This window comes from Haliotis cracherodii, unplaced genomic scaffold, assembly GCF_022045235.1.
Source record: "Haliotis cracherodii isolate W230 unplaced genomic scaffold, xgHalCrac1.p SCAF_9, whole genome shotgun sequence".
In the NCBI taxonomy this organism is placed as follows: Eukaryota; Metazoa; Mollusca; class Gastropoda; order Lepetellida; family Haliotidae; genus Haliotis; species Haliotis cracherodii.
Window position 1 is genome coordinate 55963323 of NW_027266343.1, and position 70520 is coordinate 56033842.

The 70520-nt window shown below is 40.9% G+C and overlaps 1 protein-coding gene and 1 long non-coding RNA gene across 2 annotated transcripts; one reads left to right on the forward strand and one right to left on the reverse strand.

The window, feature by feature from the left end:
- The first annotated feature begins 452 nt into the window (after nucleotides 1–452).
- Nucleotides 453–32126, forward strand: LOC139453255 (uncharacterized). Its single transcript, XR_011652413.1, has 4 exons — nucleotides 453–683; nucleotides 10144–10263; nucleotides 30926–31121; nucleotides 32048–32126. It is a non-coding gene; the product is annotated as an uncharacterized lncRNA (long non-coding RNA).
- A 4090-nt stretch (nucleotides 32127–36216) lies between these two features.
- On the reverse strand, nucleotides 36217–49126 carry LOC139452322 (hephaestin-like protein). Its single transcript, XM_071233756.1, has 12 exons — nucleotides 48984–49126; nucleotides 45395–45639; nucleotides 44404–44619; nucleotides 43144–43477; nucleotides 42384–42490; nucleotides 41789–41954; nucleotides 40756–41015; nucleotides 39871–40079; nucleotides 39621–39768; nucleotides 38957–39169; nucleotides 37943–38168; nucleotides 36217–37168 (listed from the first exon to the last, which is right to left on the reverse strand). Exons 1-12 carry the CDS (start codon nucleotides 49124–49126, stop codon nucleotides 36217–36219), a joined length of 3219 nt encoding a protein of 1072 aa, XP_071089857.1.
- Between the last annotated feature and the right edge of the window lie 21394 nt (nucleotides 49127–70520).

Sequence of the window (70520 nt, forward strand, 5' to 3'; positions counted from 1 at the left end):
TTATGCCATGCACAGTGACCCCTTAACATGACACTCAGGTTCTCTCTTGTCAGCACCATCGGTAAGCGGGATATTGCAGAGACAAAGATGGCTATATATATATTCTGCCTTTATCGCAGAGCTTTGGCTTGATTGTACAGGCATCAGCAATGCTTTTGTGACAAAATGAATTGTGTACAATACCCCTACTAGCTCTTGTGAAATAAATCACGTTGAGCTCCAATCACACAGGCCGGACTGTGTATCAACTGGTCGTTGTTGGAGGAGAGTTGTCGTGGGAGGGGATATGCGATGACGATACGACAGAATAGTATACTGTTCCTCTAATGCCTCCTTTGGGAGTGGGTGGAGGGGAGGGAAGGGACGGGGGAGGGGGGCGACAGGACGGGTTATAAAGGAGAGGTCGGACATAAACACAAATAGCCTTAATTTTTGTTAGTCTTTTACACGTCTTCAAACAAAGCACTTCTAGCAGCCACATTGCAGAAACTTCAAAGCCTTCCATGGTCCTACTGTTTGGACCGTCCGAGAGATAGACCTGGCCGAAGACTGTTTAGAATCAAGTGTTTGTGTATATGAGGGTAGCTGTTGTCTCCAATGACTGATTGGACATACAGACACACATAAGACACACGTTTGCTGTTGCAATCGGAGAGAGGTCACACTTATATCGAGTATTGAAGGTAAGTAAATTGCAACCAAAGCTATGTTTATGAAAGATTTCTTACTGAATATTTGATTTAGCTTTTTTCATTCTTTATTTACGCTGAATTCTGATTTGTCGTTTGTTTTGGTATTCTATACAGTAAATGCATTTCGACAATACTTTTCTTCAAGTTACCAGCGTTGTCATCCTCCCCAAATAATCTGTTGAGATTTCATCATATTATTTTTTTAATTTATGTTTTTTTCTGCTGTGTGTTATTTATTATGCTTCACGTACACCTGGTGTCATCACTATTCGATGGTGATTCATATTCACATGCTCATGATATAGTCGGAATCTTAAATACGATTTTGCTTTGACCATAGAATTCTTATGGATATTGAAAGGGTTTTGTCGCTTTATTATCATGATCATTATCATCATCATCATGATTATTATTATTATTATCATTATTGTTATTATTAGTTTTTTCTTCATTATTAACAAACCATCAGTAATAGTAAACCTCTGGCCTAGCTTGGTGTGAACGATGTTTTGATAACATAATTTCAAGAAAGTAATATAAATCATTATACATGTCAACCGGCTTACATTCAGAATTTGTGAATATATACTGCCGGCAAACGAAAGTACACACTCATGTTTCATGGTGAGTAGTTTGAAACAAACAAGAAATGGTTATTCGATTATGGTGTTTTTTATAGGGGTATCATAGCTGTGTTTTGGACCTTAAGTTGGAGTCTCTCGGAGACTGTTTTCAGCCGAATGACGTTTTGATAACGTTTTTAAGTGTTCGGTCAAATCCAGTTTTCAAATGTATTTTTCCTTTGCGCGACAGTTTAGCTGTGTCGACCAATACTTTTTCTGGATGCTAATTTCATTATTATACTTAGTAGCTACACTTCTGATCACTACTTTATAACGATACTTACCTGTATAACGATTACGGTATGTATCGTATATGTCGGATTTTGCAGTTACTGTAGCATTGCTGTAAACACATTCATAGAGCTATGGATTTATTTATTCTGAACCGGAACTAGAGTTTTGTGTTCATACATTAACCTGCGCCCAAAAAAATGAACAAATGTAATTATAAAACACCGGAAATCTTCTATATTTCACGTTCATGTCTTTGGGTATGCAACATCGTGGACAATTCACATAGATGGGAGCTGCTCTAGATGAAAGTCATGAAACAAATGTGCCTCGAAGAACACCAGGCAAAACACGATGTAGCAGATTGTCTGTAACAAGTCGATGTTCCCTAGTCACCATTTACCCGGTCAATACGGCGTGCAGTGTAGAACTAGACACGTACTGCGCTGACCTCATACTGTACCGTACCTCACAGGTCACAAGTACTACACACCAATCGATGACGTTTTAGTATTCTGGTGTATGTGATCACGGGGTTTTAGTGTATGTGTACTTAACGCTGAGTGAGTGAGTGAGTGAGTGAGTGAGTGAGTGAGTGAGTTTAATTAGGAAGAGCAGTTCAAAATGACAGAGGTCGTAATCACTAGTGAGTGAGTGAGTGAGTGAGTTTAATAAGGAAGAGCAGTTCAAAATGACAGGTCGTAATCACTAGTGAGTGAGTGAGTTTAATGATGAAGAGCTGTTCAGCGATGAAGGTCGAAAACACTAGTGAGTGAGTGAGTAAGTGAATGAGTGAGTGAGTGATTTTAATGAGGAGCAGCAGTACAAAATGACAGAGGTCGTAAAAACTAGTGAGTGAGTGAGTAAGTGAATGAGTGAGTGAATGATTTTAATCAGGAAGAGCAGTACAAAGTGGCAGAGGTCGAAAAAACTAGTGAGTGAGTGAGTGAGTTTAATAAGGAAGAGCAATACAAAATGACAGAGGTCGTAATCACTAGTGAGTGAGTGAGTGAGTGATTTTAGTGAGGAAGAGCAGTACAAAGTGACAGAGGTCGTAATCACTAGTGAGTGAGTGAGTGATTTTAGTGAGTGAGTGAATGATTTTAATGAGGAAGAGCAGTACAAAGTGACAGAGGTCGAAAACACTAGTGAGTGAGTGAGTGATTTTAGTGAGGAAGAGCAGTACAGAGTGACAGAGGTCGAAAACACTAGTGAGTGAGTGAGTGAATGAGTGAGGAAGAGCAGTACAGAGTGACAGAGGTCGAAAACACTAGTGAGTGAGTGAGTGATTTAGTGAGGAAGAGCAGTACAGAGTGACAGAGGTCGTAATCACTAGTGAGTGAGTGAGTGAGTGAGTGATTTTAGTGAGGAAGAGCAGTACAAAGTGACAGAGGTCGAAAACACTAGTGAGTGAGTGAGTGATTTTAGTGAGGAAGAGCAGTACAAAGTGACAGAGGTCGAAAACACTAGTGAGTGAGTGAGTGATTTAGTGAGGAAGAGCAGTACAGAGTGACAGAGGTCGTAATCACTAGTGAGTGAGTGAGTGAGTGAGTGAGTGATTTTAGTGAGGAAGAGCAGTACAAAGTGACAGAGCTCGTAATCACTAGTGAGTGATAAAGTGATCTTAATGAGGAAGAGCAGTACAAAATGACAGAGGTCGTAATCACTAGTGAGTGAGTGAGTGAGTGATTTTAGTGAGGAAGAGCAGTACAAAGTGACAGAGCTCGTAATCACTAGTGCGTGAGTAAGTGAATGAGTGAGTGAGTGAGTGATTTTAATGAGGAGCAGCAGTACAAAATTACAGAGGTCCTAAACACGAGTGGGTGAGTGAGTGAGTGAGTGAGTGAGTGAGTGAGTAAGTGAATGAGTGAAGAAAAGCGGTACAAAGTGACAGAGGTCGTAGACACTACCAAGTTGGTTAAACCCACGCATAGGGTGCGAGTGCCACTTATTTCATAACGCGAACTAATTGAGTACTTAACTCTTTATTCTCGCTTATTGGACGGAGACGGGGGTGCCTCAACTGAAGACGATACCGATTAAACATGGTGCCGTTTAACTGAAATCATGATGATAGGATGATAGAACTCTGTTATTAAAATAATAATTTTCAACACTATTTATAGCTGGATATGGAAACCACGATCTCGTGAAGATCAATGAATCTAACACACGTATTTACACTTTTACAGGGATAGGGCGTCTTGGGTTACTGGAAACTATTCAGAGGGAAATTGGCGATAGACTGCTTCTAGCAATATTTCCCCTCTTGTAGAAAATGATGAAGTTTCATTTCAATTGTAATTCTTCGTCACTTCATTTTAAAAATTAAATTAGCTGTTGATATATCGCTTATTTACTCAACACAACACCACGTCATATCAAGAACTCTACATAGCCGGACACGAGGCATTACAACACTAAATAGAGAGAACCGAGGCACTACAACACTACACAGACAGAACCGAAGCACCACAACACTACATAGCGAGAATCGAGGCACCACAACACTACATAGCGAGAACCAAGGCACCACAACACCACACAGCGAGAATCAAGGCACCACAACACTACACAGCGAGAATCAAGGAACCACAACACTACATTGCGAGAACCAAGGCATTACAACACTACATAGAGAGAACCAAGGCACCACAACACTACATAGAGAGAACCGAGGCACTACAACACTACATAGAGAGAACCAAGGCACCACAACACTACATAGCGAGAACCAAGGCACCACAACACTACATTGCGAGAACCAAGGCACCACAACACTACACAGCGAGAATCAAGGCACCACAACACTACATTGCGAGAACCAAGGCATTACAACACTACATAGAGAGAACCAAGGCACCACAACACTACATAGAGAGAACCGAGGCACTACAACACTACATAGAGAGAACCAAGGCACCACAACACTACATAGCGAGAACCAAGGCACCACAACACTACATAGCGAGAACCAAGGCACCACAACACTACATAGCGAGAACAGAGCCACCACAACACTGCACAGCGGGAACCAAAGCACCACAACACTACATAGTGAGAACCAAGGCACCACAAGGCAATAGAGCGTGAACAGAGGCACCACAGCACTACATAGCGATAACCGAGGCACTACAACACTACAGAGCAAGAACCGAGGTACTACAACACTACATAGCGAGAACCGAGGCACCACAACACAACATAGCGAGTACCGAGGCGCCACATCACTACACAGCGAGAACCGAGGTACTACAATACTACACAGTGAGAACAGAGGCACTACAACACTACATTGCGAGAACCGAGGCACCACACCACTGCACAGCGAGAACCGAGGAACCACAACACTGCACAGGGAGAACCAAGGCACCACAACACAACATAGCGAGAACCAAGTCACCACAACACTACACAGCGAGAATCAAGGTACAATACTACATAGCAAGAACCGAGGCATCACAGTACTACAAAGTGAGAACCGAAGCACCACAACACTACAAAGCGAGAACCAAAGCACCACAACACTACACAGCGAGAATCAAGGCACAACTCTACATAGCGAGAACCGAGGCGCCATAACACTACACAGCGAGAATCAAGGCACCACAAACTTACACAGCGAGAATCAAAGCACAACACTACATAGCGAGAACAGAGGCACAACAACACTACATAGCGAGAACCGAGGAACCACAACACTACATAGCGAGAACAGAGTCACAACAACACTGCATAGCGAGAACCGAGGTACCACAACACTACATAGCGAGAACAGAGGCACCAAATCACTACACAGCGAGAACCGAGGCATTACAACTCTACACAGCGAGAACCGATGTACTACAACACAACATAGCGAAAACAGAGGCACCACAACACTACATAGCGAGAACCGAGGCACCACAACACTACAGGGCGTGAACAGAGGCATAACAACACTACACAGCGAGAACCGATGTACTACAACACTACATAGCGAGAACCGAGGCACCACAACACTACAGGGCGTGAACAGAGGCATAACAACACTACACAGCGAGAACCGATGTACTACAACACTACATAGCGAGAACCGAGGCACCACAACACTACAGGGCGTGAACAGAGGCATAACAACACTACACAGCGAGAACCGATGTACTACAACACTACATAGCGAGAACAGAGGCACCAAATCACTACACAGCGAGAACCGAGGCACAACAACACTACAGGGCGTGAACAGAGGCATAACAACACTACACAGCGAGAACCGAGGTACCACAACACTACATAGCGAGAACAGAGGCACCAAATCACTACACAGCGAGAACCGAGGCATTACAACTCTACACAGCGAGAACCGATGTACTACAATAGTACACAGCGAGAACCGAGGCACGCCAGTACTGCATAGCGAGAACCGAGGCACGACAGCACTTCATTGCGAGAACAGAGGCATTACAACACAACAGTACAACATAGCAAGAACCGAGGCACTACAACACTACATAGCGAGAACCGATGAACTACAATACTACACAGTGAGAACAGAGGCACTACAACACTACATAGCGAGAACCGAGGCACGACAACACTACATAGCGAGAACAGAGGCACTACAACACTACACAGCGAGAACAGAGGCACCACAACATAACATAGCGAGAACCGAGGCACCACAATACTACATAGCGAGAACCGAAGCACTACAATACTACATAGCGAGAACCGATGAACTACAATACTACACAGTGAGAACAGAGGCACTACATAGCGAGAACCGAGGCACGACAACACTACATAGCGAGAACAGAGGCACTACAATACTACACAGCGAGAACAGAGGCACAACAACACTACATAGCGAGAACCGATGTACTACAATACCACACAGCGAGAACCGAGGCACCACAATACTACATAGCGAGAACCGAAGCACTACAACAAAACGAGAACAGAACCACCACAACATAGCGAGAACCAAGGCATCAAAACACCACATAGCGAGAACCGAAGCACCAGCATGTTCTCAGGATGTGGGGAAATAGCAATGTTCCATCAATATCACGGCAGAGGACACCAGAAATAGGCATCACACATAGGAATGGAAACTGTTACGAGCAAACGCTTTGACCGCAAGGCTACCTCACCGCCCCTCTAAATATTCATTCCTCATATACACCGCCGAAGACCCGGGTTCGATTCCCGACATGGGCACAATGTGTGACACCCATTTCGGCTGTCCCCCGCCGTGATATCGCTGGAATATTGCTGAAAGCGGCGTAAAACCAAACTCACTCTTTCACTCACTCCTCATGCACAGACAAATGGTGATTTCAGCCAAGATATCACCCTAGTGTATCTATTATCCTACCCCAGAGTGGGTTGAGGCACAGTGCAACCTTTCATGATGTCAAGGTGGACAACCGCTCTGGTAATTAACAATAATGCAAAATGAATATATATGAATATATTTCAGAAATAAAGTCAAGCATCTTCCGTTTCCTAGTAAATGATGATTAGGTCCCGAATTATTATCGATAGATAATGATGGCTAAAGCTTAGTGAACTAACGTTATAATACACTGGCCAAAAAAAGAAACGCATAACAGAATAATCACTGTTTCATTACATGTTTAATGAAATAGGATTACACAATAGATAATGAAGAGAAAACAACCAATGTTTAATGTTCTAAGGGACGTCTGTGTCTGTGATGGCACTGTGCCAAAGTCAGTACCGGGTGTTACCACCACGAGCATCGATCACAGCTCTGCACCGCCTGGGCATGGACTGTATGAGTCGTCGATTCTGCAATGCATGGCTCAGCTGTTGAAGCATCTGTGGTTGAGGCTCTCGGCGTCGTACACGTCTGTTTAGCAGAGCCCACAAATATTCAATGGGGTTTAGATCAGGCGATTTGGAGGGCCATGGCAGCACAGTAACATTGTTGTGGGCAAGATAATCGATGGTAACACGTGCAGTATGCGGTCTTGCGTTGTCTTGCTGGAAAATCTGACGTTGAAGGATTTCATCACGGTAGCGTACAGCAGTTAAATTTCCCTGCTCGTGCACCAGATCTGTCCTACCATTCACGGATATGCCTGCCCACATCATGACACTTCCACCGCCGTATCGGTCGACCTCATGAATACAGTGTCGAGTGTAGCGTTCATTTCTCCGTCTGTAGGCACGCATCCTACCATCATGGCACCGCGACTCATCACTGAACCATATCCTTCTCCAGTGCACTAGGGTCCATGGTCGAACAGTTCTGCTCCATTGCAGACGTGCACGACGATTATGTTGCCGCAGAACGGGCGCTGTATATGGTCTCATTGGCATTATCCCACGTTGTCTTAGGCGGTTTCTGATGGTTTGCGCTGAAACTCTACGAAGACCAGGAACATTGTTAGCTGTGTATGTTGCACTGATTGTCCGGTTGCGAAGATGCAACACCTGGATGTTGTGACCCTGGGTCTTCTACTCCTCGGTCGATCTCTTGTAGAGTTGTGGAGTCTGTAGCGCTGCCACAGACGAGAAATGGTACTCTGCCTTACGTTAAAGTGCCTGGCTACTGATGTCTGACTTTCCCCAGCTTCCAGATAATGGGGGTTCTGGACCACTTCCAATGGCTCTGTTTCCACAGTCTTCATTCAGTCTTGGCATCATAAGAGTCACGTATACAGAACATCGGATAGTGATTCGCAGCAGGACTGGCAAATTTTTATACCGATCGGTATAAAGGTTTGGTAGCCGTATTTGCACGTGCAGCATACTTACAGCTTTTTCTCCATGCAATTTCTCCCAGTTTGGTTTCAAGATGCTGTATTTTGGCGACAAGTCACCAAATGTTGTGTTCGGGTGAAATGTATTAGTGTAAGGTCAATATTCACAGTTAGCAATGACATTTAAATTGAGTTCAAGCCTTCATCTGTAATAATAGTCAAGTTTGAAAAACAGATTTCAGCTATGCGTTTCTTTTTTTGGCCAGTACACTTCGGGGTCAAGCCATTCTCTGACACACAACATGCTTCTAAATTTAAGGGGGCACGGGTGGCCCAGTCGTCTAAGGCGCAACAATTCACTATGCAGAGGTGCGTCCCTTGGGCTCGCCAGAAGCCTATGATTGTGGGTTCGAATCCTGGTTAACCCCGATTATGTTTTTAGGTTTGTCAGCACCATACCCGTGCTTGTGGGTTTCACCGAAGTGGTAAACGTCTGAGACCTGCATCACTTCGGGCTTTTATCCCACATTAAGCTGACACGCCGTGATATAACTGCAATACAGTTAAAAGCGGCGTTAAACATAACTCACTCACTCACAAATTTGATTAACCGAAGCACAACACTACCTAGCGAGAACCGAACCACCACAACACTACATAGCGAGAACAGAACCATCACAACACTACATACGAGAACCGAGGCCCCGAATTTTTATCGCTAGTGATATAACGTTAAAATAATTCGAGGTCAAGCCATCATCTAATACACAATATGCTTCTAACTTTGATAACAAGGGAAAGGTCTCGGTGCGACACGATGTACACGTCTTTCGGTTTGTATTCTGATTCCTGTATAATTGGTGCGTGTGAAACATAAATTTGATCAATCTTTCCTGGGATGATATATTTAGTATATTATTTTTTCAACCTGTATCCTATTTGACAAACAAGAAGAGTATTACCGACAGTAAGTAAACTAAAATGGAGACTGTAATTATTACGTTCCATCATCTGAATGGACCAGTTTGTGGACATGTAATAGTCATGCCAATTTAAAGTTTAATAAAACTAATCATAATCCGATTCAGGCAATAATGTAATCAACAAATAACATGTCTCGGCACTAAATGTTGTCTACCAGGTGATGGCTCTCGCCACTGTGATCTGATGATAACAATTCGTGGCCTATGCGTCATCTGATGATAACAATTCGTGGCCTCTGCATCATCTAATAGACAACAGGTGATGCCAATAGATATCTCATTTCCATTAAAGTATCGCCTGTAATATTGATTTTATATAAATATATAAATGGAACAGACAATGTTTTATTTCTGTTTTCTCGCTCTTCTTTAGAATAAACACACCAGACCTTGGGGCGATTAAAAGGGCGGACAGTGAGGACATGAGTGTGAATGACTTATTTGCGATTCCGATGACGCACAATGGGCTGTGGGGCCATTTTTGGATTTATTTCAGTGCATGAGCTTTAATCACCTAAATGACCTCTGATGAACTCTCTACATTAATTTCCCTAAGCTACTGGAATATATTCTTTACTTTGGATAAACGAATACCTCCTTATTTGAGCATATTATATTGCTAGCATGTCACCGAAATTCTGGAAGCCTCCTAGCAAAACCCTGAAATCCTTTTATCGTTTGTCCTGCAAATTGAACCTGATCTCCAGATCAAATTGATAACTATCGTATCACCATGGAAAAAAAATTTCTAATTTCATATGGAATCCCAAATGATAAATCAGTAAGGTTTTATGACAATGTCTTTTGCACGTTATAATATGAATCAAAATGAAACAAATCATCATCAACGTTAAGTCTTAAGTTGAATGTTTCAAATATCGAATATCTTAATTTTGCGCAGGTGCAAAGCTGCCTGTGACCTTTGACCTGTAATGAAAGCTGTAGATTGCCTCCTCATCAGCGCCCTTTCGTGCCTCCTCCTCACACCGTCTACAGGATTCACTACAGGCCTGCTCGACATGTGAGTACGTGATGAGAAGTTATCACCATGCAGGCCCACGATGTAACACGTGGTGTCGACACTCCATTACAATCTATGCTTATTTACTGTTGTTGAACCCTATATTGAGCTTACCGAGCTGATTTAACGAAACCTGATTACTTAAACTATTAACTTTATAATGCCTACTTATGACCGGTTGTTGTTTGTGAAAGGTCCTTTGTAAATCAATGTTATGTTATGAATATTTATTGGTTCATTAATCCTATCCACATTCCAACATATGTATTTAATATCTGGTATCTTTAAGACCTCTTTACCTCTTTGAAAAAGATAACTTCTATTTAACTATTTAAAGATAACTTCACAATTAAAATGTGACGTCACGTGGTACATAAAACCAACTTCAGCTCTAGAATTTGGTGAAAATGTCAGAATAAAGGCATTTGGAATTTGAAAATTGGTCACGAAAACGTATGTCTTGAAGGGATAGTCGCTGATCTCACGAATGTGATATTTCCCCTGACGAAGTATTGTGTAAAAACGTCAAGCGAAACTGCAAATTGTCCATACTTAAACGGATACAACTCTATTGTGAGTAGTTAGTAACACAAGGGATCAGTGTTTTTTCAAGTTTTGGGGCCTCTTTTAAAAGTATTTCAGTCGGATAACCGCGTGTCAGTTTAATGTGAGAGGAAAGCATGAAATGAGGTACTACTTTGGTGAAACCCATGATTTTTGGAATGGTATTGACAAAACAGGGAGCATAACCTGGGATTTGAACCCATGACCAGCGGATCCTGACACACGGATAAGGGACGCTATTAACAGCAAGTTGTCTGGCTTCAGATCACTGGGTCTCATACACGCATACGCACATGTAATTGTTTAAACATGTTTTAATTTTCAGTGATCCATTCATATAATTTTCATCGCTATTTTGTAAGTTACACTCGATGAAATCTATTTCGGCGGACAATCGAGACATGTTATTCTCTTGCGTACCACTACAACAAATGCAAAAATCTACACTCTTTAATTAAACATGAATCAATGTTTGAATCAATTTATGAACTGATAGAAGCTGACCAAAAGAAACTTTTCCATAGTTTTAAATCACTTAAGTTTAAAAAATACAAAATATAGATGCATGAAGTAAAATGTATTGAAAAGATCAAAATCTCAACGAAATCAACATTTAAAATGACAGCCATACAGCATCCGATATTGGTATAACAGTTGCCAAAGGGCACACACATCTAAATTAGCTCAATTGCATTTGCTCGTCACATTAATAGCGCGTATGACTAGCCCTGCTGCAAGACACGTAAAGACTCGGCGCACAGAAAAAGTCAGTCGTCTGATGACGTCACGTGGGATACGTGGTCATTCTTCTTGGAGGGCCTGGATCAGATGTTTTCGGTTGGTGTGAGGATGTGGTCGCTGTCGAACACGACGATCCGTGACATCCCAGGGGTGTTCTATGGAGGCCATGTCTGGAGAGCGTGCTTGCCACGGCAACACGTGGACGTTGTTGGTTGCAAGGACGTTCTGTACGATTCGGGCTGCATGTGGTCTGGCGTTGTCATGCTGATAAAGGACACCGCGTGGCAGCTGTTGTAGAAATCCGTGAACGGTGACCAGTGCCCCCAAATTTCCCGTCAAACCATGACACCCCCTACATAACTACATATAGGCAAAACATCAATTGTCTTCACAAATTGTTCCTACTTGCCTTTCGGGGCAATCCAACGGTCTGTCCGCTAGAGTAACTGCCCTTTATGAAAGGGAAGCTACTCTAACCCTAGTCTATGATGCGTCACGATTGTTTAGAGTCTGTCTCACCTGTCATAGCATTTCGAAGTGCAGGCAGATGTACATACAGCGAAACAAGGTTACAAAATTAGGACATATTTCGGCTAAATCAAACTGTTTTAATGTGGAGAAAAGGTTCCAAGCCGCAGAGGTCTACACGCACAGATATAGAAATTGATCCTGCAAGGCTCATGTCCTCGCTAAATTGTTTCGCAAGTTTTATATCCAAAGTTGCCCAAACTTGTAAATGCCTTAGCTAGTTAGAAACTGATGTTCAGTATATTAGACTATTCTTTTGATCATGATAGCAATTATCCCAGTAGTGTCTCCAGATTCCCGATGATTAATTCTTACTCAATCGCCAAATGACAATGGCGACGTCATGTTTGTTTGTACTTGACCTTTGTTATTTGCATCTCTATCCACATATGATATCAACGGATATATAGAGGTTATCACGCGAGTGTGTTTGGGGATGGTAAATATCCTGCATTAGGAATAACATTGTAATCAGCGAGCCTTGGCGAGCTAAATACAGAGTGTTTATTCCTAATACAGGATATTTACCATCCCCAAACACACAAGCGTGATAACCTCTTTATCATACAGTGTCATTCTTGAATTCTGTGCTTGAAAATCGCTTTCCCTCTCTCACAAACATTACTTAAACATTGCGAGTTTTCCTGGAATGCGCGCATTGATATTTATTATGTCCCTTTGTCAAAGGGAAGCTACTCTAACCCTAGTGTATGAGACGTCACGGCCACGTTCAGACGTTGTTGACAGTCGCCCTGTCCTGTCATAACGTAAAGAAGTGCAATCAGATTACACACAGCGACAAAACAAAACAAGGTAACAATTCAAACATATTTCGGCCAAAGGCAACTATTTTAATTTGTGGAAAAGGTTTCAAGCCGCAGAGGTCTACAAGCACAGATATGGCTACTGATCCCGCATGGCTAGGCCTAGTGCCCTCGCAAAATCGTTTCGAAATTTATATCTCAAAAGTTGCCAAGACGTATAAAATGCCTTAGCTACGTCACAGTTAGACACTGATTTTCAGTATATTAGACTGTCCTTTTGATAATGATAGCAAATATGCCTGTAGTTTATCCAGATTCCCGATGGTTAATTCTGACTCGATTACCGAATGACAAGGGCGACGCCATGTTTGTTTATAAACACTGAAAGTAGTCCCTACTTGACCTTTGATATTTGCATCTCTATCCGCATATGACCCCAACGGATATCATTTTTATCCGTTGGCTTTATCCTGCCGAGAAACCTACCTATTATATGATAAAAACGTACATCAATATATGATTCATTGTGTGAATCAACGTAAATCAATGTGTGAATCAATGTGTGAATCATTATATGAATCAACGTACAAATCCATGTAGAAATTAATGAATCAATGTATGACTACATCCAAGAATCGACGTGTAAATCAATGTGTAAATCACCATATGAATGAAAGTACAGATCCATGTATTAATTAACGTAGGGTACAATGTATGACTCCTTATAAGAATCGACGTATAAATCAATGTATGTGTCATGTGCGACCCAGGCCGTTCAGAAATGACTGAATATGTTCTTCGCAACACATGTTGTTGAGCGGAGGTCAAGGTGACTGCATCGACTCCAAATATAAATATTTTCACTGTAATAATGTGAGGATTATTGTTCCAAACTTTAGGCTAATATCTCTTAGTGATTGAGTGAGTGAGTGAGTGAGTTTGGTTTAACGCCGCTTTTAACAGTATTACAGTTATATCGCGGCGTGTCAGCTTAATGTGGGAGGAAAGCCCGAAGTGATGCAGGTCTCAGACGTTTACCACTTCGGTGAAACCCACAAGCACGGGCATGGTGCTGACAAACCTAGAAACATAATCGGGGCGAATCGGGATTCGGAACCCACAATCATAGATTTCTGGCGTGCCAAAGGACGCAACTCTGCGCAGCGAATCGCGGCGCCTTAGACGACTGGGCCACCCCCCCCCCCCCCCCCCCCCCCCCTAGTATCTCTTCAGTTGCAGTGGTGAAACAAGATGATCGTGTAACGGTCGAGCATGTCTTTTCGTCTACCGACACCGCTTATACATATTCTTCCACATCTTCTTGCATGGCTCGCTCCTACACGAGTAGATACTAACATCCTTCTGCAGGCGTAATACAGAAACCGATCTCGTATAAGGAAGGAGCAGAGTCCCAATTATACCGATAGATCTAGCGAACCGATCTTATCGAACTCAGTGTAACCTGAATTCAATTATACACCGAGTCAACTCAGAAAACTATGATTGACTGTGCCCGGCGTGCCTTTCCCCCTGACTGCCCCCTGGTGAGAATAATGAGCACTGCCACCACGTGGATGTGCGGGGGTAAAACTGACCCCACAAGTAGCGAGATAACGCGGTATAATTAGCAAAATCTGCTGGCCATTCACTCCCAAACGAGGGGGGCAGTGAACAGATTATGGTGCCAGGGCACAAACTACAGCCTCTAATTAAAACACGGTATAGGTTTTGTACTTTCGCTCCCCCACAAGGGACGTCTGGTTATACGCCGATTGAAGCTAAATGACTTCGGACTATTGGCTGAAGTCGCCTTCCATGCTAATGTCTGCCTCCACCTGTCATTATTCCTGTAAAAAAAGCGACAAAACCCTTCCATAATCGTAAAAATCCCTGCTCAAAGCAAAGTCCGTTGTAGGATTCCGACCATATCATAGGCATGTGTTTATGAACCAGTCTCAAATAGTGATGATACTAGGTGTTCGCGAAAAAGTGAGCGAATCCTGTCCCATCGTAGGCACCCAACACAAACACATGCAAAGGCAAGTCAATTGTCCACCTTAAATAAACACGGGGACATATGGTACAAGTCAAAATAGGGAATAGCATCGGACATAATATTTGTCACTGATGCGTCAAATTTGGAAATTCCTCCACATGTCTACCCAAAATCTTTTCACATAACATGTCTATTGTGTAAAACATCATCTCTTCCCTGACGCATACAAAGGCACGTCAATGGTTCACCGACAAGAACACGGGAAGACATGGTACAAGCCTATTTAAACACTCCTCCCTACAAACTGTACATTAAATAATAAATTTAGATTAAGAGTATCTACTGTTGCAAATATCACGATGCGAATATACAATTACACACAGCTACACAGATACATACTAGTATATCGGTACAGAGCCAAACCAGTGTATCCATGCACATATATGTACACACATATATGCTTGAACGCAGAAACGGGTACCATAGTCTAAGTTAAAGCCAAATATTTTAAGATCTTCTGTTGCGGTGATACTTTTAGTTAAATCATATACAGTATTTTTGGACTGACCATTAATCGGTAATTCATTCCACATTCGCACTGTGTCGGGTAAAAATGATTTGTAGAAGTTAACAGTTCTAGCATTTACAGTCTGTAGCCGCGAAGAAGTTCTTAAATTGCAATATGCGCCCGCTGAGACATTAGGAGGAACAAGATTACATAGATATTCAGGGGCCAACTTCTTTACTATTTTGTAAAAATGTTCTTAATTTATGAGATTGTAGTCTTTTGGATAAGGGTGTATGGTTAGTTTCAGAGTATAGAGACTCGTGACTGGTACCACAAGTTGATCCACATATTATCAGTGCGTCTAAATTTAGCCTTACCAATTTGTTGGAGTAATGACCTGTGATTGAGTGAGTGAGTGAATATGGTTCTACGCCGCTTTTAGAAATATTCCAGTAATATCACGGCGGGGGACACCAGAAATGGGCTTCACACATTGTACCCATGTCGGGAATCGAACCCGGGTCTTCGGCGTGACGAGCGAACGATTAAACCAGTAGACTACCCGACCGCCCCGACCTGTGATTGACACGGGTTGGTCTTGTGCAGGCCTTAGACGTTTACGACTCTTGTAAACCCACGAACACGACCATTTTGCTGACTAACTTAGAAACGAAGTGAGGGCGCATATGGCATTCGAACCCAAGGTTTATGGCACGCGTGAAGGACACACCACTGACTAGGGAATTGCGGTATAAGACGACTGGGCAACCCGTGTTTCCAAGAGCAGCTGAGTAATATACAGAATAGGTATAAAGGAATATATTGAGATTTTTAAAAATATAATTTCGTAAAAGATATGTTTGTTTATAATAAAACAAAAACAAATTTGGACTTTGGAGTTTGTTAAACGCAAGGAAGAGCCTCAACTAAATAATTCCTTGTCTTGCAAATATGCAAATTGGTATAAAATTGCCAATTTGTAATCGATCATTTGACTATCTGTGAGATAGAAATGTTTATTTCGAACCGAACTTAAGACCTAATTTCTTCAATCCTCAAAGCTACGTTATATACTGAATAATTTTCAGAAATATTGAAATACGGCTTTGAATGAACTACACTGTATTGCACATTTAACATTCATTAATCGAATGAGTCTAAATATCGCTAAACACATCCTAATTCGGACCGTCCTGACGAAACTACATCCTGTTTACAAGATTAACTACTTGTGACAGACCCCCCCCCTGTCAGCAGGCCTACAGCTCGCCAAGAAGCTATCAAAGACGCTTGATGTTGGTGTAGTGTCGACCTAGCAGGAACATGACCGAGTGCCCTTCTGGCAGAGCATCGCAGCGGGGGCGGTGGTGGCTAATCTTGTAATTACTACATTGGAGGGGCTCAAGCGGGGAGACAGGGACAGACGGGGAAATTGGAAAATGCAGTTCGGATATGTACAATGAAGAGGAAATATTGCCATAGTGTACAGTTGAATACAGAACATCTACCCTGTAGTTATGGGAAACTAAACGTCGATCGACCTGCTTGTGTAAAAATGTGTTCTAATACACGTACATGCAAACACCAGACTATTTCAAAGGAAAGAAACATTACTTATATTTCTAAACACTCGTAAATCTACTTGATAACATCCATATAGTAAAGTGTTTTAAATAATTATTAGGTGACGGATTTCTACGTATTATCGTTTTTTAGATTCAAGTTGATCTGGTTTGTAACCACCTCTTTTTATCGGGTGTCAACATAGTACACTGATGTCAGTCGTCTTCCGGTGAATTTCTCCCCTGTCCAGTTGACTTTAAACAATGAGAGACGCATGTGGTCGCAGGGTCGTATCAAAAGTAGACGGCAGCAGAAAATATATTTGCCAGGGTATCTTATATTCCTTTGAGGTGAGGTGAGGTGAGGTGAGGTGAGGTGAGGTGAGGTGAGGTGAGGTGAAATGGGGTTTAACGTCGCGTCCAAGATTATTGCACTTATATAGCGACGTGCATGCACGTGTATGTGTGTGTGTGTGGCTGCTTGTACTAGTCCGGACTGATGCCGATTTATAGTGCTAGCACACTGAGATACCATGCCGCAGTTTAACATGATTACCCCACTCAGACACAGTATACTGACTCCGAGCCGACCGACCATTCCTTGTTTTAGCACCTTATGCCGAGCGCCAGACAGGGTAACAACAAGTACCATCTTTTAACGTCTTATGGCGCGGCTGGGGATCGAACCCCGGGCCTTCCGCTCTACCATTAGACCACAGTGGCGATCCTTTTATTCCTGTTGTTTTGTTCACTGCATATATGACATGATATGAGATAGCCAAGCGATGAATCGCAAAGAACAATGAAGAACAAAGCGTGGTTTATTTCACAATAAAACATTGTTTTATCATGACGTCATTTCTGGAGATTCGAACATGCGGTCGCAACTTGATGACGTCATCAATCGGACCACGTTATTTTTTAGAGGGATGCGCTAGCGAGTTGTTCTCCATGTATGTAGCTGGGCAGATAAACGCGATGGCCGAACGATCGCATCCAAAAGCGGGAGATATATGACAATCGGTATTGGGAGAAAAGGTACAGGTAATTGACGTGAGGATTGTGAGAATATGCGGGAAATATCCACCTGTGCATAAAATGGGCTTGTCCGACATTGCTGAGGTCAGATTCTTTTGAAGGATTTTTTAATGATATACATGTATACTTGTTTTCTTAGGCATTTCTAAGAAGTTGACGGATGTCAAAGTAGACAGTAATAGCGTGGTGTCAGCACAGATCCTGAAGCTGTTGTCTAGCAAGACTTTTTTGGCCGTTGTATAAAGAACTATACCAGAACTTCGCTATCGCAGTATAATTTACACATTTTAATTTTTTAACTCCGGTCAGCTTTTGATACGGCACTCAATCATTACCCTTAAATTAAAACAACAAGAAACTTCAAAGTGCACCTTCAGTTTCCTGGCTGTGAAAACCTAACACAAAAATGTCACTTTCGTGCTAAGACAGCATTAAAGTACACTTTTTAAATAATGACTTATTTCGATTCTCAACATCTTAGACATATGATGAGAGAAATCATCACTTGAAATATGAAGCCATTAATACAGGTTTGTAAATTTGCACTGCAGCACTCGGTCCGTTCAGTTTTCGATACGAGGATAAACTCACTACAGTAATTCCATGTTGTTTGAACTGTGTCTTTGCTCTAACCTCTTGGAAATGTGAAGACTGAACACAACAGTTTGTTTTGCTAATACAAACCTAACATTATCAAATACATACTCTTCTGAGATATTCTTTCCCCTTTGAAATTAATACTATACAGCACGATGCCAAAGAATCGCAGAAACATATATAGAGTGGGATGGGATTACAACCGTCTGCTCCCCAAAATATGAAACTTTAAATGTCATTTGGGCCGTAGAAAATAAGATAAAAAGAAAGGAAATGATATGTCGTCTTTAAGAAAGTATTAACAAAATTATTGAAGCAAAATACAATTTGTCTTCAAAGTCTAATGATACTTTAAAGTCCAAGGCGATTCATCTTATAGGACTTGCCATTTCCTGAAGTATTAAACAACCCGAGACGTCCATTACATGTTAGGCTTTCTACTGCGTCACATATCTCCATCCACAGGTGCATCACGCCCCCACTGGTTTTCAATTTTCACGTTTCATGGGACACTTAACAATTTGAGTAGTTTTTAGACATGTACTTTTAATTCTCTTCCTGTGAACGAATTTTGAAGTGATTACCTATCAAACTTGACTCATTTTTTAAACTTTTTTTTTCTTTTTGAGAAGGTGCCAAGAAACTTGTGGGACGCATAACTATAGTGCTTGTCTTTGGTTCGAATTAAATCTTTCCGACGTTTTTACTCTTTTCGCCAACTGGTGTCATCCCTGATTATCATGAAAATAACTTCATTTCTTTTACATTTCTAATTATTCTCTGGCATTGACGTGTTTTTTATATTCGCACAAAGGAATATTACTTCGTATCAAACCTTCGTCAATCCAGATTTTTAAAGGAAATGTTCTTCATGTTTTTAATGAGGTTTTACTGTATTTTGTCTCCTCACAAAATACATTTTGTCTTTGGTTTAGTGTGTACATTATGAGCCAGTTTGTAACGTGTCCTTATCTGGTCCTAACTCAGTGAGGTTCCTAACTCGGCTGTTTGTGAGGCCGCCTTCGAATGGCAGGGGTATTTCTGGGTTTATCTTTGAGAAACAAACCTTTTATTTTCATGTTGATTGTGAGTGTGGCGGGGGAAATCGATGAAGCAGGACATGCTTACCCTTTTCGCGAACACCTGGTATCATCACTGATTTTTAGTGATTCGAACCCACAATCATAGGTTTCTGGCGTGGCCAAGGGACGCAACTCTGCATAGCTAATCGCGGTGCCTTAGACGACCCGTGCCCCAATGTGTTCGGAAGAAAATGAAAACTCATTAACTATGAATAAACGACAGTAAGCTTGTAGAGCATGGTGAATAGTCCATGATGAATTGCAGTCAGTAATTACAACTGATCTCCTGCAGTTGTCTATATGTATTTACCATGCCAGTCTACACAGACGGACACTATTGAATAGTGAATTACACATGTTAATTAACATATTATTCTTATCTTATACAATTTAAAGAACAATATCAGTGGGGTATTGAATAGTGAATTCACATGTTTATTCACATATTATTCTTATCTTATACAATTTAAAGAACAATATCAGTGGGGTTCAACAGGATTGCTATCCTATTAAGCCGAATATATTTTGCAGACATCCTATCTAATACAATGTCAATTTAACCAACTGAAACAAATAAGAGTGAAGTTTTGAACTGAGGCTGTGAGGGTAAGGTGGTCCCACTGTCAAGTGATAATGACAGAAGGCCTTCCATCTGGCATAGGAACAAACTGAATTAGTTCGCGGCAACAGACAAGAACGCATTGACAAGAACCCACAACGAGTCTTAACTACTGATTCATTCAAGACGGCCGTGCCTGGCTTAAATGACTACAACTTAACACGTCAAATTGGTGCGCGAAACGTCCCTCTGGCCTTCTGTTGGACGTGATAAATCACATTCTTCGTATAGGTTGCTGCCTATACAGGCGAAAAGGCAGATGTTGTCCATACTCTTCCTGAGCCTTGTGTGGACCTGTGAGGCTACTGGGATGATCATTTTATTTGATGAAACGGATCATGGGCATGTGATATAGTGGAAAAGTAAGCAGGTTTGGTGTCTTGTGTCTGCAGTGAAGAGCTATAAGATAAATGATGTGTGGAGCCAGACAGGCGTGAGATAGATATATACATGCGTGGGAGGAGGGGATACTGCGTTAAGTATCGACATTAACCCAATACATTAAACCCAGGTCATTCTCAACACCGAGGCAAGCTTGTACTGCACTTGCAGAAGAAATGACGTTCCGGAGCCAAAGGCAACATAATGATATGACGCATTTTCTTTCTGGGGAGACAATGGTATGATAAACTCTGATGCGACATACTAGTATGATGCATTCTTATTCCGAGAAGACACAAAAGTATGATGTATTCTTTTTTCTGAGGAGACATAATAGTATAATGCAGTCTCCTTCGGAGGAGACACAATGGTATGCGGCATTCTTATTCCGAGAAGACACAATAGTATGATGCATTTTCCTTCGGAGGAAACACAATGGTATGATGCATTCTTATTCTGAGGAGACACAATAGAATGATGCATTCTTTTTTCTGAGGAGACATACTAGTATGATGCAGTCTCCTTCGGAGGAGACACAATGGTATGCTGCATTGTTATTTTGAGACACAAAAGTATAATGCATTCTCCTCCCGAGGAGACATAATAGTATGATGCATTCTCCTTCTGAGAAGACACACTGGTATGATTCATTTTCCTTATGAGGAGACACTGGTATGATACAGTCTTCTTCTGGGGCGACATACTAGTTTGATGCATTCTCCTCCCGAGGAGACATAATAGTATGATGCATTCTCCTTCTGAGGAGACACACTGGTATGATACATTCTTCTTCTGAGGCGACATACTAGTTTGATGCATTCTTATTCTGAGGAGACACAATGGTATGATGCATTCTCCCCATGAGGAGACATAATAGTATGATGCATTCTCCCCCCTGAGGAGACACAATAGTATGATGCATTCTCCTTCCGAGGAGACAAAATTGTATGATGCATTCATCCCCGAGGAGACATAATAGTATGATGCATTCTCCTTCTGAGGAGACAATAGTATGATGCATTCTCCTCCTGAGGAGACTTAATAGTATGATGCAATCTTCTTCTGAGGAGACACTCTGGTATGATACATTCTTCTTCTGAGGAGACAATGGTATGATGCATTCTCCTTCTGAGGAGACACACTGGTATGATAATTCTTCTTCTGAGGAGACAATGGTATGACGCATTCTCCCTCTGAGGAGACACAATGGTATGATACATTCTTCTTCTGAGGAGACACACTGGTATGATACATTCTTCTTCTGAGGAGACAATGGTATAACGCATTCTCCCTCTGAGGAGACACAATGATATAATGCATTTTCCCTCTGAGGAGACAATGGTATGACGCATTCTCCCTCCGAGGAGACACAATGATATAATGCATTTTCCCTCTGAGGAGATACAATAGGCTGATAAATTCTCCTTGTGATGAGAAACACTGGTATGATTCATTCTCCTTGTGAGGAGACACACTGGTATGATTCATTCTCCTTGTGAGGAGACACTGGTATGATACATTCTTCTTGTGAGGAGAAACACTGGTATGATTCATTTTCCTTCTGAGGAGAAACACTGATATGATAAATTCTCCTGAGGAGAAACACTGGTATGATTCATTCTCCTTGTGAGGAGAAACACTGGTATGATTCATTCTCCTTGTGAGGAGACACTGGTATGATACATTCTTCTTCTGAGACACAATAGGATGATACATTCTCCTGAGGAGACATATGATATGATACTAGAGCATGGGGCATATTCTGTCCATAATCTTGGAAGTGGAAATGAATTGGGCACGAAAGCATGGAACATTGGCATGGTTAACGGATTGTCATCGAACTCGAAGACGCAAAATGCGATGCTATGTTAAGCATGCACTCTAGCATCATGGGGGTTGTCACCCAAACTTAGATAATAATAACTGAGTTTATATTCACCATTTTCACACTTGATTGCTCATCATTTATCATCATAAACTAAGATAATATGTAATTATTTCCCCAAGATATGGGTTTTTACAGAATCATATATGCAAGATTACAAAGATTTCACTCCCTAACAGTCAAATGTATGAGGTGGTTTTAGAATAAATGATGAGTAGATAGGATGTAACAAAGTTTTTCCTCAGACTGCACTACAGAGGTCTATATGTCTATGTTGGTCTCTCGCCGTGTGCTAAATCTATATAGCGTCTCACTTAAGATATTCACAAGCAGGCTTTTGCCGGCAATCACCTAGCTCTGAAGGATGAGAAGCTGGTCGTTGATTATCTTTGCTGTATTAACCGGTTATACTTTATATTGGGGTTGATGGAATGTTTCTATAACGAAGAAAGGAAAAACATCAAAAGTTTCCAGCGCCCATTGTGTAGTTGATGATCTAGTGCGGGTTCCAACTATGATTAGGTCTGGGCACACCATGTGCAGTTGGTACATGTAATCGTCAACAATGTTCTTGGTCGGTAAATTATATACATTAAACTATAGTATTGACAAGTAAATAGATGATATGAAATAACTCTTTTCTACATGCGGACCCTGATGAACAGCTGAGTGTTAGTTGCCTGAATTAGGATACTGTGATGGAGAAAACAATTTTCATTCACGTACAATATTTGACAGTGAATATGACCATTATGTGTATATAACAGTAATTTACCAGAAGAAGAAATCCGCCGTAACCATGCATCAGTACTATCAACGTTTGACTGAACTCTAAAACCTGAAGACATGTTCATTCTTCCTTTGATCAGGATTCCAGAGCTAAAACAGATACGTGCAAAGAGAGGTTTATTGCTGGGTCAGCCACCTTTACCACAAAATCTCTGTCTTAAAGATTAACCACATTAAGGACTTTCTTTAGATACTCTGAACGTTCTTGAGAAAAATGGAGTTAATACCATGTTGATTAGCAAAAACTCAGAAAAGAACCAGGTTCGAATCTGTCAAAACATGATTTTTCAACTTTGTACACCACTATCCCACGCGACGTGATGACCATGGATATAGTTATATCTCAGTCTTCAAGGGTGCAGGATGAATTTCAAAATTGGAAGCATGTGTCATCTGAAGTATACTGAGAAAACCATTTGTGAAATGCTGGACTTCTCCGCTGATAACATCTATGTGTCGTTTAGGCATATGAAGTTGGCATCCCATGGGCACCAATTGTGCTCCGCGTCTTGCGGATCTGTTGTTTATGCATATGAATCGGAATTTCTACTCGGGTTCGCAAGGTCAAAACAAGGGATTTGGGCTAAAATATTTTAGGTATATCAATGACCTGAGAATGTTAAATAACGGTCAAATAGCCAATTCCCTTCCACCGATTTAACCGCCTGAGAAAGAGATATAACAGAGAACAGTCAAACCACCTCATTATTTTATGTTCAGGTCTTTGCATAAAGATTCAGAGGGAGAAAAACTCTTCACAAGATTGTATGACAAGTGGAAAGATGACTTCAACTTTCTAAAAGTCGCCTTTCCCTTCATGTCGAGCAATATTCCAGCAGCTCTACCCTTTGGTGTCTACATTTCACAACGTTTGAGGTAGAATCGAGCACGCTCTTTTTACCAAGATTTCAAAGAGAGTTCTACGACCTATTGCAAAAAGCGCCGTGAAACTTTACTCACTTATCCTAGTCGGACAAATTCGACCAGGATCAGCGAACAAAACCAGCGAACTGTATAGGAGACCTTTACTTAGCAATTTTGAGTTTCTGAGTGATTGATATTTTAATGAGGAATTTCTGTTTAGACTAAAGTCGAAACTCATCACGCTGCTCATCCGAGCTCAAATATTGCACAATTCGCTTCATCGCCTATAGCCTTTATAAAGTACCTCAAACGTTGATGTAACAATGACAGGTTGTGGACGGCATCATGTCTTGGTGTTGAAGGCCTATAACCTAATGAGTTACGATATTGCTTTCATCTTGAGAACAAGCTGGAATCAATAAGCAGGCTGCTCAGCGTGGGAGGAAGCCATTATTTAATATTTTTGGCAGTATGAAAGGACGACATTTCAGTAAGTTGACTCTCCAATATATTATCGTTATTCGTAGATAATTCCGGATAGTGTTCCCATAGATCATGATTGAGGGAACGACGTCACTGGAAGCCCTGACGTTTCACTATATGTCTTGCAATCCCACGTTCGGGTGCACGTTTATATCTCATATATTACTCATCAAATTATCTCAGACCTGATAGTTTCCCAACGCCCCCAAATTAATGCATTTTTGCATTTTGATGTGATTAATTGATAATTTACACCTAATTCGAAAATAGAGGTACTTAATATTTCAAATTTTAGAAACTTGGTGGAAATAGTCGGTTGTCGAAACAGATTTGTGTGTTTGCGTGGAGGGTGTATGGTGTGTTTCATCAGTGAGTGGAGGCGTAAAGATAACTTGTCGCAACTTGAACATGTTGAGGACATAGCTGACCTTTGGCATAAACATATAGGTGCTTAATAATCAGCTTAATTATGGAAAAATACATCAGGAAAAAGATGATGTTTTACACAACAGACATGTTAAATGAACCGTTTTTTGGTAGACATGTGGAGGAATGTCCACATTTGACGCATCAGTGACAAAAATGATGTCCGATGTAATGCTCTATTTTGACCTTTTCGCGAACACGTGGTATTATTTATATTTCATAGTGGTTCATAAACACATGCGCGTGATATAGTCAGAATCGTACAATTGACTCATCTTTATGCAGATATTTCTACTGGATGTCGATTTTTTTTGGTCGCTTTATTTTCCTGAACATTTGATTAGTTGTAAAAAACGGCAATTAAGAAAAATATTGACGACATGTCTATCATCATGTGTCGCTTGATTTAGCTTCAACAAAATCTGTAAATGCGCCAGCCTGTCACTGCATTTTCTGGTCCGATAAAGGAGACCACTGACACCGCCTCATCTTTTTCATATTTAGATATTTGCAGAAAGAATCAGATTAACATAACACTCTCCACAAGGTTCTATGACAAGAGGGATTACTTCAACTTTCCAACAGTCAACTTTCCCTTTAAGTTGAGCAATATTCAAGCAGCACCAGCCCTCAATGTGTACATTTCAAACTTCTGACATACACTCTTTCTACCATCATTTCAAAGTGCGTCATATGACTCTTGTTCAGAAGTTGTTGATCAAGGTTACAACATTCAAGGTCTCAGTGAAGCTTTCAAAACGATTTATGGTAGACATGTGGCGGACCCTTCCAGATTTGACGCATCAGTGACAGGATATCAGATGCCATTCCCTATTTTATCTAGTTCCATATGCTCTCATTTTTTTCATGTGAATAATTTACTTGCCTTTGCGTGTGTTTATGGCAGTGCCACCGGTGGGATAGGATACGCTCTCCTTTTCGAGAATACCTGGTATCATCACTAATTGATAGTGATTCATAAACCCATGCCCATGATATTGTCGGCATCGTACAATCGATTCTGCGTTTGACAGAGATTTCATATGAATATGAAAGTTTTTTTTCTCTTTTCTTTGTAATCATAAGAACATTAAAGGACTCCCTGGTAAAAGATAAATAAAAAAACTCAACGCCAGAAAATAACCAGGCTCGATTATCTGCCTAAATAGACCCTCCTATCACTGAACATCAGGGATGACACCAGGTGTTCAGTCAGGAGAGTGAGTGCGTGAGTGAGTGAGTGAGTGAGTGAGTGAGTGAGTGAGTGAGTGAGTGAGTATTGTTTCACGCCGCTTGTAGCAATATTCCAGCAATATCACGGCGGGGGACACCAGAAATGGGCTTCACACATTGTACCCGTGTCGGGTCATCGGCTTGAAGAGCGAACGCTTTAACCACTAGACTACCCGACCGCCTCTCAGTCAGGAGAAGATGCTAAAGTGATTAGATGTCTTGTTATGAAAACAAAAAAGCAAACAAACAACAAGACATTATTCTTCAAAACGAGAAATTTGTGTGGGAGACATTTTGTTTTATTATATTTTAATATGTTCCAAATTGACTGTTACCCACAGTCATCTTGTACGTTACAGAAACATCAAATCGAGTGAGGATAGAATCGTGGTACAAATACCAATTTCATGCTTCAAGCAACTAAATCATTGAAACAGAACATGTTATCTTTTTGTCAACTTTTTAGAATATTCAATGCCGTTTGGACATAAAACGACTAGTATTGAATTTTATAATGACAGCGAGTAGGCTAAATTTCGAAATACACCAGGTTTTGTATCTCTTATTTTGTGTGTATAGTTCCATTTGAAGAAATGTTCGGAGTGACGTTGACATGTACATTATTACTTTACAAATGATAACACTTATAGATATACTGAAAACCTCGCCATAGGAACCGACAACAGGGTGGATGGGGTGTCTGTGTGGGGGAATGGTTGGTCTGGATCGGACGGAAGCCTAGCGGTTAAAATGTTCGCGCGTTAGGCCGGAGGCCTTGGTTCGATTCCTCAAACAGGTCCGATGTGTGAAACCCATTTCTGGTGTCCCCAACCATGATATTTCTAATAATTCAAAAAGGATGGAAAATCATACTCACTCAATAACTCTGACAACAAGGGTGATTTTTCAGTGTGTTAATGTTGTATTACACCGCAATCAGCAATATATGATCTACATGTATATCACGGTGGCCGAACTATCCACGCTGACGGGGCTCATTGACATACAATCTACCAGGTAACACATTATGAACATCCAACCTCACCTCTCACCACAAGCACGTGGAAATGAAACTCAGTATGACCACTTTAGTGGATTTGTAAATGAATATACCAATATGTAATTTGATGAATATAAAGATTAATACACACGTAAATCGGATTATATATGTTAGTTAACAGGCTTGTACAGGGTAAAGAAACCCGGATAGCAAACCGGTTATGGTAGTAAACCGTTTTGTATATGGCAGTAAACCGAGTTGCATATGGTAGTAAACCGGATTATATGTGGTAGTTAACTGCTTGTATAGGGTAGTAAACCGGATTGCAAACCGGTTATGGTAGTAAACTGGTTTGTATTTGGTACAAAATGGTGGTTAACCGGATGATATATGGCAGTAAACTGCTTCTATGTGGTATTAAAATTGGTAGTGCAGATTACATGGTGGTAGTAGACCGGTTTGTATTTGGTGGTAAAGCAGATTATATGTGGTAGTAAACCGGTTTGTATATTGTAGTAAACCGGATTGTATATGGTAGTAAGTAATATCGTTGAGGGACTGTGCGATAGACTTCAGTTCTGTTTGTGATACATTGTTTCATTCGTCACCACTCGCCCCTTTCCGTCACCTGCAAGAAGACGCGTCACCCTATCGATGAATGTTATGTGCGAAAATACGACAAACCAATCAGAATGCGCGTATGATTTCAAGTTCTTCGTCAAATAATCCCTCAGAAATAATTTTTGATTTTACATATGTATTGCATCTAAAAATATACCAAAGACACAGTCAAATGTGTTTAATCATACCGTATAATTCCGCACGTCACGAAGTGCTTTGAATTGCATCTGAAATATATATAATATTTGGGGAAAATGTGTGAACCATTACGCAACGAGTTGACAATTATTTTAGGTATGCCCGTTTGCGCTAAGACGGAACCCGGTCGCAAAAATGGCCACGAGAGGGGCACGAGTCGCTATTCGGCTTGTCCCGGAATAACAAGTTGTTCACGAATGAGTTGTTCACGAATGACATTGTTTAATTCGATTGTGTAATCGTGATGACGCCATGCACGAGAATACGGCAACATATTTTACGCCATTCTTACTCCAGTCTTATCAACGTTATACCTTCCTGTTTCCAGAGTTTATCATCTTATTCGTTTGGCATATCCTTATGGTAAGTTCTAGCTTTAGGATGGTTATACTTATACAAACTCTCACACCGGCGTTATCCAGTGCGTTCTTTGACATGCCATTGTGAGATTGAAAATCTAAAATATCTTAGAGTTTAGAGTCTTATATGTACATCTATTGTATTAGATCCAGGAGGTCTAACTTTACACACAAGTGTCCATTATGTTATTTCTGGAATGAAAGTTACTTTCTCGTTTGGCAGTAAAATGTTTGGCAATCTCATTCACTTCAGCAAATAATGTCGTGTGAACTGATTTAGTATGTGAAGGAGAACTGCCGTCTCCTGTTTCTATATAAAACTAGATGAGGTCCTTTCGATGCCCACTTCCTGTCATGGCTGACATTTCCGGAAGGTTCGAGAGCATCTCTTTACGACTGGGGAGTAGAGAAATGTCATATCCTTATCGTCTGAACATTTACTTGTCTAGTTTGAAGAACACATACAAAACAATAGCATTTATATTTACTTTACCAGATGTTTTAGAGACGTTCTCAGCTGTGTTAAATAAATAGGTTATCACAGCGACTGAAATATAACATTCAACAATAAATAGAGTAGAATTTAATTAAAAGCTGTATCAAGCCGTTCTAGCTTCACTCATTATAACATAAATACACCAAACAGCCCCAGATCCTGATTGGGTTGAATCTTCGCATCTGATTGTGGCATACAGTAAACTACGGTTATAACGAACTCAAAAGGACCACTAATTTTAGTTCGTAATAACCGCAGTTCGTTAAAAGCAGATATACAACATATACGCAACAAATGGCCGGGAATAAAAAATATGTTCGTTATATCGGTCAGTTCGTTATAAGCGTGTTCGTTATAGAAGTAGTTTACTGTAATATATACAGTTAGTTGATCAGTGTTTCGGAAAAATCAACTGTTTGGCATTCTAGAAGTTGGTTAGTAAATTATTAAAACATACAGCTTCATGAATAACCATTACTGGTATATTGTATGCAGCGACGTTTGGATGTAGATTTATACATGTTATCAAGCTGGAGTGACCACAACCATGTAACGAGGGGTACATGGTCATGTTTTGTAGTGGTATGCAGGCAATTAACATCAGCAACAGCAGGGTAACAAGTTACACACATAAACTTGGTTGAAGCCAGATGTACAGTAGGAATAACAAATGGTATACAGAAAAAGAGTGAGTGTGAGTGAGTATGGTTTTACGCCGTTTTTAGCAATATTCCAGCAATAGCTTCACACATTGTACCCATATCGGGAATCGGACCCGGGGTCTTCGGCGTGACAAGCGAGCGCTTTAACCACCAGGCTACCCGACCGCCCCTACAGACAAAAAAAGCCAGATACACAGTAAGGATTAAACAGTTGAACAAACTGATTAGATACTTATTACAAAGAGCCTTATGCTTCAGTAAATCTTCATTGGCAGACGGGCTATCTGTTGAGGTTTGAGATGGAGGATTTCTGTAGCTTAATAACAAAAAATAAAGTTTAAGTATTACAGGAAAAATGGCGGTGAAAATGATATGAATGGATCACTGAAAATCAGTGATGGCATCAGGTTTTCGCGAAAAGGGTAAGCATTTTTTGTCCTTCCGGTAGCACCTGCCACTCTCACAATTTGCATAAAAAAGCAAGTGTTTTTTGCCTGACCTCGCACAGTAGTAATTATGTCAAGCCTGTAAACAAACCATAAAGTGATGGATCGGAAAATTAAGTGACACTATAGCCTATTTACTGATTTTGTTGAAACTAAAAACAATATGTTAGTTTTGAATTGAATTAAAGTGCAGAGATTTTGTTATTTATGAGTAACGAAAACCCTTTCAATAGTGGTAAACGTCTGAGACCTGCATCACTTCGGGCTTTCCTCCCACATTTAGCTGACACGCCGTAATATAACTGGAATAATGTTAAAAGCGGCGTTAAACCCAACTCACTCACTCACCTTTTAGTAATATGTTCATTTTGCAACACAGTAGGGGATAGTTTTAATGTCTTGGCCAAAAGAAACTGTTGTAGCTTGATTGATAAAGCTACTGAGCTTGTGGTAAAACTCGGAGACTTCAGTCCACCAGGAGAAACATCTAATTCTAGAACGTCAACGCCAGAAAGGGTTTAAAGGGGTACAGATTCTGCGGAATACTTATTGAAATGAATGGCTATCTTGGAACATCTCACTTACCTGCATCACTTCGAGACTTTCTCCCACATTAGGCTGACAAGCCCTGATATAACGGAACTACTATTAAGAGCAGCGTTAAACCAAACTCACTCACTCACTCACTCACCCCGACGGCGTGGATTTTTTCCTATAGATGAACATTTAATAGCCATCTGTCTGGATTATTGAGGTTGACTAGCTGTATATTTCCTACATTGTTATTTGGGGGATCTAACGTTCTCTACCTCTGTCACAGGATGCATCCGCAACAAAAGAGGTCGTCTTTCCTGAACCTAGCGTTCTACCAGATATATGATCTCTGTGATTCGGACCGAAATGGCCACTTCACGGCGAATGAATTCAAGTGTGTCGACGACCTTGTCCACATCTACTTCGGCAGAAGGTGACGCGACTTCCCACCACCACCCACACACCACACGGCTTAGGACCAGGTGAGCTATATTGGTTACGTGTCCTGCTCACGCCTGATGAATTACATACATATGTGTAGTTTAGTAGCCTAATGGTTACGTCGTTAGCCATGAACGATGAAGATCCGGGTTTGCTTCCTTACATGGCCATAATGCGTAAAACCATCCCCCGTCATAATGTTGATGACACATCGCTAAACAGGATATGTAAAACACTTAAATGTATATACCATGTATGTACCGTCAAAGATATGTCTAGTATACATGTACATATAACATACAAGAACGTGTGTCTTGCTCTGTTGGGGGCACGGGTGGCCCAGTCGTCTGATGCGCCGCGATTCGCTGTGCAGAGTTGCGTCCCTTGTGCAAACCAGAAACCTATGATGGTGGGTTCGAATCCCGGTTATGTTTCTTGGTTTGTCTGCACCATACCCATGCTCGTGGGTTTCATCGAAGTGGTAAACGTCTGAGACCTGCATCACTTCGGGCTTTCCTCCCACATTAAGCTGACACGCCGTGATATAACTGGAATAATGTTAAAAGCGGCGTTAAACTCAACTTACTCACTCACTCACTCTTGCTCTGTTGCAGATCGATCAATGTATGCATAAATCAGTACTGTACGTGTGTCATATTGCTGCAGATTGCCAGATTGAATGCAGGAGCGCAATGGAGCGTTGTATATTTTGGGCTGTAGTGTACATATTAGTCATTGTATAAACATGATGCAGCAATGTACGTGTCGAGAATATTGGTCAATGTATCCATGGTGATGTAGTTTACGTATTGGTCTATGCATATACTATTGCATCACTGTACATACGTGCGTCTTGTGTTGGATATTGGTCAATGTATATATGGTGCTGTTGCGTGCACGTGGTCTGTGTTACATTTGGTCTGTGTATGTACATGCTGCATCACTGTATTTGAGTCTTGTGTTGCAGAATGGTCAAGGGATGCGTCAAGGGATGACACGATGCTACCGTTATTTTAGCTATGGCTCTACATCATTTTCTGTACTTCCGTCATGAATAAAACGTCCCAATCCTTCCGGTGTATACTGTTTGCCTCGGCTTCTCTTCTCGCTCGGATCATCATGGATATTCTCAATAGTTATGTACTTGCACGAGCGATCGTGTTTTGTAAGGACTTGACCTTGAATATTACCTTGACCTTATTTGTCATTCTTAAATTCGCAAAATATGAGAACAACCCTCACGAGAATCAGACTGAGTTGTCATACTTTGGAAATTGAGAATGGACGTCATTATAAAATTCAAAACAAATTAAGAAAATGCAAACTTTGTAAATTAGACTGTGTTGAAACCGAGTACCACTTCCTGCTTATTTTTCCATCTTATGTCAAGTTACGGTAACTATATCTCGAAGCAAAGTTCTATTGTCATCCTAACATTCATAAATTTAATATGCTTCTGTCATCACCAGATACATATATTATTACAAATCTAGCAAAATATCTATATTATGCAAATGAAGTAAGAAATGCGAAACTGAAAGCTTAAAACCTGCCTGTACTCACCTTTTGTACACAAAGGCCTGTGGCCTATATGTATTGGAAATAAAATGAATATTACCTTGACCTTGAATATGACCTTGAACTTCCCCAACGACGAGTGTTGCGGGAAGGGCGGGACAGGAAGACGTTAACATGGAGTCTTGGGTTCGTTGCTCCCATACTGATGCTGCAGGTGCTTACTTAGAGATAAGCCAACGAATTACATGGAATTGCGGATTATCTGACCCGAGTCATTGAATGATGTCCCTTTGACGAGGGATTTCCAGCATTTTTAGTGAGGGACAGATAATCTGAACTTATTAAGTTTAGTGGAAGGTATTCCATATTAATATTTAAGCAAAATAAAATGAAGAAAATCGAAAACAATATCAACAGAGAGACTTAGTGTTCAGATGACGTAATAGAAGGGAGACGTCATGAACAATGGATGGTGTCACATCGTACTCTTCCCGAGTACGAAGCAATGTGACGTCATATTATTACTGAGAATTTTAGAAACACAGATGCAAATTTAACACTCTATCTTACTACCCCCATGGGTAATATGGGTATGTATTTTGTAAACGTAACTGACAGTTGTGATGCAGTGTGTGAGTGAGTGAGCGAGTGAGTGAGTGAATGTATGGATGTTGTGTAACAGTCCGGACAATCCCAGCTATATCTCGGGTGTCTGTCAGTAATCGAGTCTGGATGAGACAAACCAGTGTCTGAACGAGCCACGCCATCAGGGTACGACGCCAAGAGTCTGTCATGCCGATGTAACTGAGTCGCTACCCATCACCTGTTTTATGGTGCTGGGGTGCTAGTCCAACCCTGGTTCCAATACACAAGAGTGTTAGTGAGTGAGTAAGTGAGCAAATATTGCATTAGGCCGCATCTGCAATATTAAAGCGGGATGATTTCAGGTTGGTTATGGCATCATGTTGACTAATATAATTATATTATCTACTTCACTGTAAACAAAAACACAAACACAAAGTTTAACTTCTATATTTATTTACAAATGGCTATGGGTAGTGATATTAAACAGAAAAGTTCCTTGATCACTTGGTGCTTTATACATATCATCGACTGGTAACTCTATCAGACGTGGATCATCCAGAACCAAGACTTGAAACACCATATATCATAACCTCTGCATGCATGAGAACAATATTATGAACAACACAGCTGGATAGCACATGGTGGTTCGTTAGCATAGAATAATTGACGTCACACCATCATTACGACACAGAATCGTAATCGACAAAACTAACAGTATTGTTTAATTTTGTAAGATACACAATGGGGAACTTCAGCGATGTCTTGGCTCATGGTATACCCATGTGAAGAAGAGAGAGTATGGTTTGTCGCCAGCAATACGGCGAGGATGACAACATTGTTTTAGTAATTTACACTGATTATGGGAATAGATCCACGGTATACCATGCTATGCGGACATTCTACACATCGGCTACCTGTTGTCTGCCCATATTGAACAACTCATTCAAACCAGTAAATGTACTGACTAACTGTTGGACATGAGAAATATGACCCCTCTTTCCCCCTCGTTAGATATATATATGGGATTTAATTATTACAAAACATCTAAGGGTAGATAGACAGACCCAGTTTGAACCAATCGGTGGAGCCACCCGTCCTCAATACGGGTACCAGACACTATATACACAGGTCATTGACATCAAAGAAATGTGAGACACAAGTCGGAATGGAAGCATGACACTTTATGGCTGATGAATATATTATTTCTCCACGACACTTCAGATCACATCTTGCACATCATCCCATGTCCCTAGTAACCTATGCTGGTCGTAAGAACTTGGTGTATTGGGTGGCTCGCTGACATGGTTGATAGCCTGTCATCGTACGCCGAGGGCAGGGATCGTTGCTTGCAATACCAATCACCTGATTGTCTGGTCATGAGTCGATTATTTACAGACTGCCGTCATATAGCTGGATTATTGCTGAGGGCGGCGCTGAACTTGCAAACAATCGTCGACCTAGTCGAGGCAATGAGTAGTCTGAAAAGTCGTAGAGAAATAAAATATTCTGGAACAAAGTTTCACAGTTCTCTCCTGTCAGCTAAGTAATGCCATCAAAGACACATCGAGGAAGTGCAGAATATACACGTGACATCACCAACATAGACATTCCTTTGAGTAAATGTCTCATTATACATCCTACGTGATTAAGTCATTTTTCAATTTTACCCAATAACCGTTATTAGATGGTGAAGTTTTCAGTACAAACATTATAAGCCATTAATTGAATTTTTTTTTGAATGTTTTGTATAAAACACACACACACAGGTTTTACCAAAAGCTGAGATATTTAGCGGTTTGCCATTTCACCAGAAAGGTAAGACATTTAGAAACACACAGCGCACAGATAGGCCTCGCGAGACAGGGTCAGTATCTGGAGCCAGAGTGTCTGGAAGTAATCACGTAATTGTACACAGGGTCCCGATACGCCAATTACGAGCCGAGCCTTGTTCGGCTGATCCTCTGTACTTTTACTTGGGGTTGCTACATTGTAGGTGCTACATTGTAGGTGCTATACATCACTCGGCACAAGTTCTGGTGGATTAAACATTAACCGCAACATCAGTGATCAGACAACGACAACTCATTGTTGTGTTTGTCTCACAACTGCGTATCATCATCACCATCATCATCATCATCATCATCATTGATTGTGTTGTATGCTTTGTGGGATTGGACCTACTGTAGAACGTATTACATTTTCCAGTGCAGAATTACCTTTACCAAAAGGACAGGGAAAGTTCAGTCGACAGTCTTGGGACACTCAACATAAGCCTGGACACACGTTGGTTGTACAGTAAACTACGGTTATAACGAACTCCAAGGGACCACTAATATTAGTTCGTAATAACCGTTGTTCGTTATAAGTATATATCCAGCATATATACAACAAATGGCCGGGACTAAAAAATAAGTTCGTTATATCACTCAGTTCGTTATAAGCGTGTTCGTTATAAACGTAGTTTAATGTAGAAGTATACAGTTAATTCACAAGGGAAAATATCTCAGCGGTACTTTACATTTTTTAACGAAATAATACAAAACATAAACAATATGGTCTTTGTGCTTACTGACTTTTCATGCATTCTGATATCCTTTCTGAAATATTGTATTAATGGTATAGTCATGTTACATGACTTGTAATAACTACCCATTTTAGTGTTTATCAAATAAGCTGATAACTATCATGACAGTCACACATTTATAAGAAAGACTCTGACCTTTCTACATTTTGGCACTTCATTCTGGAGCTTATGTCTCTGCACATCTCGTATATAATTTCAAGCAATAAATATACATTTTAATAATCATTTGCGTGAACAATACTAAAAGCGGAAAATGAACTTTAGCATAAATAATACTATCAGGATTCTCGTTTCTGAAGTGGCCTTGCATCAATGAGCAGGTCAAGTTAGGGTGTTTCTTTTGCGAAAAGAGCAAGGGTATAACAAACTAGGTATTATATTTAAATATACTTCCCCTTCTATGTGTCAAATGACACTGGACCGTTTCGAATGAAACGACCTTGAAACATTTATTTCGACCCTTCTTTTGTTTTCTCCACATCCAAGATGGTATACGTCGTGTCCATGCCGGCGTTTATGTGGTCGTTGACGTGACAGTGCAGGAACCACTTGCCGGGGTTGGTAGCCTTCATTATCGCTGATACCCCCACCTCGGGGAACACGGTGATGACGTCAGTACTGTGCACCCCCCCTGAACGTTGGAGCAGGGTCTGACCGTGGAAGTGCACGGTGTGGATGTCCTGTGTCCCTCCGAAGCCGAGGATGTGCCAGGCCACCGTGTCCCCTTTGTTCATCGTCAAACCCGGAAGTGACTGATATACAAACCCATTTATCATATGCATCTTATTGCTTTCTACAAATTCTGCATCTTCGTGGTTCTTCTGGTCTGTTGCAAACTTCTTCTGATTCCATTCGAGATACCAGCTTTGATTTTCGTCCATGATTGAAAAGAGTAAAATGAATTCTTTATCAACATCTTTCCTAACCCTCTTCTTGCCAAAAACTCCTTTTCTACAGATGATCAGCGGACCGATCAGCCCGGAGTAAGCGTCTTTCACCTGGTTGTGCGCGGAGTAATACATCGATGATATGCAAGCCGGGTCTTTTGAGCCAGGGCCCTTGGTTATCTCCCATCGATACACATGGAATCCGCCAGGGGGCACCCCGTCGTCAGTTTTCGTGTCCGTCCGGTCGGAGTACAGACTTCCTTCGTTTGCTTTGTCTGTGTTTACCAGATGAGCATGTAGGGAATACGTCCGTGACGCCATGTTCTTAAACACTATCTCCACGACATCGCCTACTTCTGCCCTGACGACGGGGCCAAGGAATCCAAGGTATTCGTCCCCGGCGTCTTTGTGTTTGGGAACACTGAAGGCGGAGTCCCGGAACTCCTTAAACACAGCTTTACGGTACTTGGTGCCCACGTGTTTGTTATCGTTCAGTGCGAATGCGTAGGACTTGCTGGAAAACAAACAGAACAGTCAGTAAATGTTGCCATGACTACATGTGAGATTACATTTTTACGCCGCTTAAAGCAATTTCCAGCAACAATTTGTACCTATGTGGGAATCGAACGCGGGTTTTGACGTGACGAGCGAACGCGTTCACCATTAGGCTACCCATCCACACAGGACTACAAGAAGTATTATGGATTGTCATAGGTTCCACATTATCATCAAACAATAGATAATCAGGGCCAGAGTGAACATTGTAGAGTAAGTGTATGAGTGGGTATTTGGTGGGTGGATCAGTTACTGGATGGTTGGATCAGTGAGTGGATCAGTGAGGTGGGTATTTGGTGGGTGGATCAGTTACTGGATGGTTGGATTAGTGAGTGGATCAGTGAGTTATTCAGTAGATGACTGTGTGTGTGTGGATGTCTTGAAGAGCGATTGAGTGAAGGGATGGGCTTTAAATAATATCCCCGTGTTAGCAGCATTGCAGACAAATAAGAATCCAAAAGTCCGAAATAAGCTTTTCACATTTTTTTCTATTTGCAAATAAAAAAATAAATAAAAAAAGAATTAAAAAGGAGAAAAAGGAGCATTTCACATTAAATTCTATAGATTCAGCCAATGAGCTTTGCTTAGTCACACAATAAGAAACAAGAACTACATTCATTCTAAAATCGAAAATATGTTATGTCCTGACCATGGTTTAAATAAACTTGCATTTCGTTTAGTGTTTAGTTTTTTTCCTAAATAAATATTTGAATTCGTCAAATATTTTCCTCACCTCTTCGGATCTGTCAGTTCGCTATCATCGACAACCGACTTCTTGGAAGGCGCATATTCCCACTCTGTTTCCATGGCAGCGATGTAGTACTGGCGTTTCGGAGGGTTGGGGAGGTGTGTGTAGGACAGGAGGGCGGGGTGGAGGTAGTCACAGTCCTTCACCTCGTACATCATGCTAAGCCCTGCCTTGAAGTGATCCGTGTTGCGGTCGAAAATGCCCCAGTTACCTGTGCATCGAACGTATTTTATTTCTTGATATATAAGATTAATTGTCAACATCCCCTTGTGGAGTTATTGGAAAGATGTGCCCTCAGCAAGAATATGAAGATTGGTTGTTGCAATATTTGACCTCATCGTTTATTGACTATTTGTCATCTTGGTCCGTCGTCATTTATGTTTTCTCATTTTAACAATCACTGCTTTTCCTGGTCTGGACTCAAAAGCTTTCATGTTTGTTTGAATGTTAGTTGTTTAACGTTGAACTCAACACTATCCCAGCGTATGACGCTGGTCTGTAAATAATTGTTTTTGTTTGGTTTGTTGTTTAACGCCGCACTCAACAATATTCCAGCTATATGACGGCGGTCTGTAAATAATCGAGTCTGGACCAGACAATCCAGTGATAAATATCATGAGAATCGATCCACGCAATTGGGATCGATGACATGCATCAACCAAGTCAGCGAGCCTGACCACCCGATCCCGTTAGTCGCCTCTTAAGACCAGTTCTAACCCGGATCTTCACGGGTCTTTCATGTAATAACAGCGACGTAAAACCAATATGTTTCTATTTGTGTTCGTCAACGGACATTTATTTGCTACATGAAATGTTACATGAGAAACATTCAAATCTTTTTATGACTTGACGAAAAAGTTGAGACGGCTTAATTCAGCTTTATGTATTTGGTATGACACGTCAAAATCATAAGGAATGACATGCAAGTGAGACAAAAGTAGACGCCATGATATTTTCTGACACGTGTGACATCACGTCTGACTGTGGTGTCTGACTCACCTATGTGCGACATGAGTGTGACAAACGACAGCGATTTGCCCGGCACCAACTCCACTGTGTCCTTCACACTGCCGTCCACGTCGAAGTCCATGCCGTGGAAGTAAATGGAGTGGACGTCGGTCTGGTCCCCCACACAGAACAGATGCCAAGAGATCTGCTCCGCCCGACACAACTCCATGCCGCCCAGGTTACCGAACGCCCGACCGTTCACACCTGGAGTATTTAGATAAGTTGTTTGTTTGTTTGTTGTTTTACGCCGCACTCAACAATATTCCAGCTATATGACGACGGTCTGTAAATAATCGAGTCTGGATCAGACAATCCTGTGATTGACATCATGAGCATCGATCCACGCATTTGGAATACAATGAAATGCATCAACCAAGTAAGGAGTCTGACCACCCGACCCGTTAGTCGCCTCTTACTAGAAGCATAGTCGCTGCAGTATAAGTGTTACCTCCCACACTGAATGACAGTTCAATATGATTGGGAAAATAATTAATAAACATTGATTCAATTATCACAAATATGATTTAAATTATTACATCCCGAAATCTCACTTATTTTACGATTTCTTCAAACATTTTGGTTCGAGATACTGACTTTTTTATTTTAGCTTACCATATATTCCCATTGGCATTGTTGCTGAATGCTGCTTGCTTACCTCGCATTCTGTTGGATTCCATGAACTTTGGATCTTTCTTGTCGATCTTGGAGGCTATGGTGAACTTTTCGATGTTCTTGTCCAGGTACCAGGATTTGTTCTCGTCAAACACGCCGAAGAACAACGCCCGATCCTTGTCCACTCCTTTCTGAAATATAATTATAGAAGGTAGTTTCACACATGCTAAATCAGGAATAAAAGATTTGCGATTCGGGAATCGTAATTCACCGTGATAAATGTATAAACCAACCTGCTTGCCCTCATCATCCAGAGAACCCCGCTTACAGACCAGCAGCGGGCCGAGGAGGCCTGAGTTGATGTCCTTGACCGGATCCACGGCCGACTGGTACATGAAGGTGACACACGCAGTGTCTTTGTCTGTCGGGGCAGCCGTCTCAGGTACGTAGAACCGGTACATACGGTAGTCCTGTCCCCCAGTCGTGATGGACTGCACAGAATCTAGACAGTAGACATAGACAGTTATAGAATACACAACAAATGTTTTGTCAACCCTTACGGTTACTTACTGTGTAGATGGTGTAACTGACTGTGATGGTGTGGAACGGATGTCAGTCATCTTCCCGAGGCAAGTGAGTTAACTGACTATAAAAGTCCAGTTTCCACCCTTGCCGAACTAGGCTGGTATTATGGAATTACATTTTGGCTGGACTAACGAGTCTATGCATAGTCCAATCAAAATCGCGCACCGAATTCGAAATCCGGTTCGTAAAGTGTCATGCAGATTTCGGTCGACTGCAGGATTTGCAAAGCATGTGCACCGCGAACTCATTGTCAACAGATATTTTCTTAATCTTTTCATGTTTGTAATCAAGGCGCCCACGTGATTTGATGCACTTCGCGATGTAAGACTCGTTTTATCACAATATAGATCTTGATTATCGATCAGATCGTCTTGACTGGGCGCCACCGTTTTGTTTGAAGCAAATGCAAGTGATACGAGAGGTTGAATCTGATTGGTCAATAGGAGAGGCATAGAAAGGACATAACTGGTAATAGCCAATGGTGGCGCTACGATCGAGCCCAGGAATTCCAGCCTAGTTCGGCAAGGGTGGAAACTGAGACTTTTAAAGTCAGTTAACTCTCTTGCCTCGGGAGGATGGATGTCAATACGCACCATCCTTCTCTGCCTGTCCGTACTGTATGAGGCCCTGAGCGTAGAATGAGAAAGGTCGTGTGGCGTTGTTCCACAGTGTGACCTCGAGAGTCTCCCCAACCTCCACCCTGATGATGGGGCCCAGGATCCCCAGATGGAAGTCGTCCACGCCTTTACGTTTCACCTTCTGAAACTCCTTGTCCTCATACTGAACAAACCGCGCCTTCATGTATTGGCTGCCGATAGCGGTGGACTTGCCGATGAAGTATTGAGATTCTGGGCTGCAAATAATGCAAATAAAGAAATACAGTAAACTACGGTTATAACGAACTCAAAGGGACCACTAATTTTAGTTCGTAATAATCGTAGTTCGTTATAAGCATATATACAACATATATACAGCAAATTACCTTGGCTAAAAAAGTGGTTCGTTATATCCGTCAGTTCGTTATAAGCGTGTTCTTTATAAGCGTAGTTTACTGTAATGCAATATGAACCCAACAGGCGAGAAACAATCCTTCGAAACATGCAAAATTATGTATTCCAAACGGTTCACTTTCTGACCCTAGACGTCCATAATATATATACCTTGAGCCATTGTGTAAAGTAGCCCTTCAACACTCGCTACTTACAATACATTAGTGTTTGTTTTGTTATGTTTGTTTGTTTGTTGTTTAACGCCGCACTCAGCAATGTCCCAGCTATATGACGGCGGTCTGTAAATAATCGAGTCTGGACCAGTCAATCCATTGATTGACATCATGAGCATCGATCCACAGAATTGGGATACGATGACGTGCATCGACCAAGTCAGCAAGCCTGACAACCGATCCTGTTAGTCGCCTCTTACGACAAACATAGAAGTCTTCAACCCAAACGTGGGTTGCTGAAGACCTATTCTATCCCGGACCTTCACGGATCCAATACATTAGTGGATAAATGCCCACAGGTTTTACGAATTTGTCGAATGACGCAATGGTAATATGATGGAACTTCTGAATCACCGAGACGTCAGAGCTCGTTCTCATCCCATTCCGAATTATATCTAGGGTACCTGTCATCCAATAGCGCTTTCTCCGTGAGTTTGTCCACCCCTGACGGCAGGTAGTCCCATAGATCTTCGTGGATCATCAGAAACACTTTGCGGACATTACCTTCCTCAATCAGAGGCTCTGGCTTGTCCGCACACTTCTTCGCGCTGAAGAACCCTTGCATTCCCTCTAGACAGGGAACAGTTTTCATTAGTTTGCCATCTAGTTTCCTTAGTGAATATGTTACCCTTCTTACTTCATTATCGAAATGAGTCACTTTAAAAGCATATAAATATATTCATGATTTTACCAAGCATTCAATCAGTCCTTTGAACACCTCTAAAATACAAAGATAAAAGCAAACAAAAAGCAAAACAACCCAGACCAAAACAAAATTAACAAGCAGCAAAGTATACCGTCCATTGCGTACTGATGGAATGGAACAAAGACATTGATAGGACATCCCGTATGTTCCACAGTGATGACTGACACTGTAATAATGTAACTGCTCGACAATAACATTTTACTCCGTGTACAAGCGGCGTTAAACTTAACGCACTCGCTCACTCACAAAACACTTAATAGCTTTGAAGCATTTGAACAGACTTTCTGTCTCACCGTCAAAGTGGTCGTTTGCCTTGCAGTACACAAGTTTCCAGCCTTGATGACTTGCCACCATTTCTGCTGACACAAATTTGGACGGGAACACATCCACTGACAGTACCCTGAAATTAAAAAATACAGTTTCACGTTAAGCGGGATGTTGTCATGCAAATATATTCGTTTATTATGTTTTATAAAAGCGACAAAGCCCTTTTCTTATTCATAAGAAAGTCGATTGTACGATTCCGATTATATCATGAGCATGTGTTTATGAATCGCTATAAAATAGAGATGGTACCAGGTGTTCTCGAAATGGGGAACGTTTCCTGTCCCATCGGTGGCATCCGTCATAAACACACGCGAAGGCAAATCAAGTGTTCAAATGAAAAAACACACACACGGGAATATGTGGAAAATGTCAAAATTGGGATTTTTTTACACTTATGTGTCACACTCGGAAATGTCCTCCATATGTCTGCCATAAAATCTTTTGAAAGCTTTCGTGAGGCCTTGAATACTGTAACCTTGATCAAACAACTTCTGAGCAAGAGTTTGAAATCTTGGTAGAAAGAGCATGCTCGATTGTATCTCAAAAGTGAAATGTAAACACTAAATTGATGGTTAGTGAACGATCTCATATCATCGATATACCTGAAGCTTAAGTGAAACTTCTGGTCCAAATTACCTTGTTTTGACTTTGTCAATCCGAGCAGACATTTAGATACATATACATTAAGAAACAGATCCACAAGTAGGGTCAATGGCGTACTCTCACCTGTGGTCTTCGTACGTCATACTTTCCCCGTCCACCATGAAGCTGTGCACGTCATCCTCACTGCCCATACCGATGACGTACCAAACAACCTTGTCTCCGGAACAAGCTTCGAACTTGGGACCATTACCAAACACGTAGCCATTCAGTGCATGCATTCGGTTACTCTCCGCAAACTCATCATCCTTGCCCTTAACGAGATCCACACAACACGCGGGGTCCTCGCAGGAGTTCATGTTATAGTCCAGATACCAGCTCTGGTTCTCGTCAAAGATCTTCAACACAGCGACAAATTCCGTGTCCACATCCTTTCGATTACCATCCTCGTCCAGGGCACCTGTTGATTAAACCCCAAATACTGAGCACATTCATACCAATTCAAGGCTATGTGTTATTGCGAGATTCAGTTACTATCGTCTTCACATAAATGTTTGGTATATGCAGGAACGTTCAAATCGCTTCTAAAATAAATTAATCTTCGACGTAGAGTGAGTGAGTGAGTGAGTGAGTTAGATGGGTTCTGCACCGTATTAGCAAGATCCAGCAACATCACGGCGGGACACTATGTGTTCGTTAACTTATCCTTGCGAAATTGGTTCTTTGTAGAGCATGGACATGTACAAATTCATTCAACAATGGGATCAAGCGCCATTTTTCAAAATTGTCTATCAAGAAAACCGATGCCGCGATTGTTGTTGTTTAGTCAGTGTCAGCATCGATTGTCATTATCAAATGATATACAGAGCACAACGAATGAGAATAATTAGTTACCGACATATATAATTATCATGTTAAACACCACCACGATGTGTACAGTGAGATAACAGGAACTGTTACACATTTTAACATGGACAAACTCACAGAAAGTGAAGTTCAAGTTATAGTAACTTGACGTTTGCTTAAGTTACATAATCTATACCCACGTTCTACCTTCTGACTTCATGAGCCACAAATGCTAGTTCAACTATTTGTAATGAAATGACAAGTGTAGTTAATGTGTTGATAAGTAAGATTCCATCAACAATATAAGCATCGAACTACATCCTGTCGTGGGGTTCTGCTCTTTCATCTGAGATAAGGGGCGGTCGGGTAGCCTAGTGGTTAAAGTGTTCGACCCGGGTTCGATTCCCGACATGGGTACAATGTGTGAAGCCCATTTCTGGTGTCCCCCGCCGTGATATTGCTGGAATATTGCTAAAAGTGGCGTAAAACCATACTCACTCACTCACTTCAAGTTGGTTACAGCTCACCTGACGCACTTACCCTTTTTGCATGTGAGCAGCGTTCCTAAAAGTCCGCTGTTTGTGTCTTTAGACGCGTCCTTACTGTGGGAGTGATAGGCCCAGGGGATACACGCCTTGTCGCCAGGTGTGGGTCCAAACTCCTCAGTTATCTCCCATGTGTACGTGTGCTCTCCACCAGGGATGACTGTGTCATCCATCTTGTCTCCATCCTTGGTTCCGTCACTGTAGAGAGCTCCTAGAAGACACCCATGGATTGGCGTTGTCACATATAATCTCAAAAGGTGTATTGTATTATAATTTATTATTTTGCGACATGTGGACAAATAGGGGTTCTGTGAGGTAAAAACATGTATGTTAAACTTAAATGTAATTTGTTCTCAATTTTCAATTGGTTTTACTTCAAATACTCTTTCAGGATCATTTGAGCAGGTTACTCCCGTGGCTATTAACTTAGCATTATTTCAGCCTTATCACAATTGAACGGGGTCACATTGTATTCTCTTGTGGGAACTCGAATCCAGGAGAACGACGAATAGTTAACAGCAAGGCTACACATTCCCCCAAAAACTTTCAGAGATAGATACGTCAATGTTAAACTTTACCAAGTGTTCTATGTATTATATCTGAGGGCACCCGTCCCAGTGCTAGCCATTTTCAACAACCACAATGGTTATAGCTTGTGTCCCTATCGGAAAGGCATCAGGATCCTTAGAGGGATATAAGGTAGTAGGGGCTTAACTTGCTTCGGAATTCCGACTTTGCATGGATTAAATGATAATGTATAAAGTCACTTTATTGAGGATATGGTCGTGTTCTTTTAGATAATCAGGATCATAAACAAAGATCACAAACAGTTCAAGGACAAGAACCTCCAAAATGTGTAAACCCTTAACTCTTGTGTCACGAAGCATACAATTATTCCGAGTGCGAAACAGCAAGAAGCGCTCATAAAGCCTTCACCTGACACAACACATCGCATTTCGCTTTCGAGAATGTATGTCAAGCTTTACCTTCATTCGACTTGGAATATTTGACGCCATGTGGATGAACTGAATAGGGCTTTGTCGCTAGGTTCTTGAAGTGGACGATCAACTTGTCCCCAACTTCTCCTTTCAAGGTCGGCCCGATGAAACCCAGCCATAGTGGTTTGGATACCTCCTTTGTGAACGTCTTGTCTGTGTACTGACTGTATACAGCCTTGCGATACTTGCTGCCGATACGGTCAGGACCCTTCTCGATGAATGCTTTGGCCGATCTAGAATAAAACCACTAGTGTACCACAGTGTCAGCGTATTACTTCACATGGCTTGTAATGAGTGTTAATTCCGTTAACAATTCTTTTCTAATGAGCTCTCATCTAATGAAAATCGACCATCTCCGTGGTCTAGTGGTAGAGTGTTCGCCCCGAGAGCGGAAGGTCCAGGGTGTGATCCCCGGCCGCGTTATACCAAAACACGTTAAATGATGGTACTTGGTGTTGCCCTGTCTGGAGCTCGGAATTAAAGGGCTAAGGACTGGACGACTCAGAGTCAGTATACTGTGTCTGAGTGGGGTATTCATGTTAAGCTGCGGCATGGTATCTCAGTGAGCTAGCATTATAAATCGGCATCAGTCTGGACTAGTATATGCATTATTTTATGAATAAAAATAACAGATGCATGATGTGTTCTACTTATCCTTGATCTCAGTAATACCTGTTCCTGGTGAGATTTTTAGAAAACTGATTTTAAAATGTCGCCTCTGTTTATGAGCAGTAACAAGATAGCGCTTGCATACCTCCCCTCAGATCACAATACATTTTATTGAATACTAATGCTAAATTCCTCATTACATTCTTTAAATATCAGTTCATTCAGTTCCACCGCCACACCACTTCATCTCTCCTGCTCTGACTCCTGGAGGTGATGTTGTCAGTTACAAAGTCGAAATATATTTGTTCCACTGTGGCATACAAAGTGACGGCACATGTTCATTTGTTCCTTTAAAGAAATTCTCCTTTGTGACGTCAAGTATGGATGACCTAACTATTGCCTGTAAATCAACATGTGCAAGTTTAAACATACGGTAAACTACGGTTATAACGAACTCGAAGGGACCACTAATTTTAGCTCGTAATAACCGTAGTTCGTTATAAGCATATATGCAGTATTTATACAACAAATGGTCGGAATTAAAAAACGAATTAAGTTCGTTATATCGCTCAGTTCGTTATAAACGTGTTCGTTATAAACGTAGTTTACTGTACACCATGAGCATTCTCTTTCAAAGGTGATATCATTTTTAGGCCAGACCATTTCGACTTCTTCATTTACGGATATTTTTGGTAAATGAAGCATAAGACAGGAGCATAAATAATCGTATTATTTTAACAAAATATTCATTGATACACGTGTCATTCCATATCTGATCGACCCGTGAAGATCCGGGATAGAATAGTTCTTCAGCAACCCATGCTTGCCGTAAAAGGCGACTATGCTTGTCGTAAGAGGCGACTAACGGGATCGGGTAGTCAGGCTCACTGACTTGGTTGATGCATGTCTTCGTATTCCAATTGCGTGGATCGATGCTCATGATGTCAATCACTGTCTGGTCCTGACTCGAGCATTTACAGACCGCCGTCATATAGCTGGAATATTGTTGTGTGCGGCGTTAAACAACAAATAAACAAACAAACCATATTTCAATATCATATCTGTCGAGAACAATTTGAAATATTGTTTATCATCTCTTCTCCGGCTTTTTCTGGGTAATGCACCAAAATGTTATTCAGTTTAACGTCCAAAGAGAACCGCTAAGTCTTGAAATATAATCCTAACATAAATACAAAGAAACGGACTATGAAGTTAAATATCTTCAAGCAAACATAACATGAATTTTAGCAATTTGAAATTAATCGAAAGATTTGTTGAAAACAAGAAATCTGCTTGGACTGAAGAGTTCAGTAACTTCATGCTGGATTTGAATAATACACAGTATAATATAAAATGCCCTCGCCTGAGAAGAACTTAGATTATCCCATGAAAGAGATTCCATTTGGTACTAAAGACAAAGGAGCAGTAAAAAATAATTGAAAGGATCACTGAAAATCAGTGATGACCCCAGTGAATATATCATCTTATTACCCGATGTAAAGCAACATGTATATATAGGTGTATCATTGGATGTGATGGTATTAGAAAGTAGACATAACGTTATTGTGCACTGCGTAAATTTCTATCTCGATTTTAAGCGTTAACTTATATATACGTTAAAAAACAACAACAATGTTTGAAGTTGACAGGACACAGCCCAACGTGATGGTGACGACAGAAACAGTCGTGTGCGACATTTAACAGAACAAGTACAGAGATTGGTCTGGATCAAGTAACTCCTTGTACAACCTTTGCAATTTCTTTTGCGGTTTCCCCCCGGCTGGCATGATTTAACGTTTTTTCAGTTATAACGAGGTCGTGTATAATCTTGAAATCACATGGAGTTTAGCTTTATAAAACGATGAACGTTTTATGTAGTTAAGTCATTTCCTCTTCTGGGATTTGATGAAAGATTTTTTTGTCGGGGACGGAACTGCTGTATTGGAAAGACATTAAAATGTTTCAATTGGATCAATCGACGTTGCTCTAGATTTACATAGTGGTGATATGTTAAACTTGTTCTTATATTTCTGTACTTCAATGTGCCGCCCCCAAGTCTGTGCGAACGACAACGTGAGCTTTTTAAATCAGAGGATATTTGTAACAGCCTCTTTTTGAGACTTTGTTGTAAGCCTGATCTCAACGGTTCGTGACAAAACAATAATACTATATTCATCCTCGTCCCACTCTGTAAACCTACTCGACTCAGCACTATTTATTATAAAATGGGTGACCTTTTAATTTCAGGCATATATGCTGAATGTCATCAGCTTGAATTTGCACAATAAAACCAGAGAAGACTCTATGACTAGTACAGGCAATGATTAGAAGTTGCTATATTCGTGCATTTGATTAAAAATCATTACTTTGTTATAATTCCCTGAGGCAGTTCATTTTTGTTAATCAGCATAACCTTTGAGAAAATGTGTGTCTCAATTTCAATTCTATTGACATCCTTGCAATGATTATAACATCTCGTGATAGGTATATGGATACTGCCGACCTGATGGGTGTACGGGAGAAAGGTAAAACGTTCCCGCAATCAAGGTCGTTAGAATAAACAGAACACCTAAAACAGAATACGAATAAACAATGAAACAAAGAAAACTCGAAGTTGTCGGGACATATGTCGAAGATGTAGTTCGAGATAAGCGTAGTTCGAGTTAACGAGGTTTCACTGTATAAAGATATTGCTCATTATTGCTTTCACTTACCCTGCTGACCCGTAAAGATCCGGGGAAGCATAGGTCTTCACCAACCCATGATTGCCGTAAAAGGCGACCATGCTTGTCGGGATTGCTGACTTGGTGGATGCATGTCATCGTATCCCAACTGCGTGGATCGATGCTCATGGTGTCTATGACTGGATTGTCTGGTCCAGACTCGATTATTTACAGGCCGCCGTGATAACTGGAATATTGCTGAGTGTGGCGTTAAACGACAAACAAACAGACAAACAAAAACTTACTCTGCTTCATCCTTGACGACACTAGTTCCTGTAGGTGCGTAGTCCCAATCCACCTCCACCGCTGCCAGGAAATACTCCCTGTCCCTACCCACACTCACCCCACACAGGGCCAGAACAATCACCAGCGTTATAATAACCATCATGCGTTCTAGTCAGTCAATGGCGACGCTAAGCTGAGACAACCAGACAGGAGACAGGCGTAAAAGTTGGAAAAAATGAAAATAATGAATAAATATATTTAAGAACAAATATAAAAAAAAGATAAAATTATGACGACACGTCTAGCACACGGTAAGGCTGTTGACATCAAAGGGCTTGAAGACTAGAGGGCCTGGGTAGACATGATTTCAGTGGCTGAGTATGTGGAAGACTGGCCTGAGATGTCGGGGGTGATTACGTACGAGAGTGAAAGCAGTAGATACGAGACCACTGACTTATATCATAGTAGGCCGCGTTATGTAAATACTGGCATGCCATGTGGTCACCAATGAACGTGATGCCGAGACTAAGATGGCTTCCCCATGTTTTTCTGTGTTGACATAAGCCTGAAGTGACTTAGCGAACGTTAGGGAAAGATCCAAAGACGTGATCAACCCTCCTGCTTAATTACAGAGTTGCGACTTATTTTGCTGAAAAAAAGTTCAAAAGATCTTAAGACTTTTCTTTCACGCTAAGCATATGACCATGGTGTCTTGTATCAATGCTGCGTTAACGTCGGCGTATGAACGCGAGAGCTAATCTAGGACCTGGGGAACAGTTAAGAATCGCAACCCGAAGGCCTGGACGCTCGACAGGTGTGAGACATGTCAGGTGACAATGCGTATTGTTTACCTGGCCACTCACGCAGGTGTTATACAACATAACAAACAGACTGTATGTTGCTGATGGCGGTAACGTCTACTCGACGGTTCGAAGCTATGCAATGGCAGGGGTATGAGTAGCTGGTATGCGAAGACACTATGGAGGTAATTGAGTATGGTTTTACGCCGCTTTTGGCAAAATTTCACAAAAATCACGGCGGGGAACACCAGAAATGGGCTTCACACATTGTACCATGTGGGGAATCGAACTCGAGTCTTCGGCGTGACGAGCGAACACTTTAACCCCACCACCCCACATCTAGAGGTCTGAGAATTATTGCGTTTTGGGTTCATTAATATTGGGAGACTTTTGGTACTGAAATATTTTACAAATTTTACGATTATAAATACTCAGCGGAATAATGGAGGTTTGTCATGGTTTACACTCTTAGCATATTCCAATAAAGTATATCATAACGTATATCAGAAGTAAAATAGTTGGATTGAAATAGGTCAGATAACTAAAAAATAATTAGGTGATGACACCAGGTGTTCGCTAAGTACTCGACGATTCCGTTCTCTCTAGGTATCTCCTTTTGTGTGGATACAAACCGTCAACGCAAGAGAATAACCAGTTTCGATTATTTGATGAAACAGATACCAATGAGTGTAAAAGGCAAAATAGTAATGTCAAGTATATGAATGGACAATTGAAATTCAGTCTGACTACAGGTGTTCGCGGAAAGGGTAAGCATGTCCTGCCCTAACGGTAACATCCACCACTCAAACAATTTGCATAAAACAGTAATTTACCATGCGTTTGTTGCCTGACGCTGCACAGCAGTACTCGTGCGATGCGACGGCGGCCTGACGGCAGTACTAGTACTGTCTAGTACTATCCAGATAACTGTGGGTATATAACAACACGCACCATGTTTGAAGCACCGACACTGAAAGGCCATCTAAGGCACAAGAACGCCTTTCAATATAATTTCTTACTACATCGACTACCTAAGAGTGAGTGAGTATTGTTTCACGCCGCTTTAAGCAGTATTCCAGCAATATCACAGCGGGGGACACCAGAAATGGGCACACATATACCTATGTGGGGAATCGAAACCGGGCCTTCGGCGTGACGAGCGAACGCTTTAACCACTAGACTACCCAACCGCCCCGCCATCAAAGAACCTGGACCGTACAACCCAATGGCTAATACCACGAGTAGCGGTACAGATACAGATCATATTTTGAAATCCCATTTGAATCGGTTCCAATACCAAGCGCGATTTAGGTGTCATCCTTGAATATATAACTACATGGAATGTTTCAATGAAAAGGGCGTGGTAGAATGATTTCTTTCGCGAGCACCCGGTGTCATTACTGATTTTCAGTGATCCATTCACATAGTTTTCACCGCTAGTTTGCCCTTTACGCCCCAAAAAATCACTTTTGTCGGATAATCGAGACTGGTTACTCTCCGCTGTTGACGTCATCAATGCCGGTCTCCTGTCATGACAGGTGATACCAGGGAATGATTGGCTGGCTTGCTGGGATTTGTGTGACCGAGAATGACAAATATTTTGTATAATTAGTTGACCGTGCAGTTTTTAAATACAGTAGAACACGGATATAACGAACCCGGATATAGCGAACAAACGGATACAACGAACTGTTAAAAAATCACCGATTGATCTCCTATATAATATCATATAAAATGTACGTATATAACGAACTCCTTACAGCGAACTAACGGATAAAGCGAAAATATATCTGATCACCGACAAGCCCATCTACCACTAATTAGTGATGTGTATAGCGAACTGAGAAATCTCACTCGGTGTCAAGTGTCACTGACAATTGGCTGTACGCAATCAGCCTTATATTGATAAATTCTTTAAACAAAGAAGGGCAATAATCAACCATGATATTCCTAGAAATACAGGGTTGCGCACTCAGCACAACACTCCATTGAGGAATGTCAATCATGTTAACAGATACAAAACCCATATATCCAATCACTTGGTGACACGTTTTCAACAAAATAAGGGGCGGTCGGGTAGCCTAGTGGTTAAAGCGTTCGCTCGTCACGCCGAAGACCCGGGTTCGATTCCCGACATGGTACAATGTGTGATGCCCACTCCTGGTGCCCCTCGCCGTGATACTGCTGTAATATTGCTAAAAGCGGCGTAAAACCATACTCACTCCACTCACTTCAACAAAATAACAGTTAATTGACTACGTTTTGGCTTATAAATGCAAACGGTTTCCTGAAAAATTTCCATTCATTGTATTTTTTCATTTACAAGCTGTGCACCCCATTTTTTAAAGGCTATATCCGCGCTTGAAACTCTAATGAAGTTAAAGTGTATTTAGAGTTTAAGGTTAAGATGGAGCTTAAGCAACTTCAAAGAGGTTAATGGTTCCTAACATCTGTTGGTGACTGTAATACTGCAGTCTGCCGGTCCCTTGTATTGTTTTAAGTCAGGACACTAAGGTATACTGGAAATCCCTTTGTGTGCACGTATTACTTTTGTGAGTCCGTGTTTGATGTCACACCTAAATCCCAGCTTAATATGCAGGGTTTAATCTGCATAACCATCAATCCATTCAGTATCAAAGGGTTTCGTAATCTTGGTTTACTTCAAAGCGTTCTGCATGCATGTATCGAATCATTCAATATGTTTATTTTATGTAAAGGACAATTAGTGAATGGGACAGTTTTAGATAATTGTAAATTAGAATATTCAAAAGGTGTTACAGTCTGGTTATATGGTTGCCATGTAAAGTGTCTTTTAACGGTGATTTCGTTATCGAGATGTGTCACCAGGAATATGTCTCACAAACATTGTTTGGGGATCAAAGTATTAAAGCGGTTTCTCGGTTTTATCAGATTTTATTAATATTTCCCCAAGGTGTCATGTGTATGCTTCCTGTTATTATTGCCACATCCGTATGGCCTATTACACATACCGTAGTTGACCTAATAAAACACTGACGGTCACTCCTCATTATAACTATATAAAGTGAAACCCCGTTTTATCAGACCCCGTTATTCCAGACTGGTCGTTATAAGGCGACTAAATGGATCGGATGGTCAGACTCAGTGACTTGGTTGATAGGGTGTCATCGTAACCTCACGGCGTGGATCGATGCTCATGATATCAATCATTGGACTGTCTCGACTATTATTGATGAGTGCAGCGTTAAGGCAACTACCAATATAACTCTGATTCGGACTGTGTAGTGTGTGTAAAAAATGTCGTGGGTAGAGTGAACAGTATTCCAGTTATATCACGGCGTGTCAGCTTAATGTGGGAGGAAAGCCCGAAGTGATGCAGGTCTTAGACGTTTACCACTTCGGTGAAACCCACGAGCACGGGTATGGTTCTGACAAACATATAACGTGATCGGGCCGAACCGGGATTCGAACCTGCGATCATAGGTTACTGGCATGACAAAGCGATTTGCGGCGCTCTAGACGACTGGGCCTCCCAATGCAGTATGAGAAGAAATACTTTGTAGCCGGTACTGAATCAGTGGCTGATGACGCACATACGAAACTTTAATACACAACACAGCATTTAGCATTCTTCTGCAAAAAATAGTTTTCTAATAGTAATTTTTTTTCTAATAATGATAATAATGGTGTTAATGGTCCGGGGTTATGAAAAGGATTTGATGGGTTCAGGTACGGATAAAATATAATACCTTTATGGCAAATTTACAAGACTTGTCACGGCATTTGCCCGTTCACAGAACAGATATTTATTCATGAAAAAGACTTGGGCTTCAGCCCGTCGTCTAACAGATACAACAGAAATATATATTGACAAGGGAGGTAGGACACTATTTCATATTTACTGTAAGCAGGATTTCATATATTTAGAAACGTATAACAGTTGTGTTTTACAACTTGTTTGTAGCAGGCTAACTAGTTTTAATTCAGATGGCCTTTCCCAATAGTATTTATGTATATATTTTACTCTGTTATCTTTATATTTGGGACATATTAATAGGAGATGATACTCATCTTCAAGTACGTTAACACTTCTAGCTTGACAATAATCACAGTATCTAAGAGCTTTGATAATGGTGTGATATCGTCCAACTTCTATTTTTAACTTATGACTCGATATTCTAATCATTGTTACATATTTTCGTAGACCCTGTGGTAAAATGTTGAGATATGGTTCATAACCAAAAGTTACTTCTAGATTTCTGTACAACATCAACTTTCTACTATTATTGAGGTCTGAGTTCCATTTTTGTATATAATTATCAATAAGTCTTTGTTTAAACAAAGAGACAAATAACATAGGATTTACAGACCAAGGATTTAACCACAAGAAGATGCACCATAACGAGTACTGTCATGGAATTTCACTGGGTCACTTGCCGACTGGCTATATAATACAAAACGTCAATACCAGAGAGCAACCATTCTCGATTATATGACGAAACCGATTCCATATGGCGTAAAAGTCAAAACAGTGATGAAAAGATCGCTGAAAATAGGTGATGACACCAAGTGTTCGCGAAAAATGCAACTGTGACGAACATGAAAAAAAATCGTTATTTCATATCTCATAGTCATATACGCATTTCCTTGAAAATCTTTGAAAATAGTTGACCGATATTTTCTTGTGTCCTTTAATGAAAGAATGATTGTGGGAGTCAAAAGTTTAAATATTTAACCCGATGTCATTTTAATATTGACTGTTGGTCTGCTAGGAGCCCTCACGTACGGTCAATATGCCTGGTGCCCGACTGATGGGGTAGCGCCCACCACTGTGTGGACTCCTTAATTAGATCTGCATAGCTTCTGGAGATCAAGAACTTCTGTATATGTTAGGTAAATGTCACCGATTGGATGTGACGTAACTTTTTTTTTCTGATGCTGACATTTCTAATCTTGTAGAGAAATCTCCTCTCACGCGCTGATACAGACCGGTGCAGGACACTCCATCTTCTACGCACCTGCCTTTATGTCTGAAGAGGTGTTAACAATGTCTAACCTATATATTTCTGCTGACAGAAGTGATTTACGGTCAGAAACTATTGTAAAGTTGAAATTTTCATGCTTGTTTGACGCATGATCTGCACAACGTTACAATGCTACGTTAACGTCTACATGGATCACTGTGTTAAAACACTGAACTTATGTTTAATGAGATTTATCATTTGTTTATTTCAACAGGATTTATGCAATTGTTTTTACAATGATTCTTTCTTTTTCAGCACTAAGTTTAATTCCCCATATACATGAAGTTGGGGGGGAGGGGGGGGGGGGGCGTCCATTTCTCAGTGACTCACTGACGCAGGCACCCACTCACTCCCTCTCAGCACATGTGAACCAATTGATATTTGATAATAGATGTAATATACATTTGTTCTAAAAAGGCAACAATTTGTCGTAGTTAAATGAACACTGTCACGCCAGAAATATCCGTAAAATCTGACTATTCTTGTCGTAAGAGGCGACTAACGGGGTCGGGTGGTCAGGCTCGCTGACTTGGTTGATGCATGTCATCGTATCTCAATTGCGTGGATCGATGCTCATGATCTCGATCATTGGATTGTCTGGTCCGGACTCGATTATTTACACACCGCCGTCATATAGGTGGAATTTTACTGAGTGCACCGTTAAACAACAACAAACAAATAAACAAAACCACACCAGAAATAATGAACATATATACGGAACATTACACCTGACTGTGCCAAAGCGTGCGACTATGTTCTCTTAACCATAACCCTTATTATTCCAACAAAATAAGACAAAATATTTTTTATGACAAAGGACAAAATTAAAGCTAATGGAGACATGTTTTGCAATTCCATATATATTTCTCTGACCTTTACTGCTGTTATTTGACCTACCCATGACCTCTTTATCTCAATGATGTCGTGAGCCAGCAAAACCATGACGTCTTATACAACCTAATCTGTGTGTTCTGATTTCCGCAGACTCGCATATGACACGACCTTTAATCTAATGTCTGGTAGAAAAAACCGTTAGACTGTAAGGCAAGTTGCTATGTATGACTACAATAGAAGATTGTGTAGAAGGTATAATTACATATGTACATGGCAAAACAAGCCTGACAATAGCCGGGGTGGGTGATTCAGTGAGTGGGAGTTGCAAGTTTTACCAGACAATTAACAGGCTGCATTTGTAAACCCCGAGTTTCACATATGCTATGTTGTTTAGGTGATCTTATCCGACATGGGATGCTTCTTTATATTGCGACTGAAAATAACCATCCATTTTATTACAACTAGTGCTAACATGACAAAACGTTATGTGCAGATTTCAGTTTGTTTAAATTTATTTTTATCTAAAAAATGAAAATGTCTTATGAAAGCTCATGGGGTCCCTCAAAATACAACACATGTACAGATAATGTAATTGTCACAGTATCACAGACAAAACATAACAAACTTCTGTGTGAACATATGTCCAGAGCTTCAGATAAGCTGCGTATCTGCGTTAGATACGCATCAGAAATGCAGAAAAACGCAGTAAAATAAAATCCAAGCGTATCAAATACGCAACGAACATTACAGATACGCTACAAAAATAAAACTTGTGCGTATCATCAAAATATTGTGAAGTAACCCTGCGTATTCGATTTGCAAATCAGCAACTTATTTTGAAATTATAAACGGGCATTCCGTCAACCTTGCCAAACTCCACGATGACAGTTACATCATGATCATTTGCCATCATACTTTCTTGTGGAAGTATCGTGGTATTTTTGAGTCCTATAAAGCTCTCGAACCCACACGACACCAGTTTGCAGGAACTAGATGAAAAGTGTTTTTAAATATTTAACTTAAATACCCTCATGTGTAAAAACTAGTGGGTAACAGAAATTTGAATACCCGGATAGAATTACTGATACCAAATGATTTTATAATGCATGGGTAAAATACCAACAACACCAAAAGCTTATCTGGAGCTCTGATATGTCACTTTGTGAAACAGATGCGAAGACACGCACTGGGAACTACTGTCACAAGCGTCCTACAATCTCTCATGAGCTGTTGTGTTGTTGGTTATGAATGATTGTGGAATTAAAAGGTATATCAATTATACCAAGGAAATGAAAACGTCACCGTTATGTAGAGTTGATTTTCTGTTGAAACCTACTGGCATCAGAGAGAAAGCGAGACCTTCAATTGTCAACTCTCCCTTTATGTCGAGAACAGCTCAGGCCTTTGGTGGCCACGTTTCACTACTCTTGCGGTACAATCGAGAACGCTCTTTTTACGATGAGTTTGATCAGGGTTACAACATTCAAGACCTCAGTATTTGTTTGTTTGTTTGTTGTTTAACGCCGCACTCAGCAATATTCCAGCTATATAACGGCGGTCTGTAAAATAATCGACCAGACAATCCAGTGATTGACATCATGAGCATCGATCCACGCAATTGGGATCGATGACATGTATCAACCAAGTAAGCGAGCCTGACCACCCGATCCCGTTAGTCGCCTTTTACGACAAGCATAGTCGCCTTTTATGGCAAGTATGGGTTGCTGAAGACCTTTTCTACACCGGAATCCTAAAGCCTCAGTAAAGCAGGGCCTCGGTAAAGCTGTCAAACCTGTTTATGGTAGACATATAGACGACATTTCCAGTTCCCCAGTTTGACTTCATTCTTTTCAGGTGAACACTTCACATGCCTTTGCATCGTGTTTGTGACGGGTGCTAACGGTCGGACAGAAAGGGCCACCTTATCGCGAACACTTGCAATCTTTATGCATAGATCTAAATATGAAACAGATGAGAATTGATGGGAATTGGTTACGTGACCATTATAAAACGACATCGGGTCATCGATATACCTGAAGTTTAAGGTAGACTTCTTGGCCATATTCCCATGTTTATATTTTGCCAATCCTATTTTGCAATTACGATCCGTTTGCTGAAATATATATTGCCAATGCAAGAGAATAAATGATGAAAGAGCAAACTAGTTGTGACAATGAATGAACTGCTGAAAATCAGCCATGACACCAGGAAGAAGAAAGAGATCAGCAAAGAGGACGTGTGCAATTGGTGCACACTGGGAATGTCAACGTCTTGTCTATATCTCCTATCCCCAAGTGTCGCATTGACGTTATCTATGATGAAGTCCAGCATTTCACATATTGTTTCGCGGTAACCTTCAGGTAACATATATCAATATTTTTTACAAATTGTCCTAAACCTTTGAAGATAGAGATTCAATTCAATTCAAGCAAATGCATTGATTTTTTCAGAAGCCTCATAGTATTAGTTCCATTTGTCTCAGATATTTTCTGTGTTCGAGTATATAAAGAAAGCCCTTCCTTGATTATAGTTAATCTAATAAACAGTGATTTGGTGGTTCATTTTCTGGATACTGCATTATATTTCGTTTTCTACGGATTGTTTTCGAGATTTGGAATCCTGTACAAAATAGGCTGGTTGGTTTGTTGTTTAACGCCGCACTCAGCATTATTTCAGCTATATGACGGCGGTCTGTTAATAATCGAGTCTGGACCAGACAATACAGTGATTAATATCATGTATAAAATAGGGATGTAATGTTTGTGTGTTGGTTTGTTGTTTAACGCCGCACTCCGCAATATTCCAGCTACATGGCAGCGGTCTGTAAATAATCGAGTCTGGACCAGACAATCCAGTGATTGACGTCATGAGCATCGATCAACGCAATTGAGATACGATGACATGCATCAACCAAGTCAGCGAGCCTGACCACCCGACCCCGTTAGTCGCCTCTTACGACAAGCATAGTCAGTTTGTACGGCATATTTCTGGTGTGACAGTGTTTATTTAACTACGACAAATTGTTGCCTTTTTAGAACAAATGCATATTACATCATTTATCAGAAATCTGTTAGAGTCGAGCAAAAAGATAATAAATACATGCTTATGATTTAGTCGAAGTTGTACAATGGACTCTTCTTTTAGCATAGATTTCTTATGATCGTGGAAAGCGGTTTGTCACTTAAATTTACTACCAGCGGGTGTTGGCAAGTAAGAGACATAATTTTGCAAAGTCAGTAAAATACCGTTAAAATATATAAAAAAAACCTCTTCGAGATATTACTAATTGGGTCCCTTAAGTCTGCCGACATCCTGTCATCATGAGTTCGAATCCCAGATTCACCCTGCCTTGGTCTCGTGGTTTTCACCAAATTGGTCAACTTCTAAAGAATTGTTCTTTCCTGAAACTGACATATGATAAAACCGAACTACTGTTCGGAGCAGTGCTTGGCAAAAACAGTTCACTCACATAGGCGAAACCCCACATGAGGTGCACATGCTCTGATGGGAAAAAGCAGTCATTCGTTTCTCGAGGGAGGTGTACGACAATGAGCCGATGCACAGTCACACATACATTCAAGCATTACATGGGTGAAGTCAATTATGCATACTGTGAAGGATGGAAGTGGACCTGGCAGAATAGATGTGCCCTGGTATTCTTCAAACGAGATGAATTTTTTACGTTTATGTACAAACACGCACGTACATGCACACTTAAAACGTGTCAACCTGTAGCACGATATGGTAATAGTACATCTGGTTGGCTGGGACCTGCTTTGTCCTACTCTGTATATATGCCTCGTGTACCATGTTATGACTATGTAATTCGGTTAATGATCAAAACTAGACAAACGCCCCATGTTTATTTATAAATAAAAACAAGAGACCTTAAACAGTATGTAAGCTTTCGTGATGGTGGAGGATTGTGGGAAACGGAAATCTTCTCAGATACCCGGAAGAATTCGTAATTACTGCCTGGCTTCAAGGAAGAATGGAATTATGGGATCTTCCTACATAGACAAATATAATGGCGGCAAGCTCTGTGGACCAACTAGACAGATCTTTCAGAGAAAATATTTGGAAGTGAAAAAAACACCTGTTAAGAAGAGAGCGACCAGTTTCGAACAATTTTCATTTTAAATGCTCATTTCTGCTATCCGTCTGCGTCTGCAAAACATAAAGTAAAAGGTCAAGCATTGTCCAAGAGGTCACAGCAAGGCGGAGCACTGCTTCGGTCAAAGCGGAGGATAAAACAGGAAGGCAAGGTGGCACGTATGGCGACATGGCCGATTGGACCGGTAAGTCATCTGATGACTCATCGTTTGGAATTCTGGGGCCGATTTGCCGCCGGAAACGGCTGCACCAGACAGTTCACGTAAACCCGCCACGACTCCCACATGACACATTTAATCCTGCTCTTCTTACACAAGGGTCAGTTTAATATCACAAGTAGAATGTTTGAGATCAAGTTCTCGTACACCTTGGTTAAAATGGCAGGTATGAATGGATTGTATCATATTCTTCTTTCGCAGGGTCCCTATGCAATGACAGGTTTGAGTGGATTTGAACATTATAATCCTCATAACTCTGAAATGTCAGGTTTGAATGAGTTTGATTTGAGGTGCTCGTCTTGGAATCAAGAACCAAGATACATAACAGATACCGGGCCACTTGTTTCACAATGTATGCCAATTGCGTGGATCGATGCTCATGGTGTCAATCACTGGATTGTCTGGTTTAGACTAGAATATGTACAGACCACCGTTATATAGCTGGAGTATTGCTGAGTGCGGCGTTAAACAACAAATATGCTTACATACAATATATATACACAGACCATTCGAAATGAAAGGTAGAATGCATGTGTCCTGGTCATGGCAGAAATCACAGATAAAGCCCTTCCATTTCCTCTTAATTTGCTTAATTCATGACCTCTGAAACGAGGCTTGACTTGATATCGAAATTCATTAATATTAATTCGACTAGCACTATCTTCGTAAGGTGATCTTGTCCCGTAACCATTATAAATACTACATTTGCCCTCAAAGTAACACACACAACATAGAGCATATCGAAGATTAGGCGACATCATTTACACAAAACACACCAACACTAGCAAGTAAATGAAGTTATATCATTCACTCACGCGCGCCCGCACGCACACACACACACACACGGATATACTGTATATAGGACATCATTCACACACCAACATACCATACACACACACACGCTAGGATATACTGTAGATAGGACGACATCATTCACACACACACACACACACACACACACACACACACACACACACACACACACACACACACACACACACACACACACATTCATCTCCTGCACCGTTATCTGCTTCACCGTTAATTTTGATGACTGAAAGTTGAAATAGCCGTTTCATGCAGCGATATGATAATAAAACTATGTTTTTAGACATGGCCCTTTCAGCACAGTGACTGGTTCCGCGTTTACCGACTTAAAATACACCGCCACCACAGTTAAACATGATCTTAACTCCTCATACAAGGGTACATTATGTTGTCATATGCACATTCCCTCAGTTCACAGCAAACGTCCGACAAGGGAACGGCGACTTGTTTTGCACCTCTCAAATTTACGGTGGCCCACAACGGACATGGAGTCAATATTTTTCAATATTTTGATATTTCACTTACTGTTATCGTAACGTTTTGCAAATTTACACGATTTGTCATACAAATATGTGATAAATCATGTATAAAGAAGGATATTGAATCGCTGAAAATTGAAGCGAAAATGTCAAAAACTAAAATGGAAATGTCAAAAACAAAAACGAAAATGTCAAAAACTAAAATGAAAATGTCAAAAACAAAAGAGAAAATGTCAAAAACTAAAATGAAAATACAGAAAACTATTTCCACCGCGGTGATAATATTTCCACCAACATACCACACACACATACACACACACACGAGATTTGCATGACAAATTGTGTTAATTTGCAAAAGGTTACGATAAAAGTAAGTGAAATATCAAAATATTAAAAAACAGACTCCATGTCCCTTATGGGACACCGTACAAATTCCTTATACTTGTACTGACATCTTTCATAACGCGGTATTCGTGCTGATTGTATCCTACCTGTACGCACAGTGGAAGCCAGGTTATTAAAGAGTTAACCCTGTGTCAGGCCAATATTGGTTTTGTCAGCAACTTTCACGTTAAGCAAATACTATTTGTGGCCAGCGGGTTGGACATTGCCTGGAGTCTTCAGTATGCTCATACTTAACAGGGGGCACGGGTGGCCCAGTCATCCTAGGCGCCGCGATTCGCTGTGCAGAGTTGCGTTCCTTGGGCACACCAGAAACCTATGATTGTGGGTTCAAATCCCGGTTCACCCCGATTATGTTTCTAGGTTTGTCAACACCATACCCGTGCTCGTGGGTTTCACCGAAGTGGTAAACGTCTGAGACCTGCATCGGTTCGGGCTTTCCTCCCACATTAAGCTGACACGCCGTGATATAACTGGAATACTGTTAAAAGCGGCGTTAAACCCAACTCGCTCACTCACTCATACTTTACATCCACACATTTTCCTGTCCAAGCGTTCTTGTATAAGCTTGTAAATTTAAATCAATATCCGAACATCTATCTTATTAAATAATAATAAATTATTAAGCATTTTTTCAACACGTTAACGTTAATAGCTGAATGAATACTGAAGGGGACTTATTGGTATTTTTCGGGTAAAAATGTCCCACTTGATAAAGTACTATTCTGGCGAGTTCTACCGTCACTCGTGGCATGTCCGTGCCTCGCCCGTGGTTCATCCTCTCACAGATCGTGAGACATAATTATGTAGATGTGCACAAGGTTAAACCTGTGTCTGACTTGTTCAAAGTGCGAGGGGTGGACGGGCACACAGGAATTTGTGATATGGTCATGTGTAGACATGGAGAAATTGGATAAACGTTTGCAAATATTTGATAACGATAAACGCAACACGTGGTGCAGTTACTAAGTACATAAATGGTTAAATAGGGAAATATTACGAACTAGCGGTCAACGTTCCAATACGTTGATCATGCTAAAGGCAACTTGATAGCGCCCTTTGGACAAAATCTAGGACCAGTATCTCTTGTGCTGATCAGACTGAGTTTGGAAAAAACATGTAAGTCTTTAATACTTATTATCTGTATTTACGGCTCTGTCCATTCTCCACACATCCGTGGCATACAAGCGACTGCTCAGTTGTTCTGACTCATAATAAACTTTACTCGTAAACATCTTTATCATCAATTCCTCGGTCCAATTAAATTATATAATTCTGTGGAGATAGCGGAACTAAAGTTCCCCAAAACAGCTTTATCATCATTTCATTAAGAAAATACCATTATCTGTAGAAGCTACAATAGGTATTAATTGTAACGATTTTAAACACAGGTAAGCCACTTTTACTATCTTGTAATAAATATATATGTTAAATATTAACTATATATTATTGTATTCGGCAATATACCAGTTTGGAAGTTCATGTGGTATATATCAAACCTTTGGGTATATTTGAAAAAATCTCGTTGTAATACTGCTGTGAATACATAATGTCAATCCTTTCCATTAAACTATATATTGTGACTAACATAGTACAGTAAACTTTGTTTATAACGAACACGCTTGTAACGAACTCACCGATATAACGAACTTATTTTTTAGTCCCGGCCATGTGTTGTATACATGTTGTATATATGCTTATAACGAACTACGGTTATTACGAACTAAAATTAGTGGTCCCTTTGTGTTCGTTATAACCGTAGTTTACTGTATGTATCTTGTGTGAATAGGCTCTCGGGTAATGTATGTAGTTGAGTGCATGTATTACATAAGTACTATCTAATCATATGTAAAATGTTGAATGTTGTATATGTTGTGGTTCGTGGTCATGTGCACAGCGTACAGGTCACAATTCTGGAATTTAAGCAATGTCGGTTGCGGAGAGTCCTTGGATGGGTGACCGCGTTTCGGCAACTGAGGTCCTGCCCCACACTGAAGCGCTTGTAAATACACGGGCAAGTGACTTTGTTCACCCAGCAGTAAATAGGTACCCGGTAGGATGGGATGGCAATGTGGTTGTTAACCTTCTAGCGCCTTTTAACAAGCACTTAGGTTGTATACTCCCCAGGGAGCTGAGACTAATTTTTGAGTGTACACAGATTCAGTGACCTGGGAAATAATAGCGTATTGAGCATGCCCCTAATCTGGAGAAACTACTAGAATAATTGCTATCAGTATCAAAAGAATGATCTGATATACTAAAAATCAGTGTCTAACCGTGACATTTTAATGGTTTGGGAAACCTTGGAGATATAAATTGCGAAACAGTTTTGCGAGGGCACTAGCCAAGTGGGATCACTTTCCATATCTGTGCTTGTAGACTTCTGCGGCTTGGGACCTCTTCCACAAATTAAAACAGTTGGATTTGGCCGATATATGTTTGATTTGTTACCTTGTTTAGTTTTGTCGCTGTGTGTACATCTGTCTGCACTTCGTAACGTTATGACAGGGCAGGCCGACTGTCAACAACTCCTGGCTGTGGTCGTGACGTCTCATAGACTAGAGTTAGAGTAGCTTCCCTTTAATAAAGGGTAGTTACTCAATAGGACAGATCAAAGGAAAACACAAACACTTTGTGCAGGCAATTGTTGTTTTGAATATATGTAGTTACACCACTGTATAAGAAACAGGTTTCAGTTGGAACTATATTGGCTACTGTCACTGCCCGACTGACACATCACTTACCCTCTGATGTCATATATGTTAATGCCAGGAAACTTGCTATGTTTAGGTAATGTTTTTGAGAGAAGGGAAAAGATTTTCTAGCAGAGAATTGAAGAATGACATTATATGTAAAAGAGGTTATCACGCTCGTGTGTTTGGGGATGGTAAATATCCTGTATTAGAGATAAACACTATGTTTATTCCTAATACAGGATATTTACTATCCCCAAACACACTTGTCTGATAAGCTATGTACTGATCACGAGTATACACAGGGACCCTTGACCGCCATTAACTACAGCTGCCTTGACACTGTTATGCATACTGCAAATGACATGCTTAAACCTGTCATGTTTTCAGTTTTGTAACAACAAGTACAACATCTTTTTTCATTCACACCAGTTCTGAATTTCAGGCAACGATCATATATTAACGAAACACATACCATATAGTAACGAAACAAATTAACGATACAACGACCATATATTAACGAAACACATACCATATAGTAACGAAACAAATTAACGATACAACGACCATATATTAACGAAACAATGACCATATGTTAAAAAAACAAATTAACAAAACGACTTTATAATAACGAAACACATACCATATATTTACGAAGCAAATTAACGAAACAACGATCCTATATTTACGAAACAACGACCATATATTACTGAAACAACTCCGGATCATCCGGATTATTATTTTGTGAAGTTTCGCTTTCTCTCCACGCCGTCAGTGTACGTTGACACGCCATCTACAACTACCAAGTCACCGAGTCTGACCATACGATCCATTCTGTCGCCTCTTACGACCAGCACAGGTTGCTGGGGAGCACTTACAGTATTGGTCTAGACGCTGGTAATTAATGTACTTAAGGTAAACGTTAACTGTCAACTACCTTGTGCCTTGTCCTTGTTTAAGGGTTGTTGGGAAGGGGCGTATTTCTACAAAGAAGACGACCGCTTCCGTGGTGTAGTGGATAGAGTGTCTGCCCTGAGAGCAGAAAGTCGGGTGTCGATCTCTGGCCGTGTCATACCAAAAGACGTTAAAAGAATGTATTTGTTGTTTCCCTGCCCTGGGCTCGGCATAAGGGACAAAACAAGGACCGTCGGCTCGGAATCAGGATACTGTGTCTAAGTGGGGTATCCATGTTAAACTGCGGCATGCTACCCCGGGTGGCTATTACTGTAAAACCGGACGAGTACCAGTAGACACTCACTCACGCACGCACGCACGCACGCACGCACGCACGCACACACTCCGCAAAAGTTGCCCTATGGTGAATAGCCTACGTAGTCTCAACTACCGCCTCTTACGCAAATCGCTAGAAATCACATACAAGTCTAACATCGTACCGGTCTTTGATTATTGCCTTCATATTTGAGATAATTGTACAAAAGAACAAGACATTACACAGTTAGACGCATGAAGGATGATGTGCGGAGCCACCAGGGGTACAAGTCGCGCTGGGTTGTATGCTGAGACAAACGCCCTATCACTAGTTCAACAATGACAGAATTTAGAACTTTTTTCTATAAAATGATCAGTCGCTTCACATCTGAATATCTTTCCCACCTAATACCTCGAAATGTCTCTGCTAACAGTAGCTATAGATTGAGAGACAATTTACAGACTATGAGATATATAAGTTATATCATGATATGAATAAAGACACTCTGTGGTAACACTTGACTGTTTGTTTTGTCATTAATTGGTGCACATTGGAAATATCTGTTCTTAACGTACATACTTCTCTATATGTTTCTATGGGTCGCGTTTCTTCTGGCGGTGAGTACATGCATACAGACTGACAGACAGACAGATGCACGTGTGTGTGTGTGTGTGGCTGCTTGTAATAGTCCGGACTGATGCCGATTTATAGTGCAAGCCAACTGTAATACCATGCAGCAGTTTAAAAGTATACCGGCCCTATGCCGACCAGACCTTATTCAAGATCCTTAATGCCGAGCTCGAGGCAAGGTAACAACAAATACCATCTTTTAACATCTTTTGGTATGACGCGGCCGGGAATCGAATCCCGGACCTTCCGCTCTCCGGGCGGTCGGTCTACCACTAGACCATGGAGGCGGTCATATGTAGGCCATGACCACATGCTTCTGTAAAGTGTATTCAGTTTATCATCATTATATGTTATTTTGTATATTACCTTCATGAATATAACTGAAGAGGTATTAACATAAGCCTCTCTGGGTTGTTTATCAATCCAGATTCATTGAATAGAAATATGTTTAAATCATATAAGATCCAAATTCTAGAACGCGACGATAACCCCCTTTCAGCACACCTTATTGTGACGTCATTCACGTGTTTATCTTCACCCACATTTGTGTCATATTTTATATGAATATGGCTAGGAATGGATCCTGTTTTGGTACAGTGTAATTTGATAACAAACTGTTTAGCTGAACACCGTGATCGTGCACTCGAAGCGTTATCACAAATATGACACATGCCCAGTCCAACTGCTTGCATGAACATATTCACAAACACAACACTCGAACATCCGCTTATTTGCACCAGTGTCAAAACATCAAGAAGAAAGATTGAGACACACCGGGAACAGACGCGCCTATAGTTGTTGACATCCCTTACCCCTTCTCACCTCATTTACATGGATGACCTTGAACGTATTGCCAAATGAGACTCCACTTTAAAAAAAAAAGATTCTCCTCAAGTCCTTTTATAATGATATCGGCATGTCCTTTGACCTCGACAAGGGCAACATTCTTCATCTGAAACGTGGCAAGGTAGAAGAGTGAGTGAGTACAGTTTAACGCCGCCTTTAGCAATATTCCAGCAATATCACGGCGGGGGACACCAGAAATGGGCTTCACATATTGTACCCATGTCGGGAATCGAACCCGGGTCTTCGGCGTGATAAGCGAACCCTTTCACCACTAGGCTACCCGGCTGCCGGCAAGGTAGAAGAGGGGGGATCAATATGTTTACGTGGAGAAGGAGTTATTGACTCTCTCCAGAATTCCAATATCAAGGAAAGAATCGGGCAGAGTACAAATGTAGACCTTAGAAAATCTGGAGTTCAGAGATGAACCCTGCTCGCAATAAGTACTTATGCTGTACCCATCCTTTCGCATTCTTTTGGTGTTGTTGATTGGAAACGAGAAATTCGGGGTACTCACCTGAGGTTAGCAGCGGGTTCGTTATTCGTTATTCGTTTTTCGAATAACGAAAAACAAGCCAGCACCGGGTTCGTTATTCAAAGGCTGTATATTAAACAATTACAGTAATGTGGTCAAATACACTGAAACTCATTTAATATATGACAGCAGGTTCGTCTTACATCATCATCCAAAAGCTGTTTAGTTATTCAGTACTTTTGAATAACGAAAAACAAACCAGCACCGGGTTCGTTATTCAGGCTTGGTATAACAAATGTCAGACAATAGATCCCACCACCCTCGCTCTTCCCACAATCGCTTACCTTTACCAATCATAATGGGAGGGCGTGATTTGATTTACGCGGAGGCTCTTCATGATAGAATTGTATTGTGCACTTTTGCACACTTCTTTTGTCTCATGATCCTCTAGTGAAGCATGTCAAGACAAGATGAAAACAAGACATTCAACAGTTTCCTTAAACGAGCCAAGGATGCTGGACATAATCTCACTGTCAATGTTGATTTTGTTGATTGTTCTGTTGACGGATGTTTATTTCCGTCTTCGCCATTCTTATGGTTTTGTCACCAAGGTCCATCCATGGTACAATCGAGAATATGTAGAGGGTGTCATGGAAAATGATAAATACAAAATTCTTTGGATTAGTTCCGTATATAGCCTCAGACGTATCCAGACCAACAAACCTGAGCTTGTCCTGTTTTGTTAAACCCAATGAAATCATTTATATTATTCAATTTTCTGTCCCTTTTGACACCAATGTGATTCAGGAAATACATGGTACATATGCCGAGCTCGATTACGAAATGCCACGCTAGCATCCCAAGTACCAAGTTGTTCGAATCCCCATTGTTTTGAGTGTCTTAGGTTTGGTACCCCCCAATCTGTTGACTGACATTGGGAGAGTACCTACCAGGGTTTGCTACCAGGAATACAACTTTTCTGACAATCTGTGTAATGCAGAAGGCTGCAGTGTTGAGGAGTCTTCAGCGTCTCCAAACAATTCTGGGTCCGACTAGGCAGCGGTTCCTGGGAGAAGTCCCATTCACTGTCTGGGCTGCGTGAAGAGGGGGCAAGTGCCCTGAGCTGATGATGAGCTTGACTAGCCTGACAGTGCCAGGATCACCCAAACCCTCTTTGCTGAATTTATTTATTTTGATCTCTACATAATAATATAAAGCGACAAAACCCTTTCCATTTCCAGTGGAAATCTCTGTATGAAGTAGTACAATTACGACTATATTATGAACATGTGTTTATGAATCACTATCAAATAGTGATGAAACCAGGTGTTCTCGAAACATTGAGCGTATCCTGCCTCACCCATGGCACCCGTCACAAACACATGCAAAGGATAGTCAATGCGTCACCCGAAAAGCACAGGAACACATGCTACAAGTCAAAATAGGTAATTGTATCGGACATCATTCTTGTCTTTGATGCGTTAAATTTGGAAATGTCCTCCACATGTCGTTTATGCCACAAAACGTCTTGAAAGCTTTAACGAGGCCTTGAATATTGTAACTTTGATTAAACAACTTCTGAGCAACTGTCGTATGGCGCTCTTTGAAGTCTTGGTAGGAAAAACAAGCCCGATTGTATCTTAAAAGTTGTGAAGTTGTAAACATCAAAGGCTGAAACTGCTGGAATAATGCTCGAAGTGAAGGGAAAGTTGACTTTTGGAAAGATGAAGTCATCCCTCTTGTCATACAGTCTTGTGGAGAGTGTTTTTTTACACTTTGGATCTTTACGCAAAAACCTAAATATGAAACAGATGAGGCGGTCTCACTGTTCGCCTATATTTCTAGTTCAGGCGGGTAAATCAGTGGAAGGGAATTGGCTATTTGATTGTTATTGAACGATATCAGATCATCGATATATCTGCAGCTTAAGTTAAACTTCTTGGCCAAATTACCTTGGACTTTGCCAATCCGAGCAGAAATTCCGATTTATATTCATAAGGAAACAGATCCGCAAGAACTGGAGCACAATTGGTGCCCATGGGGATGCCTACTTTAAGAAATGCCTTTCAAACAATTCAGCTGTATCAAGGCATCAAGTGGTTACAGATACATGTATATTACATAGGGGTGGTACCTGTATTAAGGCATTACAGCTATTTGTATGTTACATGGTAATTAGCTGTATTAAGACACCAGGCGGTTACAGCTATGTTACATAGGTGGTCAGCTATATTAAGCTGTTCAGGACCCCCTCACGCAAAGCAATCTTAGCGCTCTGACTGTCGAAATGTAAAAGGTCAATGCCAGAGGATTACCAGCCTCATTTCCGGTGTACATTTCCGGAATGGATCCCTGAAAACTCAGTGTTGACACCGTGCAGGTGTTCGCGAAAAGGGTAAGCATGTCTCGCCCTACCTGTAACACCCGCCACTCACACTCTTTGCATATTGTACAACAGTATGCCATGCGACGACGGCCTGTAAACAAACAAGACACCTTAACGCTAAAGTTATCTTTACGCTAAGAACAGATGGAACCAACACACACACTTAAGGAATTATTATTTTTATCCGATCGTTTCATCTGCTTGTTTAGGGTCCTACAGGGGAAGTGTAAGCACATCTGCGCATGTTCCAGGGTGGTATACATGCATCCTAAATATGGCTTAATGCAAACGTTCGGTGCTCACACTATAAATAACCTGAAATACGCCGTTATTGATTCCATGGTTTGGTAAGACATTATTACCTGTATTGTTGATTACTGGACCAGACATGGACATTTATATTATATGCACGATGTCATTAAAAGTTCATTCCTGTGGGATGGGAGCACCAAATAATGAATTATGACAAATTATCCTCTTTATTATATTAGTGAATATATTATATTATCTTTATCGTATCATGATATAGAAGTTACAAAAAACTGTCAATATTCCTGTGAGCCTGTCCAGATGAAAACCTTTTAAAAGTCTAATTTGCATTGCGTGACAGTGCGTGACAGAGCGTGAAATTTGAGTCGGCTTG

Coding starts and splice junctions, on each gene's coding strand:
- LOC139452322 (XM_071233756.1), bottom strand. CDS start 49,126: ATGATGGTTATTATAACGCTGGTGATTGTTCTGGCCCTGTGTGGGGTG. Junction 40,080..40,755: donor CGGACAGGCAGAGAAGGATG/GTGCGTATTGAC, acceptor TCTACTGTCTAG/ATTCTGTGCAGTCCATCACG. Junction 39,769..39,870: donor TGGATGATGAGGGCAAGCAG/GTTGGTTTATAC, acceptor ATTATATTTCAG/AAAGGAGTGGACAAGGATCG.